Below are 71,213 nucleotides of genomic sequence, written 5' to 3'. Positions count from 1 at the left end.
CTTCCTAAGTGTTTCATCTTAAGAACAGTATATAAATGGAATCCTGTGTATATGAACTCTCCAGACTGGCAATTTTCTCAAATGGCCACAAGCTCTGTCCCAGGTGGTACGTGTTTCTTGAGTTGTGCCTTGTAATGATGAGTAGTACTCTAGGCATGGGTGTACTACAGCTTAACAGTTTACCTACTGAAAGAGGTTCCGGTTATTTCCAGTTTGAGGCCTCTACAAATAAAGCTGGTGTGAGCAATGGTGTGCTGATTTTTATGAGGCATATATAGTAATATCTAAAATGTCCCAAAATGAACCAATATAGTTGGCAATATAGTTAAATGTACTTTTAGATTTTTTTTTTTTAAATGGCCGAACTATTTTCCAGAGTGACCACATTTTTTCTGTTATCTTCTGCCAGCACTGGATACTATTCCTACTACTTTACTTTAGAAGGTATGCAACATCTTTTTGAAGCATTTTTTTCCCTTGATATTAAGGATTGAATTTAGGGCCCCATATAGGCTAGGAGTATGCAGCTGAGCTACATCGCAGCCCTCTTACCAGTTCCTCAGGCTGCCTTACCCTCCCTCAGCAGTGGGGTCATTGCTGTCTTGATACCAAGCACCTTTTGTGAGCTTTCTGTCATCTGTCTGTTGAGTAAACTATCTCTTTGCAATGTTCATCCATTTTTTTCAATGGACTTGGTTTTTTGTTGTTGTTGTTGTTTTACTGCTAAGTTTCAGGAGTTCTTTAATTAAACACTCAAGCTTCCATATCTGAAGATGCTCCATGTACAGATACAACCAACCTGGTGCATTACAAAAGAAAAATCAGCAGCAAACATAAAGCAGGCTTTGTCTTTTCACTATTCGTCAAATAACATAGTATGGTAACTATTTTTATAGCATTTATACCATAGTAATATTATAAATAATTAAGATATTTAAAATATTAGATATGGGTAAATATCCAGATATGGACAGCTCATATGTAAACACTATACATTTTATGTATTTATTTTCAGTGCTGGGGGTTGAACCTAGGCTTTGCATAGGCCAGGTAAGTGTGCTACAGTGAGCCAGATGAATAGATCCGGATTTCTTGAGAAGGTCTGGGAATCAATCTCCCACAGGCACCCAGGGATAATGGAATTCTAGATGGGTTCTCGCCAGCTGCTTTGTAAGTGTTTTCTCCAGTGTATATAGCCACCCTTTTAGCCCCAAAGCAGTTTTGATCAGAGCACAGCTATTAATTTCGATGTGGTATAAGTACTCTTCATCCAGTCTTAGGACCCAACAATGATCTGTTCTATCCCAGTTTTACAGCTTTACAAATTTTATCTGTGATCCACTGTGAGTAAACTTTTGTCTAAGATATAAAGCGTAGGTGAAAATGCATATAGTAGACACGTTTTATTCTAGTTTCTATTCTAAAACTAGACTAGAAACAGATAATGACATCAGCCATATAACTAATTTAAAAGTCAAGGTCAAAACCATGCGCATATCCATAAAGGGAAGACCAGACTAGAAAGCAGATGATCAGCATTACCTTAGTAGAAAGGGTTATGACTGTATTCCCTGCTAAACATCATTTATAGTAAAGGGAGTTTTAGAGAAGTACTCTTTCTGTTGAAAGGATACGGGACCACGTTGCAGTTAGGAACTCTGTCATTTAGGAATTCTGCAGCAACTTCAGCTTTGGGTCTTCCAACATCTTTAGGCCTACAGAAAACATTATTTTAAATTATCATCCATAATATAAATTTAGATGGTCGACATAATTAGCTTCCAAACATAAAAATGGACAGTTTATTTATAAAATACTTAGAAAAAATATTTTTAACTATAAATTTTTTTATTATTCTTAAAATCATAGGTATGCATGTGTGTCTGTATGTGGGCATGTAGCTGTGAGTGAAGATGCCTGCGAAGGCTAGAATCGTCAGACTCCCCAGAGCTAGAATTATGGGAAGGTGTAAACCATCTGGTATTGAACCTGAATCCTCTGTAAGAACAATGTATGAAGAGCCAATGCTCAGTCAATCCCTAAGTATTTTTATATCAGTAATAAATTAAATGCATTACTAAACCCTTGCTGATAGTCCAAATAAATATGGCAAGTCTAACTGTATTTCTTACCTGAAAATACGAACCACAAACACTAGAGTCTCCATGCCCCAGCATAATAATAGTATGTGTGGTGGCTACTTTCAACCATGACACCTCCTATTACAAAAATTCCCTAGACCTAGAGCCTTCCAGGTATACAGACTAAATACCAGAACCTCAATCCGCTGTTTAGTTTTTGAGACAGGATCTCACTCTATACCTCGGGCTAGTCTCAAGCTTACTAATAGCCCAGCACACTCTCAAACTCTAACCAATCCTCCTGCGTCAGCCTCCCAAATGCTGAGACTACAGTTGCGGGCCACAATGCCTACTTCACTGTGTTTATATGCTGGTCTTAAGTAAGATAGACACAGAGACTCACTCTGGGAAAGAAAGCTCCTCTAAGTATCACCTTCATCCTGGGAGGCCCAGTTAAGTAGGAATCAGAGGTCCCTAAAGCATGGTGGGATTTGTTATGCTTTGTTGTTTTGATGCATTACTACATAGTCCAGGCTAGTCCAGATCCTTTTGTCTCAGTTCCCTTATTTTTTATTTTTTTAATTTTTTATTTTGTGGGGGGAAGGAGGGAGGAATTGAGACAGGTTTTAGTGTTTTTGTTTTGTTTTGTTTTCCGTAAAGTCTTGTCTGCCCCAAACTCACTTTGTAGACCAGGCTAGCCTGGTCTCACAACTATCCAGCCGCCTCTGCCTCCCAGAGTGCTGGGATTGTAGGCGTGCACCAGCCTGGTTGGCTGTCTCAGCTTCCTGGTTACAGGTGTGCACCACTAACCCCAGCTTCCTTAATCACGGTTTTAAAAGGAAGAATGTATTTCAAAGACATCACCAACATTTTCAAGAAACTAAAGTCTGAAAATATCTCTCTTTGATGATAACCAGATGTTAAGTACAAAAAGACAGAGTGTTCCTTTGAGCATGTGATTACTTTCTACTATTTCTTCAAAGTTCTCATGATAGTAAGTCATCCTTTACATACAAGAGGAAGGACTTCACTACAACTTCCTGTAATGCATACCTTTAGACACTGAACCCTTACTTTTTGTATCCTTCATATCAGGCAGTGCAAATATTCTTTTAAGGTAAAATAACAAATCAATATTTTATTTTACTTAAAATTACAACTTCAAAGGAAACATTTAATCAGGTCAATTTTACTCTTCTCAAGTAAAGAATTATTCTTTCCCTATGTAAAGTTGCTAAGAATTTTACTCTGCCCTTACTTGCAGAGAAAAGTACCATAAATTAGAAACTTTTATTTGAATACCACATTCAAGCACTTTGCACAGTCAGCTTTTCACATGTGGAAGAGGAAACAGTGTAGTGACAAGATTCTTCTAAATGTATTTTTGTGCTTTTATTAGTCTCACACAAAAGACCCACAGCATGGTTTAGTGAGGACTGTTAGATAAATCTACAACATCAGGGGACCTGACTGCTGCAAGCAAGACAGTATCTTAAATAAAATGGCAAGTCACCCTTCCTGGCACATGCCCAAGTTAGTTACCTCTGTATCATTATTTTTGTGATCACATTAGCTACAAATTAAAAGGTGTGGCTTGTTATCAATACCCAACCATCTCCATCTATTTCAGAGCAGTAAACACAGTAAACACTTATCAGAATGGAAAGGCATACAACATGCCTGTAAGTGCTTATACAACAACCATCACCTGAACACTCAGTAAGTCTTCTCATTTCTAAAGTGTAAAAGTAGCTCTTCTTGGCTTTGTAAAATCCACTCTCAGTTATCACTAAATTGAAAAGTACACATATTCAAGTGTTTATCAGAATTTTTAAAATAATCAAACTTACCTAAATAAAAACTGCCTATTTAAATTGGAAACATCTATAGTGTCCATGTCTATAACATGAATCTGTCTAAAACCAGACAATGCCTGTGGAAAGAAAAGCAATCTAATTAGGCAAGTGCTTCCTTTCTTTTAAAACAAAACACAGATTTTCAAAATCTAAGTCCTAAATCCATACATTTTCAGTAATAAGTTCTACATAATTATATTCTCTGGGGAAAAAAAAAAAGCCTGTGGTGTAAGGCATTAAAAAAAAAAATTCAAGTACTTTCTTAAAGAACAAAAAGCACAGCACTCAGGTTTACGCCATCTATAACCAAGAGAAAACTGGCAATCTCTCCTGCTTTGCATCTACTACCTAGAATCTTCCCTTCCTAATGTTCTTCTAGGACACGGCTCAGCCTTTACTCAAGGTGAGCACCTTGCCCTCACCACCAGGGTGCCTATTCTCAGATCCTTCCTTCCTTTAGCCATTTATTACCATCTGACATTCCACATACCTTCCTTCTTTCTCCTTTTTCCCCAGTGAAAATCTGAGTTCCAAAAACAAGCACCACGTTGAGTCTTAACACCTAAAATGGTGCTTGGCATTTTCAAGAGGAAGCTCAACATTTGATTAATCAGTGATACTAATGTCTGTGAAAGGAACTTTTATTCTCTTGAGGCAATTGTCTCAGAGGCTTAGTGCATCCCTCTGCCAACCGAGGCCTAGAACTTACTGCTTAGTAAGTTCACCCTTTCTTGTTCTTTCTGAGCTACAGGCTGGCTGGTTCAATTCAGCTGTTACAGCTCAAACTCTTCTCCTAGCTGACTTACTAAGTTTTGCTTTTCTGTCGGACTCTGAATGGCTTTGCTTGGCCTCAAACTAACTCCAGCACCCTGCTCTAATGTTCTGGCTCCTTCTCATTCTCTGGCTTATTGTCTTCACCTGAATTCTCTCTCTCTGAAACCTATTTCTCTATTATTGTCCCAGCATAACTACCTCTTCTCTCTCTCACTGCCCCTTAAGTTCCTTCTCTTCCTCTCTCTTCTCATGAGAGCTGGGCGCTTGCTATTCTGTCACGTCTTTCTCTGATTTGTCACTGTCTCTGCCACTTAATTAGACATCACTTTCAAACATGGATGCTTCCTTCTACAAACTAACTTTTATCTTGATTGTGTGGGATTAAAGGCATATACCACCACGACTGGATCTAAGCTTTTCTTCACCTGAAACTTGCTCTAAACCATGCCGGCCTTGAACTCAGATCAGCTTGCCTCTGTCTCCTGGATTAAAGTCATATTTGTATTCTAGTCAGATCACACAGACCTAAAAGATCTTTGGATGTGATCTTTTGCTAGCCCAATCACACAGACCTAGGTCTTTAGATGTAATCTCTTGCCAGAACAGCCATGATCTGAATTAAAACTCCTCTACAAATGCCTCTCCTTTATTTAGAATGAGCCTTTAGGTGGCTTAGTCAGTGGAAGAGAAGAGAAAAAACATGTCTTCTGTGCTTACATCTAAAACAAAATATTAAATGATCAAGTGAAGGGTCCACATTTTGTGTATGTGCTTAAAAGGATCAGAATGCAGTACAATGGTTCTCAAGCTGTGGGTCATGACCCTTTCAACAAGTCACCTAAGACCAACTTGCATATCAGATATTTACATTACGGTTCATAACAGTAGCAAAATTACAGTTAAGAAGCAGCAACAAAAATAATTTTAAGGTCGGGGATCACCTCAACATAAGGAACTGTATTAAAGGGCCGAGCATTAGGAAGGTTGAGAACCACTGATGTAGTAAATAAATAATCCTCAGGTCTAATCTTTAATGACAGCACATTTAATAGAATACACTGCAATAGTAAATTATGGCTTCAAAATGAAATTAAGCTTTAAGGGACCTATACCTGCCTAATGCAACAACAAGCAAACAAAACAAACAAGCAAAAATCCATGCCCAAACTCTGCAAACCTTTCCCTTATAATCCTTCAGTTTTCATCCTACTAGAAGTCTCAGAGGGAGCTGTCGTTTAGAAACACCAGAGTCCTCCGTACATACTGCTATTAATTTCAGTAAGACTTGTCTCCCCAAACTTCAGATTCACTGAGGCAGAGCACAGTGAGCTACAACTCTCATAGAACTAACACCGCACCAGAGTCTGTGTCCTTCATCTTAAAGCTTTTGTAGGAGCAGCACTAGTGTTTCCTAGCCAATCAGCGTGGCTGTGCTGATATTCAAAACTGTCTGGTGAAGAGATGAATCAGTAGTTAAGAGCATTTACTGCCCCTGCGAAGTACCTACATTCAGTTCTCAGAACCCACATGGTGGCTCACAAGTCTCTGTAACTCCAGTTTCAGTCTGACACCCTCTTCTTACCTCCCTGCGCAGCAGGCACCCATGTGGTATACATATAAGCAGGTAAAACACTCACACACATAAAATAAAAATAAACCTTGTAAGTAAGTAAATTTAACTCTTGGCAGGTTACTAGTGTCCTCCATCTGGCTACAATCTACTTAATTTTCTAATTTTCCACTTTTTTTACCCAGGGAGAAGCCAGATACACTGAAGCTCTATATTCTCTCCTTCCTCAATCTGTTAAATTGACAGAAACTTAAGCATAACTACTTCATGGTTGTAAGAACTCGAAAAAAAGCCACTATTTATTTCTAAATAGTTTGATTAAAGCACCACTGTGCCAAATCTTAGGCATTTACTATCACATGATCATGAAAAACAACCACCTTAGGTCATGCAAGGCTTCAGTGAAAAACAGCACTTTAAATAAAAAACTGATGACCTGGAGTAGAGTCTAGGAACCTCACTGTACAGGAAAAAAAAAAAAAAAAAAAAAATCTCAATGTGTCCTTTTCGATAATGATACAAAAATTCACCTAACTGGGTTGTTTGGAAAAGCAAGAGAGATAATTATTTGAAATTACACATTAAAAGATAAACAATGCTGTTATTTACTTCAATGAAATAAAATTAGTCTAAGCACAAGGAAGCAAAAAATAGAGGAAAAAATGACTTCATTTTAAGACTTTTAGAGTTGCAAAGTAATAGTATGTATTTTTATTACTGTCTAGAATTTGACCTGCTAAACTTATCCAATAAATGTTCAAGAGGAAAAAATAATAAGCATGAGATGAAGACAGTCCTTATATGACAGAAAAGCAAAAGGACTTACTTAACTCTACAAAAATAGTATTTTATATATATTACCAGATTTTTCAGGAGCTCACATCCTAAGCCACCAGCTCCAATGACTAGAACTTTACATGTATCTAACAAGAACTGGAGCGACTGTAAAAAACAGAAATGTATATTAAAATCTAGATGATCACCACAAGAACCATAAGGCAACAAACCACATAATAGTCTTTAAGGTAGGAACAAAAAAGGCAATTAACCATAACAAACACACCTAGCATGTCTTCAATTATTTCAAATTATGAAAGAGATGTAATTAGAAATTATGAAATCCTTTCCGAAGGAAGGGATGCCCTCTTCTGACCTTGGTGAGCACTTGGTATATGAAGTGCACATACATACATACATAAAGGAAAAACACTCATGCACATAAAATAAAGCCAATTAAAAAGTTTTAAAACTCCTAGTTATTATTATCATTTTTCATTTCATAGGTAATATAGAAGCTTTACTACAGGATTCTCTATCCCTTCTCCCATTCTTTATATTTTTAATTTTTAAAGGTAGAGAAGATAGTTACTTAACTCATTTCTAGAAGGAGAAAAAATTTTAATTATCAAATCCAGAAGAAAAAAGTACATCAGTGTTAGAAGTGATGTACTTGACAAAAACAAGTGCAGTCACACTTTACTTTGAACAATGAGTGAAGCTTGTAACACATGAGAAATCAGAAAATTCCAGATCAGCAGAAATACAACTTGGAAACATTGTTTAACAAAAGTGACAATTTTAAGCTATTGTGCAGAAACACTTTTAAAGAAAATATGTATAACTATACTATCCAAAGAAAGAGTACTATGCACTCTGCTTACCACTAAAGGAAGAAAAGGATTTATTCACACAGGCTACTGAGCCAAATTCAACAACTTTATAAGCGGCATTTCTATTTCAAAAAATCCCTTCATGGACACAAAAGGACATAAAACACTACAACGAATACTTTAGTCCTACTTTGTATTAAAAACAAATTTTATCTAAAATTATATTTGCTTTAAGTCAAACACAGTTCAAAATACCTATCTACCATATTGTAAGCACATTTTTAATACGCAATTATAGTCAATGCAATAAAGATTTCCAACTAAACCTCAATACCTTAGTAAGCATACCTTATAGTCTTATTAAAGTGAATTTACTACAGCAAGGCTACAAATAGGGGAATGTGTCTTGGAAATCATTTTAAACTAGAATTTTAAGCATATCAGAATATGAAGTCAACTTATCCTACTCTTGAAATTTTTAAACTTATATGAAAAATGTAAAAATGCATCACTAGTCATTTACATAAAATCACTTATAAAGCCTCAATACTCACAAGATAACTTAATTTCATAAAACAATTTTATTAGTTATATTATAAGAGCAAATTTTTAAAAAGCATCTTATTTTTGAAATATATAACTATTAGAGTAGTTATTTAAAAATAAATGTTTCTCACTTCAGTGCTTGGTTCGAAATCAGGGTGTGTGAAGGGTCCAGATCGCTCGAGGAACTTCTTTACATGGTTCCAGCGACCTTCCCAGTCTCCAGTGTCCCCACACCCACCATCAACAGCCATTCTGCATAGAACACAGTAAATTCAGCTGCAAAGATCAGTCTGAAAAAGCCACACCTACAACTATTAGGTCTCCCCAAATGTAAAGGTAACCACACCAGACCTGCTCAAAATAAAAGGAAAACTGAGTTGTGGTTTTATTTTTCCAGTTTGAGCTTGTCTTTTATAGGAAAGCACTTTTTACCAACTTGATGAAATAAATCAACCTCTGTGTTCCTAGCTTCCTCAGCACCCAAAGATCAAAGTTGGAACACTAATTGATTCAGTGCGAGAAGACTTTCCTCTGTCTGTATTTACAGTCACTGTGAATGTCCACAATCTGTTTCTTCAGTACATTTAGATAGGGAAATAAACTGGTAGGGTGACGGGGACTTGGAGAACTAAGGTCCTTAAATCTAATACTATCTATTGCTCCTCCGGAGGTGGAAAGGTGCAATTTAGTGAGCATGTTGAATGAAAGCAACTTCCACATATTTCTTTCCTTTGAGGGGTCCTAGTATTATTTTAAAGCCTCTCTTAATACCGAGGTGCATTTGTTCTAAACACACAAGAGAAAATGTCTAGATTACAAGTATGCCACAGATGAGCATTATCGTCAAGAAATCTTTGAGAACATGCAACTAAATGAAGTGGGACCCCTCTTTAAAAAAAAAAAAAAAAAAACCCACAAGCGCTTCACAATCACAGATTCATGTTTGGTGGAAGGAGCTTTCCTGTAACCCTTCAACTTCTACCTTCAAATATATTAGTGCTATCAATTTTTTACAAAAGGGACCAACATATATTGTATAGCAAGAAGAGGTTCTGATGCCTAGCTGGGTTTCATTCCACAAGCAAGCACATTCTAACCTTGAGGAGACTCCTTAAATGTCAGAAACCTCAACTGTAAATTGCAACTACTTCAGATGGTCGTGAGATAAAGAGATAATTCACACAGAGGACTTAGGGGCAGCTCATGGCGTATAGCAAGCATTCAAACGTCATCATTTTCACGCAAAAAAAAAAAAAGTAGATTAATTAGGAGGTGGGAAAGGACTGTGAACTCTTGTATATTAATGTCAACCATGGGGGCGGGGATGAAAAATGGCAAAGTGCTATTGGGAACTGACACAGAAATTATGAATTCACCACACCCACTAAGGAGTATTTTTTCCTTTCCCACGGAGGGAGGGGAGAAGAATCATGTAGGATCGGCCATATGAAAAGAAATATAAATCTGTGGCATCAAAAAACTAAGTATCTGATACAGGTTGTGTGGCAAATGAAGAAGCAAGCGCTCCTTCAATTACAGATTACTTTGCAAAACTGACAAGTTTTGACACAGTTCCTGATTTAGAGAGTTTATTAAAAAAAAAAAAAAAGGCAACTTTATAACGTGTACTATTGTCTCAGTGTTTACCAAGGACCCAAAATAGGTCTCGTGTCTATTTAGATTTAGATTGGATTCACTTGCCACAAGGTCACAACTCTGACAATTTAGGTTGGAGGAAGAGGGGGGCCACCGGGTGGCTTTTGCGGGAGCAGAGCCGGGGAGCAGCCGGCCGGTGGCCCGGGCTGGGGACGGGGTCAGGGGTGAGGCCGCGAGGCCTGCTCCGGGTGCCCCCCTCCCAGCCCCCTGGCCCGCTGCGGCTGGTCCCCTAGGCCTGGGGTTAGGGGGAGGCGGGGGTCTCCGGAGAAGACCCCGGCCTCCCGGCAGCACTAACTTCTCAGCCAGCAGCTCCTCTATTCTCCTTCTTTTCTTCTCCCTAAAAGAAAGAGAGAATAAAAGAAGGGTCAGCATCAAGCTCCACAGAGGACGCCGCAAGCGTACGGGGGGGGAGGGCGAGGGGACGGGGCGGGAGTTGGAGGACTCCGGGGTGGCAGCGGTGACCGCCCACCGCCGCGCTCTCTCACAGCCCAGCCCAACCCGGCGCTCCGGCAAAACCCCGATACTTACGGTTCCTCGCCATCCGCCATATTGTTCCCCGCCTCTTCCCAGAGGCCCTCGCGGCGGGTGGTTCCGCCCGGGAGGGGCGGGACTGCAGGTAAATAGACGGAGGAAGGGCGGAGACAGCGCGAAGGGGTGGAGCTGCAGGTAAGAAGTGAGCGGGCGGGGCGGGGGCGGGGCTTCAGGGGAGGGGCGGAGCTAGCACTTGGGGGACCCGGCTTTGAGAAGGGAAAAACTGAGCAGGCGCGGAGGGGCAGGACCAGAGAGATGAGAGCGGGCGAGAAAGAGGAGCGAGGGGCGGGGCCAGCGTGGTGGGCGGGGTTTCGGAAGAAGGGGTGGGAGGGCGGGGCTGTCAGGGAAAGCGATCGGAACAGGGGGTAGGTAGCCTTGGGTAAATTGGCTGGAGAGGGTCCCTTGCGCTTTGTAAGCATTTCATACTGTAATTAAAATCTTGATTAACTCTACCTACTTAAGTAATGTTATACCATCTATAAAGTTTCTACGACGCATGAACTTAGATATTTATTTATACACTTATCTGTTGGCAAGTAATTGCATAAAATGCTGATATATTCTTATTTAAAACTGAAACAACCACCCCAGTATGCCAGTGCTTTCCTCCGGGAAAATGGTGAGAGGAATTTCCGTTTCCCATACTGCAGGAAGATCCAAAATCCTTGCCTTTATAGCTATGCAGTTTAAAACGTTAAACTGGGCATGGTGGGGCATGCCTTTAATCCCAGCATTCTGGGAGGCAGAGGCAGGCCTATCACTGTGAGTTCAAGACCATCCTGACCCACAAAGCCAGTCCAGGACAGCCAAAGCTATACAGAGAAATCCTGTCTCGAAAAAAAAGAAAAGGTGAAGTGAGAATAACAATACTCACCAATTAAGACTGAAAATTAAGTGAAATCTTGAATGGTTAGAGTACAGTTCTTGATCAGAATAAGCCTAATGCTACAAATGCCAGTTTTGTTTTTTGTTTTTTGTTTTTTTCATTTTACCACAAGAGGTGCTGGGTGCTCATTAAAGTAGGGGCTGTTACTCACTCATGGCATTTAATCTACTCTTTGCTCTATTCTCCATTGAAACTAAAAGGCTTATCTGTTATGATGCCCCAGCTATGTTCATCAACAGCATGCATTGAGCTAAAAATCAGTCAGAGACAGGCAGCGAGTGGGGGAATAGAATTCACCAGCAGCAGCAGGAGACCCCCATCTCTTTCTATGTCACAAGTCTTAAGATCAACTCAGAAATCTGTTTTTCTTGCCCAGACAGTTCCACACATGGGCATCACTGAGCTGTCCTTTGTGATCAAAATGAGTTTATGTGGGCTGGGCCTTTGAGTCCTGTCAGCAAATGTTTTGGCCCCCTCAGGGAATAAAAACTAAAGTAATAGAATTGCCCACCTATTTCCCAGAGGAAGAAACTGAGCCTTAGAAACAGGACAGAAAAAAAAAAAAAAGAAAGAAAGAAAAGAAAAGTCTGGAGGACTAGCTCAGCAGTTAAAAGCACTGCTTCTCTTCCAGGGGTCCCAGGTTCAATTCCCCGCATCCACACAGGGCCTCACAATAGCCCGCAGCTTTGTGGCACCTAGCACACAAGTGGCACAGATGTACATGCAAACAAAACACCCAAAAGAAGCTTACAAAGGTGTCTGTCCTGCATCTGTGTTTCTTAAAAGTCATACCATGACTCACCATTTTGACAGCTGACACCAGACATCCATTAGATCAGCCTGACTGATTAGAAATAGTCACCTCCGTTTTCTAATGACAGTAACGATGGCAAGTGAGCAGAGTCCTGAGTAGATCCATTTTATTGACAAAGGAACACATCATAAACTATTAGACGTCTGCTATAGTCGGTAGCCAGACAGACAGAGGAATGCTCAGGGTGGTGCTAATTAAAGCTGAAGTCCCTATGGAAGAGCCACAAGAGACTTTTTTAAAAAACAAACAAAAAACCAAACAAACAAAAAAAAAACAGAGTTTATTTATGTGTGTTTATGTCATGTATGTGTGCCCACAGAAGCCAGAAAGAAAGCACCAGATCCCCTGAAGCTGGAAGTTACAGGTAGTTGTGAACCCCCTGATGTGGGTACAGGAAATGGACCTCTGGTCTTCCGGAAGAGCAACAGGCTCTCTTAACCACGGAACCATCTCTTCAGCATTTGCTGTAAGAGACTAATGCGGTGAATCTCCTTCCTCATATTCCCCCCACCTAAAAATAATGACAAGGAGCTGCTAATAGTAGCTTTTAAATAGAGACTGGAGTAAAATTGATTCCGTGGGTGGTCATTCTCATTTAAAATGCTTGGATGACAAGGTCTAAAAATATATAGGAAAAAAAAACAAGTAATCAAACAAAAAGCTATCATAGTCCAAACAGAGACAGAAGCGTATTCAACATTCTCAGAGAGAGAACGGGACTCACGCTGTGAACAGAAAAACAAAACAAAACAGGGAAAAAAAAAAAAACAAAAAAACAACAACTCAGACCTCTTTGGATTCTATTTCTTTTTTTATCTTCAGTAATGAGGGATGAACCGAGGGCTTTGTGCATGCTAGAAAAACCTCCATTGAGCTCCATCCATACCCATTTTCTTTTTATTTTGAAACGGAATCTCACCAATTTATCCAAACAAGCCTTGAACCTGCAATCTTCCTGTCTCCATCTGTCAAGGAGCTGGGGATAGAGGCTTGCACTTTGCTCAGCTATCTTTGGAGGTTTAAGAAACTAAATAAAAAATGTAGCCAGCTAATGTTTATTGTCTATGGATTGCCTGTGATGGAGGAATAATGTTACTCATTCATTTTTCACAGCCTTTGCTCCTACAGTGCTGAGCAATTGGACGAAGAAAGCTCTTGGTTGTGGTTCCCAATGCTCACAGATTTCCCTCACAGATGCTGGGATCTCTGTTCCCTCACCACCCCTGGACCAAGATCATTTACTCAGTTGGCCCAGGATGCTGCCTCTTAAAAATCTTACTCTCCAGGAATTCCACCATTCTCTCTGATTTCCTGTAACAGAACAGAGGCCTGGCACATCTTTATTTAGCCCTCTTCTCGATATCTAAGGGTTGAGCATTTCCTGCATTGCAGGCCCTATGAAGGCAGAGCAGTGCAGGCACTTCCGTTTTCTGACTCCCCGGAGTGCCTTCACAGAGGTTGGAAAAGACTTAAAATGTCTGTTGGCATGGTGGTACTAAGTAAGTAGCCTGAATATTTTTCTCCCATCTTATCTATTCAGACACAGACACAATAATCAATGGCAACATGGTGGAGAAAAGTCAGGAGATGTTTATTATAAAAAGTATAGAAAACAGTTAAAACACTATAAACATCCACCAGTAAAGCATACTAGCTCTTTGTTCTGTGTTTTGTTGCCAATAGTGGGGTCTGAACGCAGGACCAACAATGTTCCATGTTAGGCAAGTGTTGATCACTGAACTATATATTTTCTAGCACCTTTCTTGCTTTTTATGTCAAGCTAGAGTCTTACCAATTTCCTCAGGCTGGCCTTGAATTCACTTGGTAACCCCTCTGTCCCCCAAAAGTCCTGAACTTGAAATCCTCCTGCCTCATCCTCTGGAATAGCTGGCTTCCAGCTCTGCCTCGGCTGTTATTATTATTAAGAATAACAGCAAAAATCTGTGAGCATTTACATGTACTAAGCACTTCCCAAACATCCCTCATTGAGCCTCACCTCTGTGGCCACTTTTCTACTAACCCCCGTTTACATGCAAGAAACGTAAGGCTAGAGGAAGTGAGGGAATTCCTCTATGGGACTGGAGAGATGACTCAGTGGTTAAGAGCACTTGCTGTGTTTTCAGAGGACCCAGGTTCAAGTCTCAGTTCCCACCTAGCAGCATAGAACCACTGGTAACTACAGTTCTAAGAGATCTGACACTCTCTTTGCACATCAGCAGGCACAAGGCATGCACACCATGCACATTCACAGTGCAGGCAAAATAGTAATTTTAATAAAAAAGTAAATTTGTAAAAGGAAAGAAATTTCTCCAAAGTCACTGATCAGATTCAAGTACCAATATATACTGGATTGCCTGGTCCAGCCTTGATATGAGGGTTTGTGCCTGCTTTTATTATATACCATGTGTGGTATATATACTATTTTATACTGTAGTTACCAATTTATATAGTACATATTACCAATAGTATATATTTTATACTATCCTAAACACCAGTGGCAGCAGGAAGTTCATAAAGCCACCATAACTTCCTCAACTGCCTCTCTAATCAACAAAGGCAATTAAATTTGACTTAGCACTTTGAGTTTGGTTTAAAATTACCACTTACAAATTTAGAAATAGTATTATCTTAGACACTGTCTGTCACCTTAGCAGCCTGCCTTCCACCACAGGAGTCAGAGGGGTTGACCCCACAAGAGCATGGCTCACAAAAATCAACTAAGCAAGAACTCCCAGGGCTCACAGAAACTGACGCAGCAAGCATGGGGCCTCCATGGGCTGCACGAGGTGTATATGTCATGGTTGTGCAGCTTGGTGTTCTGGTAGGACTCCTAACAGTGGGAGTTGGGGGGAGGGCATCTCCGAGTCTTTGGCCTGCTCTTGGGACCCTTTTCCTCCTACTGGGTTGCCTGGCCCGGGCTTGATGTGAGGGTTTATGCCTAGTTTTATTGTATCTTGTTAGGCCACGTTTGGTTGATATCCCTAGAAGGCCTGCTCTTTTCTGAAGGAAAATGGAGGAGGAGGGGATGTGGGGAGGAGAGGAGGGGGTGAGGCCTGGGAGGAGGGCAGGGAGGGGAAACTGCAGTTGGTATGTAATACATGAGAGAATAATGTAATTTTTTTAAAAGTCTGCCTCTCACACTACAAACGAGCCAATATATAGCCGTTACCTATCTATCCATCTACTGTCATTCACAGATTAAACCAACCACATGTGTAAAATAGTATTTTCTGTGTTTTATTTTTTGCATCTATTTGCATCTCAATCAAATGGTATTGGGTATTATAACTGGGAAGTGCCCTTATGTACAGGGTGCCTGTGTAAATAAAGTGTATAGTGTTTTAAAGGAGAGCTGAAGCACCCAGGAAGGGTCCTGATGGAGATGAGGAGCATTGTACCTTATTCTCGTGTGTTTGATACAAAAGGTTTAGTGGAGTGATCATGCCGTGCCTTCAGTCCCAGCATTTGGGTAGGATGAAAATGTCTCCTTCTCTGTTAAGGTCTGTGCTTAAGCTGAGAGATGACTTGGTTAAGGTCCTGTGGGGCTCCTGTGCGTCCCTTGAATTCAGTTTCCAGAACCCAAGCCACCTAAAACGTCAGCTCCAGGTTATCCGATGACCTTTTCTGGACTTTAAGGGACTCCCATTCACACCTGTCTATACTCACATCTTTTTTTAATCCTACGCTTTCTTAAGTAAATGTTACTGGTTTCATGTTGGGATAAAACTAAGAAACCTTCCTGGTGGGGAACCCGTCGTCTGCCCGGAAACACAGGCCATCTGTGGTTTGCTTCCACGCTGTCAGGAGCACACTCAGCAGGAAGGGAAGCCACCCAGTTCGGGTCCGATCATCTGTCTGTTAGGATGGCACAGCAGTTCAGTGATTTCGGCGCAAGACAGCTGAAATGGTGAGCAAAGAAAAAGGTGAAATGACAATCGGCCGTTCATTTCAGTCTAGCCGTCTCTTCCGTTTTCCCAGTCTGGCTTCACACAAAGTGACTCATGAAAATGGCCTGCGACTGTGGGGAGCCTAGCAAGGCTGGGTTTCCAGTAACGCTGAGTCCACCTTCCATTCCATTCCACTTAGACGGACATCGGAACAGCTGCCTTTTTCTCCCTCCAAGGCAGAGAGCAGCACACACGCAAAAGAGATGGTTTGCATCTAAACTGTCAGGGAGAGAATCGACGCCGCCTTTAGGTAGGGGACTTCCGCTGGGTACTTTCTGTCCGCATTCTGTTCTACTTCTGGTCCCCTGCTCAGCGGAAGGCCCTTGTTTTCTGTCACTAACCACTTCCAGCCAATCACCGACAGACAAACACGCCCGCCCGCAGCCAATTTCCTGGGCCCTGCGGGGCTCTAACCGTAGAGCCAATCCGAAGGAGCCGCTGTCATCTTTCACCCAGCTGGTTGGCGCCGCCGCCGCCGCCAGATTCCGAGAGCGAGGCTCGTTAAGCCAGGAACATGGACGTGAACCTCGCCCCGCTCCGTGCCTGGGATGATTTCTTCCCGGGCTCCGATCGCTTCGCCCGGCCGGACTTCAGGGACATTTCCAAATGGAACAACCGTGTAGTGAGCAATCTGCTCTATTACCAGACCAACTACCTGGTGGTAGCTGCCATGATGATTTCGGTCGTGGGGTAAGTGGGGTCTCGCGTCCCGAGCACCTGTCCGGGGCCAGGACGTAGGGACCCCGGGGACAAAATCACGAGATGCAAGACTAGGTCCACGCAGGGCGCCTGCCCTGCAGCCTCGTGAGGCGGCCAACCCGGTGGAAACGCGCTCAGGGCGAGGCCGCAGCTCTCTGGGGTCCCCTTTCTTTCTCTCCCTGCTCCGGAGGCTGAGACTTGACAAGGGACCCTGGGAGGAGGAAGATGAGGGGAGTGCTGAGAACTTGGGGGAATAGAAACTACCCCCTACCCCCGCCCCCCGTGCTGGGGTCAGCCGCCCGTCAGAGGTAGCACCGAGGGTGTTTTAAAAAACAAAAACGTGGTGTTGTAACCCTTGTCATGGGGCTGCCTACGGAAGCCTGGAGTGACAGGGTGTGGACCCAGGGCGGTGTTCAAGGGGTCCCTCAGCCTGAGGTCTGCGGAGCTGAGTCTCCCGGTGGCGCATCTTGCATCCCCTGACCGCCCTCTTCCCCGCCCGCCCCAAGTTGCCAGACGCGGTCACTTCAGCTTTTCTCCTGAGACTTGGGGGTCTTATCTGGATCCGAAGGCCTTTTCAGAGTTTGCTGAAAAGTGGTTAAGAAGTGCCCTGCGTTAATTAAGGTTACGCGTGGGCATTTGGGCACATGTGGGCACACAGTTCTGCATCTGTCTCCCCAGAAGCCGCGTTCCCCTGTACTTTACCCTTTAAAAATGCTTCTCCCACCTTTGACAAAGTAAGTGGTTTTGTTCACCATCTTGTTCGCTATCTCTCACGCGGATTTTTTTTTTCTTTTTTTTAAAGGCTTTACCCTCTTGCCCTAAATTAAGAAGTCCTTGTGGAAGGCTTCTCTTTCAGAAGAAACCCGAAGAGAAAGCAGCTAGGAAGGCATAGGAGGTCATGGGAAGGGGTGAGCGATAAGGTGGTGTCTCAGGTTGGCCTGAGGTTAGCCGGCGTATTTATTTAGCTACCTCTGGGCACCAGACCCAAGCTCCTGGCACACCAAGATGAATCAGACTTGAATCCTGGCCCAGGGACACATGGCATTTGCTGAGCCTCAAAAGGAGCAAACTCACAGCACAGAGGAGACTGGCAGGGTTCCCCATTTCCGGGCGTGGTTCGGAGTGGGCGCCAGTTCCCAAATGCAGGCTCCGTGTGGGATCCTTGCTGTGTGTGGCTCAAGGGACTGCCAGCTCCGGGGACAGCCTAGAGTGCAGGAACACAGGCCCTGGTGGACTCTAACTAAACTGGCAGCTGGGGAGCCCTTAGTCAGGGTAAGAAGGTTTGGGGCAGTTGTCCGTAATTGTCCGTAAACCTGCCCAAAGCTGTGCTTCTTCCTAGAAAAAAACAAAACAAAACAAAACAAAACAAAACAAAACTGCACGAAGAAGAATCTTTAAAATAAAGCAGAGGGCGGTGGCACACGCCTGTGATCTCAGCACTCTGGGAGGCAGAGGCAGGCGGGTCTCTGTGAGTTCAAGGCCAGCCTGGTCTACAAAGTGAATCCAGGAAAGCCAAGGCTACACAGAGAAACCCTGTCTTAAAGATGGATGGACGGATGGATGGATGGATGGACGGATGGATGGACAAAATAGCTGGGCAGTGGTGGTGTTAACCTTTTATTTCAGCCCTTGGAAGGCAGAGGCAGGAGAATCTCTGTGAGTTTGAGGCCAGCCTGATATGCAGAGCAAGTTCTAGGACAGCCAGGGCTGCACAGAAAAACCCTGTCTTCCCACCACCACCCAGAAAAAAATCTAATAATGGGTTTATATCTGTTGTTTTACTTTCATTTTCTTTTCTTCCTCTTTTGGTTTTGTAGTTATGGGGGCTGTATCTTATCTTAAATAGGAAGGTTTCACATAGACCAACCAAATATACAAGTAAAAATTGAAATCCCCCTCCCCTCATGTCCAAAGCAATTGTGCCCAGATTCCAGCACAAGCCTTGGCCACCTTGTGGCCTTCACAGAATACATTTTTCATAGTGAGCTCTTTAACTAAACATAGCTCTCTCATTATGGCCTTAGGCCACTAAACCAGGCAATCTGGAGTCTTAACCCTTCTCATCCCCATTTCACATAAAAGTATCAAAAGTTATTGGTGTCTTCGAAGGATGAAGAGAAAAGTACCTATTATTGTCATTGTTGTTACAGATTTCTAAAAAGCCATGCAAGGCATGGTGACTCATGCTTATAAGCCCAGCACTCAAGAGACTGAGGCAGGAGGATTGCATGAGTTCCGGACTAGCCAGGGTTACAGTGTGAGACTCAAACAGCTGTTTCAAAAACATACGTGTGTGTGAAATATGAATTTATTTTTATACCCCAGGATAAATTTGGGCATGTAACTTTTTTTCTCTGTATCTCTAAACACTTTCTAGCTTTCCCTACAAATTCTTCTTTTCTTTCTTTATAAATAATAATAATAAATCATTTATTTGGGGCTTTCTATGCTAAGTTCTGTGTGCTAAGTATAGTCTTGCATTGTGTCATACAGCTCCATAACTAGACTATTATTATTTTCACTATTAAACCTGATGCTCAGAGAAGTTGAATGACATTCTTACAACCACAGACCTGGGCTCGCCCCCTTAACTACTGTGGCATCTTCCAGGGAATCAGGAGGTTTAGAATGATAGCGCCTGAAAGGTGGAAGAAATCCAATACTTTTGGGATGAGGGAGCATGGCTGATTCTGGAACATTCCTCATTCTAAAAGAACTGTTCTCTTTTTGATGCTGCAGCAGACGGGTGAGTCTGGGCACTGCTAGGAGATAGTTATCTGGATCTTCCGCTAATGGTGATAGTTTCTCATGATGAAATGTGCAAATAAGTCATGTTACCCATGGTAAAGAATGTTCAGTGATTCCATCTCTGTGGCCATGAGGTCCCTGAGGGACATTCAGTGGCTCTTGATGTCCTCTAGTGTTTCAGATTGGTTTGGCTGAAGGTAGGCAGTGCTGATTTTTCCAGATCTCCGTCTGCATGAGAGAGGGTAGACTCCAGGAGATGTGATGTAGCTCTAGAAGCACTAGGAAGCACTAGGCCGAAATGGAAATTGAGAGTGGTTAAGGATAGAGACAGACATCCATATTGGGTCCTGACCAAGAAGGGCTTGGGGGTCAGAAGTTAGATTGCCAATCAAGGCATGGCAGTGCGTCTTTGTTATCCCAGCAATAGGGAAGATGGGGCAGGAGGCGAGTCTGGGTTACATAGTGAGTTTCATGCTGTAACAAGACTTCATCTCAAAAAGAAGAGGAAGTTTGGTCTTCATCCTAAAACCATGGTTTTACTGAGCACATGGCTTCCATGTAGTAGGTACAACGTATGTCTCAGATTCAGTGAGCTCATAGTTCCTGCTGTTCCTCTCCTCCTCCTTTCTCCTCTCCCTTCATGTCTTCTTCTTCCTTCCTCCACTTCCTCTTTTTCCTCTCTCTTTTCCCTGCCCTCCAACTCTCAAGCTCTTTACTTCTCTCTTCTCCCACCATCTTTGTTTTCTGTTCTTGTTTTGTTGCTTTTGACATGGTCTCACTGTGTTCCTTTTGGCTGGCTTGGAACTCAAGTTCCTCAAGCTCCAGTCTCCTAAGTGCTACCATTATAGCTGTACATCGCTCTGCCTTGTAGCCCTTCTTAGAGACAGTTTTTATTTCCATCCATCTCTCTGAGTAGTATAATTGCTATGAGCCAGATTAAGTGTGTTAGAATCCCAACTGCCAGTCACTAACTGTATGACCACATTGCCTCATCTTTACCATCTGTACAGTGACACTAATAACAGCACCCACCTCACAGACCTGCTTGAAGACTAACCAGCATCCCATAGGTGATGCCTTTAGAACAGTGCCGGCCTCCTCAGTGCATTAAATATTACTTCTTTCTTACCGCTGTTAGTGTCACCAGCTTCAGAGCTCAGAAACACAGCATCTTTAGTGACTTCGGCTACCAAAGTCCAGCCTGGATCTGTTTTCCCAGTTCTGCAAGACTCAGCTTCGGTATCACTACATGGGATAAACACTATTCCAATATCTCTTATTGCCAGTGTTAACTGGACCCCACATCTGTATTTGTGGCTTTCCTGTTACCCAAAGGTCTTTTATGCATACATATGCACAAGAAAAGAAAGATGTCTAAGATCGGAGACCAGAAACTACCTTCCCATGCATGACAGGAGACAGCAATGCATTAATCTAGTATGTTTACATCACGCCCATCAACAGAAGTTGTCTTAGTCAGTGTTCTATTGCTGTGAAGAGACACCAGGACCAAGGTAACTCTTAGAAGAGAAGCACTGGACTGGGGCTTGCTTGTGGTTTCAGAGGTTCGTCCCATTATCATCATGGTGGCACACATGGCGCTGGAGCAGTAGCTAAGAGCTACATCCTGATCCACAGGCCAATGGGGTGAGGGGGTCGGGGACAGAGAGACAGAGACTGGGCCTGGCATGGGCTTTTGACACCTAAAAGCCCACTTCTTCGACACTTCCTCCAACAAAGTCACACCTCCTAATCCTTCTAATCTTGTCAAAGATTTCCACTCCCTGGTAACTGAACATTCAGATATATAAGCCCATGGGGGCCCCTCTCACTCACACCACAGAAGTCTATTGCCATTTTTTTTTTTCAAAGTAAAAAACACAGGCAACATTTAGTTATACTTGAAACCTTAGTACTAAGCCTGTGGTGCACAAGAGCTGTGGGGGAAGATTTCTCTGTGCTTGATGGAATGCCTACAGATATGAACTGGAAAACAAAACAAAACAAAAATACTCCTACTAAAGACTGAGCCAAAGAACAAAAGCCTTGCACCTGAGAGTTCATCAGAAATGAAGACTCTCTGGTCTATTTCAGACCTCTTGGCTCTATATTTTAATAAGGGTCTCAGAGGATTCATTCTCACGTTAAACTGTGGTCTATTCTGACTCAAAAGAAAGACCAACAGAACTTAAAATAATATACCATACGCCAATGCCACTTTTAGAGATTCTAATTGTTTTGTTTTTTTTGTTTGTTTGTTTTGGTGTCTAATCTGTTTTTGCCAGATTCAGGAATCTTTTAATTTTTGCCTCTCTGACTCTAAGTGACTGTGATATGTATACCCCAAATGTGATGGACGCAGTAATTTTGCTGAGCACCCACACTTTTAGAAACATGAAGGCTCGAGGTCGTGCAGCTAATTGGAACCCAAACTGCTCATAGTAGCTGGGTTGATTGCCAGCAGGTGAAATGACTTCTCAATCAAACCATATGGTAAATTTGCTAAAGTTCCTGCTTAACCAGATTTAGCTGGATATTTTAAAATTAGATCATTTTACTGCTATGCTAACGTACCTTGTTCCTTCCTGTTTTCTGATGTGGCCTCAGAGTCACTAACCACACGAAGTATTTTCAACTAGTAAATGCTTCTCCTTGCCTACAAGACACATGCACACCTTTCTTCCTTCCCCTTGACACAGAGCCGTGTCACTGCCGGGTGAATGCGCCCAGGTTTTCCTGGCAGGAGTCATTCTGTGTCCTGATGCTTTGGCCTGTGGAAGTGTCAAAGGAGGCAGGGATCAACAGCTGTTACTCTATGCTTCTGCCTTGTCAAGATGATAAAAAGTTTCTAGAAGGCTAATAATTATAGACTTGAAACTAAAAAAAAGGAGTATTAGGGTAATTCTTTTCAAAAGAAATACAGCCCCGTACATGCCCAAGGCACATGGCTGTCAGTACCTGGTATTAAGAATACTCACACTGTTTGTGCTTTCAGATGCTACAAGGGAAAAGAACTGGTTGCCAGTTGGTGAGGGAAGAGCTAGCTAAGAAAGTCCTGGGTGCCCTGCACGGAGATATATTTAAACATTTGTGGGAAGAAAAAGGACATCTGTGTCCTCCCCTGCTGGCCTCTAAATAGCCCTTGAGGTGCATGTTTTAAGTTCTTGCTCCCCTGGGGCTGCTGTCCTTTCCCTTGCCTTTGATCAGGTAAACCAGATGGTCTTATTTTTTTTTTTTAATATAGTGAGAGGTAGACCATGAGACAAAAGATTCTTGACTTTTTTTTTTTTTTCATAGACTATCTGTTGCTATTCATAGACTGTCAGTGAACCCTCCACAAGCCCATCCCCGTTTTACCCAGTGCCCGTACGCTGGCCCTGTTTGTGTTTGTAAGCTTATGCTGGCAGGTTTATTTGCTTACGGATTTGTGATTTTCTTTAAAACAATTTTCATACTCCTAGTGCCATTAATGGTAAGAATGATATGAAGTGGAAACTACTGGCGATCACTTTCATAGTCATTTGCAAAGAGAATAAATCGCAGTCTGCTTATGCTTTAGGATTAGTCAGTCAGCAGATTCTTAGTTGTGTCACTTCAGTCGTTCAGCAGAGTGGGAAGGCTTTATCAGCCTTTCCGATACTGCTGGGAGGAAGTGGAGACTATCACCGTAGGGCTCCTTTATCAAGTTAAAAGTCCAGGGAGGTAGGACACAGTGCTAAAAAGGCCAGCATTAATTTTTATACCAGGCCACCAAGCCCACAAAAATACACAACTACAGCCCACGCCTTTAATCCCAGCGCTCGGGAGTCAGAGGCAGGCAGACTTCTGAGTTCAAGGCCATCTTGGACTAGAAAGCGAGTCAAGGACAGCTAAGGCTACACAGAGAAAACCTGTCTGGAAAACCCCAAAAAAGAAAACAAAAGAAATACAACTACACAGGTACTCATCTTGCCCAACTGACTTACCTGGGCTGTCCCGAACAATTCCACTTAGACAATTCTCCAGTGCTGGGACTGGGGCAGACACTGTAATGTGGATAGGGGAAAGGGTTATGCTGTTTTGATGATATTCACTCACGACTCACATCACTTCTCGGTTGAACATAGCCGTTGACCTGAGGAAACAGTAGGGAATGCCCCCAGATTTCATCTCCATCTGCCCTACCGTACTTCTTTAAATATACTTCATCCAGGGAAGATGGTGGATGTCTTCTCCTGGTAGGTCTTGAGTTTTTTCTGACTACAGACCTTTAAGAGGTCTGTCAACATTCACGTGTTTAATCTAAAGATCCTTCATCCGAGCTGAGGGTGTGGCTCGGGGAGACGGTGCTTTTCGTGCACAAGGCCCTGGGTTCTACCCCTGCAAGCAAAATCACCTCTCATGACATATCCTTGGCATCATGTAGTCACTCGTTCTTCCTGGCTTCTCTCTGTCACCATCACCTGTTAGAAGAATTAATTTCCCACCCTGCCTCAGCCAACTAGTTGGTGTTTCTGTTTCCTTGGTACTAGGAAAAGATTTACCATGTCCCTAAGTGAAGTGAAATAAATGTGCGCAGTCTGGATTCCTGGCCCCCTCGCTTAGAAGCTGAGCTATGAGTCAATTTAGGGCTACAGAATTCTGAACAATGCTGGGATCATATAACTTTACATTACACTGTATTATGTTATTTTCCTTCTGGACAGGTGAATTTTATCATGTATCATTCATCTTTAGAAGGCTTTACCCTTGATGTGGCCTTTGTTCAGGTAATGCTTTCGCAGCTTCTGATGAGAGATAAAACCTGCAGTTTGGCTCCTGTTCAGCAGCCATTTACTGTAAATAGATAGGATTTCAGGTGCTTGCCGTGAATAGGCACATATCTGGCTCTTCCCTTCCATAGGCGTTCACTGGCAGACGGAAAGGCCATTTAACGTAGAAAACGTCGTCGTTTTGGTGGCCAAAACTTCTGCTAACTGGTTTCATAGCCCACCAATGGCATATATAGGTTGGAAGTTAGTGTGAGGGAAATAAGACACTCTTACGGAAAGGGAACTTAATGTCACCGAAAGGGAGGCAGAGGTGGGAGGATCCCAGGGGCTCACTGGCTGGCCAGTCTGTCTCAAAAAATAAACTAGAGAGCAATGGAGGGAGACACTTGATATCAACCTTTGACCTCCATGTCCACATACGTGTGCACACAAGTATCCATACTTATATAGTAAACACATTAGTAAATGAGCAAGCAGCTTAGTAAATGCCAAACAACACAAGAGGCCAGCAAAGTATGTCTTGCTAGGAACACACGGTGAATTCCATGGGCCTTACTAATTCAACCGGCTAAAGAGATCCCAAGGTTATGTTACTCTGACCTGATGTGAGGCATGAGACAGGCTCCTATCCCACCTAAACTTTCCTTTGTCCTATCTGAATTTTTTGAAGTCTCCTTTACCCTGCTGATGTTTAGGTCCAAGAGATGATGGTCACACATACTGAAGACTAATTTGTGTCTAAAGCCATCTAGTTATAATTTATGGTCAGATACGGTTCTTGTAAGCTCGCAGGATTACTCAGTGCTAATGGCGCTTGAAGACAAACCTAATAGCCTAAGTTTGATGTCTGGGTGGGAGGGGAGAGCTGACTCCTGAAAGTTGTCCTCTGACCTTCACATCAGCACCACACTGAGTGCACACACTAAATAAATAAATAAGTAAATGTAATTTTGAAAAAATTAAGAAGAAAGAAAAATAAAGATAGCTCTTGCCAGGACAGAAGTCATGGTTGGGGAACCAGAACAACCACTGAACACTTAGGACGATCATGGAACTCGGAAAGGACCCTCAAAGGATAGCTCAGCAGCCTGTTAATCTCCCTCCTCTGTCCCTGCTGTACTTCAGCCTGTGCTGGTCACACAGCTTGCAGAGGGGTCTTCTGGAAAGCCCACTGCCTTTCCCCACCTCCAGGTCATCTCATCATGGAAGAGCGTGGGTTTTTCCTCCCCAGTGGTGCTTTTCTCACTTGTCCCTCGAACAAGCTCTGTGAAGAGACAAAGGCTGGAACTATTTCCCTGCCCCATTTAGTATACAATGGGAATAATAGGGGCTTGTCTATGTTAAGTCGCATGCTTCCTTGAGGGCCACAGAAATATGCTCAACTTGGTGAAACGGTAAGAAAACGCGCAAAGTCTTTTTTTTTTTTTCTTTTAGTGATACATTTATCAAATGTACCGCGCTAAGTGCTGGGGCCAAAAATGTGACATCTTCTTTCCTTACGGAGCTTTCTGTCTAGAAGGAGCTAAGGATGTGTTTGGTACTCACCCACATAGCTGTAAGGCTGTCACTGTGGCAAGCACTGCGGAAAAGAGGCATATGGTGCTCTGTGCTCTTCAGAGAGGCTGAGAAAAGGCTGCTGAACTGAACCTTAAAGAGGCTGGAGCCGATCAGGCCGAGAAAGCAGTTCCTGCCCGGGCTGGTGGGTGGTTTGCCCAGGAGGCAGGGTGAGTTCTAACAACCTCCTGAAGCCTGAGCATAACCAAGACACGGTTGGCAGGGAGGGCTGCTGTACGGCAGGTACCGAAGGTGCCCCTGGGGCAGGGAGTAGAGAGCATGGTTCTCACCCTGTAGCCAAGCTCCCCGCCCCGGTACCCACTTCAGGAACAACTGTGTGTAGTAGTCTGGGCAGGCCCTGCGAAAGATGTAAAGAGTGCTGTTTTTATAAGGGCCACGAGAAGCAAGAAAGCGGGTGGGCGTGTCCACAACTGCTCTGGAAAGCCTCACCTTGCCAGAGAAGTGCCCTGTGAGTCAACAGACCCTCTGCTCCTCTTCCCTGTGAGTCGGGCCCCTCTGGAACCACACTTCACCAACAGCTTCCGGGTTAGAGGTCAGCTGTTTCTGCCTAGGAAACACTTCTCGGCCTTGGGGGTTCTGCTCGCTCGGTGCGACAGAATTTACCAACTATTCCTCGCGCTGCTCCGAATCTTCCGCGTGAGTGAATTGCACCGGCAGCCCAGCAGTTGGTGGCTTCCGACGAGTTTACTGACTGGATTGATTCCTTAGCTGGATGCTTTGTGAATTGAAGGGTTTTTCGAGATCCTCCTAGCTCCAGATTGATGTGGTTGGGCGAGGTTTTTTTCTTTTCCTCCCTCAGCAGTTTATACCGAATCTGTAGATCTGGCCAGCAGAATCAGGAGGACAAATCTGGGCCACACCTTCCTTCCGACTTCTCTCTCTCCCTTCCCCCTCCACGGACACACACTGGGCGCGTGCTCTACCACTGGGCTGCCCCACAGCCTTGGCCACCTTCTCTCAGAGAGCGATATCCTGTGGAGGGATTCCCTTGGGGGGGGGGGGAAACAGCAGCTTGGAATGGAGGGGTTAGGCCCCTGCCTGCATTAAGGTGCTTAATAAATTACATGGAATAGTTATCTTGAAAACTCCACCCCCACCATCTCCCTAACCTCAAATCTCCCCCATGGCTATGCTTTTTCACTTTTGTGGATCTCAGTTTTGCCCCATACTGCCTAGTGGGATTGTATTCATTCACGTTGTTTGTTTGTTTGTTTTGGTTTTTCGAGACGGGGTTTCTCTGTGTAGTCTTGGCTGTCCTGGACTTGCTTTAGAGTCCAGGCTGGCCTTGAACTTACAGCCATCCCGTGCCTGCCTCTGCCTCCCTGAGTGCTGGGATCAAAGGCATGCACCACCATTCATTCACTCTTTAAGATGGCTTCAGATATTCACTGTGGCATTCTGAATGTTTTTACAACCAAGAACAACCCCAGTACAGTAAAAGGTCTATTAATTAGTAGAATGGGGTAATTTATATGAATACATTTAATCTCAAAATTGAAATCATATTTAATAATTTTAACTTGCATAATTAAGTTGTGTTCTACAAAGAACAGAATCTCAAATGTTCTGTTTATTCTTCATTCTTCCATTGTGTTCTAGTAAGTACGTTCTCTCTCTCTCTCTTTTTCCTCCCTGTTTCTTATTATTCATGGATAACCAGTAAATATGCCTGCACCTGGTAGAGCAAGTGAAAGATGAGTGTCTTGTTTACGGAAACCACTGTTCAGAGTCCATGGATTTTATCTGGACTGGTGTGACTAACAGCTCAACCGTTTGCATCTCAGATGATAGCTGCTTCTCAGATCCTTGCTCTTACTGGAAAATGCAGTCAGTCTTGTGTTTGATGTATGTATGTTTCATGTGTGACTGTGTGTTATTTTGTTACAAGTATAAATGGCTATCAAGGCTTCTTCATGGTGCTCATTTTACTGATTTTCCAGAATGGAACTGCATGTACTCTGAATATGGAAGAAAATAATTTCTCCTCTCAGTAACGCTGTTCTTTTTTTCCCCCCTCAGCTTGACTGCTTTCTAATTATAGTTTGTGGCTGGCCATGTTGCAAGCTAAAACCAGTCCTATAGGAGCCCTTGCTTCTTTTCCCTTGAGCATGAGCTACAGGAACAGGTGAACAGCAACTGTGGAATTGCTTGAGTCAGCCCTGGATTTTCCATTGTTCTTCATCCCAGGCTTTATTTAGACATTTGGTTCCTATCTCTGCCTTACTTGTCCAAAGTTAAAAAACAAAACAAAACTTTTCATGATTTTTATTATATGACTTATGAGTTATTATTTTAATTCATATTCTAGAAAGACTTTGGTACTTTGCTGCAGGCTAACCAGCTCCTTCTTGGTAATTTAGGTTGTAAGTCTTTTTTTTTTTTTTTTTTTTTTTTTTTCCGCTTTGGCCTTCCATTTGAGTCTGTCTCTCTCTTTGCACCATTCAGCTTGTTTTTAAGACAAAGTCTCTCACTGAGACCCGGGGCTTGCCAAATAGATTAGGCCAGCTGGTCATTGAGTCCCAGGGATCCGACGAATCAACTATGAAAGTTCCCAGGCCTCTAACGAAAAGATAAGATTTGTTCAAGAGGATATACTTTCTGCATTGCCTGATTCTGCCTTTCTCAGATTAAATCTTGGAGCATGATGCCATGTGCTCTTAATCTCACCTCTTGGGAGGCTCAGGAGCTTAAGGTGAGCTCTAGCTAAACAGTAAGCTGCAGCTAACCTGTGCTGTATGAGACCCTGTCTGCACCAGCAAACAAAAATCAAAGCTGAGGTTGTACCAGGAGATATGGTACGACCCAGATGAAAATATAAAGTAAAATAATAACAAAGTAGAGAGAGGCTGGGTCACTCTGGGTGACTTGGAACCAGGAGGGAGGGAGGGCAAGCAGGCAGAACAGTCTGTGAGCTGGGTGTTGAGAGCTTGGAAGAGGTCAGATGGTTCAAACTGGCACATGGAGTACAGACAGCAGGAAGCCAAGGCAGAGGTAAAGAAGGAAAAGCCTCAAGGTGTTATATGACCTCAAATTCCAGCAATGCAATTAGAGAGATAATGAGAGCACTAAGCCTAGGCTTTGCACTGTGGAGCAGTTGATTTTATATTTTGTATTGTTCTATGTAGTTATTTTATTTTTCATCAGAAAATAATGTGCAAGTTACAAACCAGACCTGGTAGTACAGACCTGTAATCTCAGCTGCTAGGGAAGCCAAGGAGGAAGATAGAGTTGATGCTGAGACCAAACCAACCAATACCAACCAAACAAGATAAAACAAAACCGCCAGTGTGAGGATGTAGCTTAATGGCACAGCCGTTGCCTACCATGTACAAGACCCTGGGAGCAATACCCAGTAGCACACACACATCTATAGGAAGATCCGGGGTTATAGTTCAGTTGGCAAAATGCTTGCGTAACTTTCATGAAGCCCTGGCTGTGATGCCAAGCACCATACAAACTGGGCGTGGTGGCCCACATCTGTGTTCCTGGACTTGGGAGCTAGGGGCAGGAGGATCAAGACTTTAGGTCGTTCTCATCTACACATAAAGTCTGAGACTATGGTGAGGTATATAAGATCCTGTCTTAATGAGAGAGAGAAAAGGAAAAAGGGAGGGAAAAAAAGGAAATGTAAATTGAGGAGACATTTCTGCTTTAGGGTTATGTCACATACGTGAGATGGTAAGTCTATTTAACAGAGGGAATTGCTATCGTTGCTTTCATCCATTCAATAGATGTTAATATCGTGTTGTGCTACTAAATTGTAAGCCAGGTCTAGTAGTGCATGCCTGAATACTTCAGCTTTTTAATGATAGTTGTATATACCCCAACCTAGTAAAACATTGGCCACATAGGTTATTCCTAACAGCTCTTCATATGAATACCACCAATATGTACTTATCCCAGTCTTGGCAATTTTGTCTATTACCTTTGTATTCTCAGGCTTGAAGGGTCTCAGCGTTTTCAAGGGTTTTGAGAGAAATAGGCAACCGTTACTGTCGTACCAAGGATGGCGCCGGTGGAGGTGGATTCTCGGAAGACAAAAGAAGGAAGAAGCAGTTCGTTAGACACACTGTGGCACATCCGAAGAGGGCAAGGCAATAGAGAGCGAGCCCATCTGTAACAGCCATTCTGAGGGGCTGCTTTTACGCTGGGAAGGGACTTTCCACGCACGAAGTTGGGCGGTGATTCAATGTCACAGTGTCCCGGAGTAATTGCCGTTGAAGCTTATTGTGGTTAGCAACAGCCTGGCCTTGAGGCAGTAATGGTTTTGTCCCGAGTCAGAAGTGGCTCAGCACGAATAAATTGGCATCCATATTTTATAGCTGGGGCTTGTTGTGTTTTACCTTTTCTGAAAAGATGACAGTCCTGCTTGGAGGCAACAGAGGTTAGAGTAGCCCTGTTCTGTGGTGAGATAGGCCCAGAACAGCATTCACCAGTACTGTAGGCTACAGTATGTTTAAGCTCTATTACACTACTCTTACCATTGTTTAATTTTCTACCCCATCCCCTTTCGTTTTAAAGACAGAATCTCACTATGAAGTCCCGGCTTGGAAATCACATTGTAGACCAGGCTGTCCTGGTTAGGGTTAGGGCTAGGGTTAGGGTTAGGGTTAGAGATCCACTTGCCTCTGCCTCCTGAAAGCTGAGGTTAAAGGTGTGCACCACCACATCCAGAAATTCTTTCCTTTTTTTTTCTCTTTGTCGATAGCTTTAGCTTTTTCAAAGCAGTTTCACATTAATTCCAGCCCCCCAACAAGAGGAAACTTTCAGTAGCTACTCAAAATAGTTGGTGTTTCAGTGGGCAGAATCAGAGGTAAAATGTAAAGGGATATTCAGTTGGAAACAGTCGTGCACATCTGTAATTATATAGTTCTTGGGGGGCTGAGGTGGATCATTGGTTTGAGGCCAACCTGGGTGTCTTAGTTACTTTTCTGTAGCTATGATAAAGGTAAAAGCAACTTATAAAAGAAAATTTTTTTTCTTACAGTTTCAGAGGGAGAGGGTTAGGGGAAGAGTTGGGCTTCATAGAAAGCGTCTTTTCAGCCTCAGTAAGAAAGCTGCTCCAAAATGGAAGGTGGGTCCAAGGTGATTGGATTCTCTTATTCCAGGAGACACAAGTTACCCTGTGTTTTTTACAATATTTTTCGTTTGTTGTTTGCTTCTTTGTTTTGTGTTTACACTGTACAGTCCAAACAGAAATATGACAGTGGACAGGGTCTTGCTCATGGAGGCCATTGTATGATCTTTACCCTACATTTATTCATCATGGATAGATGAGTTCATTCATCCCTCATTCCTACTAAGCCTGATGTATTTAGTGCTAAAAAATTAAGAACAAAACATTGGTGTGCAGTAGTGTCCAGTGTTCTGCCTGTGTGTGTGCCTACATGCCAGAAGAGGGCACCAGATCTCATTATAGGTCGTTGTGAGCCACCATGTGGTTGCTGGGAATTGAACTTAGGACCTCTGGAAGAACAGCCATTGCTCTTCACCTCAGAGCCATCTCCCCAGCCCCAATTCCACCACTTTCTTTGATGCTGTAGTTGCTGCTGTTTATCGTCTTTTCTTCCCTTCTCTTCTTTTTCACCTTCTGTTTTTGTTTTGTTTTTGTTTGTTGGAGACAGAGTCTTACTATGTGGCTGATGCTTGCCTTGAACTCATGATCCTCCTGCCTCAGCCTCCCAAGTACTAGGATTGTATGGACCACGATAGCTGGCTCTAAGTGTCACAGTTTTCTAACCACTAAGGCTGTTTCTTTATTCAGAATCGGTCAGCCCTCTCTACATCACAGGTTCTGGCGTTGATGGAAGTACTTAGTAAGTACTTAATGGTTTTCACTCCTCTTCCCTTCTCTCCCCATGCTGTACCTGCTACTGAGCCACTCTTTCTTGGTTTCCCATCCCAGGTTCCTGAGCCCCTTCAACATGATCCTTGGAGGAATCATTGTGGTGCTGGTGTTCACGGGGTTCGTATGGGCAGCACACAATAAGGACATCCTCCGCCGGATGAAGAAGCAGTACCCCACGGCTTTCGTGATGGTGGTCATGCTAGCCAGCTACTTCCTCATATCCATGTTCGGGGGTGTCATGGTCTTTGTGTTCGGCATCACTTTCCCTTTGTTGTGTAAGTAAAACTGTTTTCTTTTTCTCACTTCATTCAAATAAGTGGAGGCTAGCCAGGTTCGGTGCACCTGCCTGTAATCCCAGCACCTAGGGAGGCAGAGGCAGTCGGATCTCTGAAAGTTTGAGACCAGTCTGGTCTACAAAGCAAGTCCAGGACAGCAAAGGCTACACAGAGAAACCTTGTCTCAAAAAACTAGGTAGATAGATAGATAGATAGATAGATAGATAGATAGATAGATAGATGGCTAGATAGATAGATAGACAGACAGACAGACAGATAGATAGATTGATAAATGTAGGCACAGTTGGCCAGTGGGCATTGTATAACCTCTTGGTTTATCTGGTACAAGTGTCAAAGTCTTCTAAAACAGCACATGAAAGCCTAGTAGTTGCTTATTTCCATCGGTCTAGGTAGGCACCTGCAATGTCAGGTTGCTCTTCTTACACAGGGACCAATAAACAAAACAAACGCAAATCCCAGTCACGGGGCAAGAACTGGTGCAGCTCAGTCTGCACGGTATCTGCATGACGCCTCACAGCCATCCATAACTCCTGTTGCGGGGGATCTCATCCATTCTTTGATCTCTGCAGGCACCAGGCACGCATGTGGTATGCCTGCGTACACACATACAGTGAAAACACTCACACACATAATAAGTAAACATATCTGAAAAAAAAAATAACTGGACCACAGTACAAGTACTATCATTCTGGTGAACTAGATATTTTTCTAAATAGCCTATTTTCTAAGACCTCAAACAATATGAAATGAAACAAAGATTCAATTCAGGTCTCAGAAGGTGGAAATCTAGCTGAAATGCTGGTGATGACAAGAGAATGTCCCTTTCCATTTGAAAATGTTTCACCTATGCGTGTGTTCTAGTAAATAAGATCATTTGCTTACTTGAGATCTTGTTCGACTGAACCCAGAATATTTACAAGTGAATCCTGAACCCAGAATATTTACAAATGAATCCTAAACTTTGTTACATACACTATTTCCACCACTGAATTTAAACCTTGGGAAATTTTCCCAACTAGAAGTTAGTGCTAGAGTGATTCCATTTAAACTGCTTGGTAACTGTGGTTCCCTTTCTGCTTAAGAGTCTGAGATGGGCCAGGGCCAGAGTCAGGAGCTCAGTTTCTCCTGCCAGGTTTACAGGAAACCAGAGTGTCATCTGTCATCCTAAGTGAGCTGCGTTCACTCATCTTTAAGACAAGGAAATTAAGATCAGTTATTCTCAAACTCTGTTACATGAGGATCATCTGTCCAGATATTTTTTTAAACTTTAATTTTTATTAATTACATTTTATTCACTTTGTATCCCCCTGTAGCTCCCTCTCTCCTCCCCTCTCAATCCCACCCTCCCTTCCCCTTCGCCACGCATGCCCCTCCCCAAGTCCACTGATAGGGGAGGTCTTCCTCTCCTTTCTTCTGATCCTAGCCTATCGGGTCTCATCAGGAGTGGCTGCACTGTCTTCCTCTGTGGCCTGGTAAGGTTGCAGACATTTTTTTTAAAAACATGTATTTCTAAGCCATATCTGTTGGAGAGCCTGTTTCTCGGTGTCAACAGTGGTATCCGAAGAGCCTGATGCTTAGAAAGTGGCTTGTATCTCTAAAGGTTGGAGTCAGTTAGGAACATCTAGTCTTCCTCTGAATTGTGCATAGGGTAGTGTGGGAATCTGCCTAAGATAGGTTCTTTTATTTATGTTTAGATTATGTACTGCATTTGTGTATGTATATGTGTACATGTGTTTCCCCATGTGTGTAAGGGTGAGCAGGCCCAGGGTTGACATCAGGTGTCTTCCTTCATTGCTCTCTATTTACTGAGGCAGGGTCTCTTGATGAGCCAATTGGCTGCTCTATCTAGCTGGCCTGATAGGATCCCCTATTTCTTCCTTCTAAGTGCTGGGGTTGAAGGCTGGCTGCCATGCCTACCTGGCTTTTATATTGGTCCTGGAGACCCAAACTCCAGTTCTCACACATTGTGTACTGAGGCATTTTCCTGGCCCTATTTTTTTAATTTTTAAAAATTGCATTTATCCATCCATCCATCCATCCATCCATCTATCCATCTATCTTTCCCAGGAAACTATGGAGGTAAGAGGACAACTCCTTCCAGCATGTGGTTTCTGGAGATCAAACTGAGGTCACCAGGCTTGGAGGCAGGCACTTTTACCCACTGAGCCCTCTCCCCATCTCCCCAGCCCTCTTTAACCAGCTCTTATGAAAAATGACTGTTAGAGATCACACAGAGTGTCTTGAAATACAGATTTTCTAGCCCATTCCCTTAAGGTTCTGGGACAAGAGGTCCATGAAGAGAGACCATGGAATCTGTTTCATAATGAATAAAGTCAGGTCATTTCTGCTGACGCTTTAGAAAATATGCCTCTTTAAAATGAGTGGGTTTTACCTGGATTCTGGCATTCAGGGAATGTAGTACAGATAAACCCAGAATGCACAAACTGTCCTTCCTGGGAAGCCTTGGGTAAGTGGATTCATGTTCAGGTTGGAATCACGTTAGTGGACAATTATGTTGTTTAAACATAATTTTTAAGTCATGTTTTTTAAGTAACATTTGCAAGGTGGGGATTTCAGTAGGGAAGAAAGAATTCGGAAGATCAGGAGTCTTTCAAGGGAGTACCATGTTCTCTTCTACACGATATGTATTTGGTTTAACAAGCAGTTTTATATAAACTCTGTGTACCCATCTGAAGGCCTGGATCAGCAAGGCAAGCAGAATTGATAGCTAAAAGAGATGGTTTACTATATGTGTGAAGAATGAGAAGGAGTACTATGTTGATGTGAAAAGGGGAATTCTTGGGCTGGGGAGACGGCTCAGAATTTAAGAGTACAGACGACCCAAATTTGGTTCTCCATATCTATATTTGTTTCTCCATATCCAGCCCCAAGAGACCTGATGCCTTTGGCTTCTGCAGGCACCTACACTCATGTCCATAAACCCACAGACACAGACATATATACATGTAATTAAAAAACAATAGAAATTTTAGTTTTTTACATAACTAAAAACAAAAACAAGTAAAGTGAATTCTTGCTTTGATGTTGTCATTTCTTTCAGTGATGTTCATCCACGCGTCCCTGAGACTTCGAAACCTCAAGAACAAGCTGGAAAATAAAATGGAGGGAATAGGTTTGAAGAAAACTCCAATGGGCATTATCCTGGATGCCTTGGAACAGCAGGAAGAAAGCATCAACAAATTTGCTGACTACATCAGCAAAGCTAGGGAGTAAATGCAGCTTGCCTGGTAACAGGGCGCAGCAGGAACCCAGTTGCACTTTTCCCTTGTTCAGACCCATTTTCTGTCTGTGGTTTTGAAACAGAAGGTGCATGTCTTAGCACCCAACTATCTAAGGCATCATGCATGCACAGGCCCACCTTTTAAGATCTTCGCCATGACCCAAGGAAGGCCTCAGACACTGCAAAAGATACAGACCCACTCTCCCATTACGTCTGAAGTTTCCAGTGTGTTTTTGAAAAAGAATGTGGACTGGGCAGCAACAGCTCTATTCTATGGTAGGGAAGACGTCACCTTAGAGCCTGGAGGCAATACCAAGGAAATGAAAAGTCAGTTAAAGCAGAGGATGTCATGTGTCAGCCTGTTTCCAATCCTGTCGGACATCCCCTCCAACATCCCTAAGACTATGATGTGTCAGGTGTGGTAGTTTAGTGGTATTATCCTTGTTGTTTTAAATCCAGAGACGATCGCCATCACTTTGGCACCTGTTTGATGTGCAGTGGAAACTGGATCAGCCAGCTGTTTATATTTTGTTTACGAATATGAAGGTAGCTGTTTAGGACAATGTTTTGTTAAATTTTTGTAAACTTTTTAAGACGGTAGTAATATGCTTTCACCAGCAGGTGTTTCTTGCAAACTAAACGTCATCCTCCTGGGGTAAGGGTGGGGAGGGGTGGCTACAACTCTGTAACTTCTGTTATTCTTGACTTGTTAAAAAAAAATAATAAAACCAAACTTGAGTTCTGTTTATATGACACATTTTTATTACTGCAATAAAATGGTGTCCAAGGTAATGTTTACATTGTTTAGGTTTTTTACAGATTCATTTTTATTATTTGTGTGTGTATGTATGAGAGAGAAAGAGACAGAGGCTGAAGAGAGCATTGGACCCTGGACCTGGCATTACAGTTGGTTGTGAGCTGCCTTGTGTGGGTTCTGGGAACTGAACTGAGGCCCTCTGAGAGAGCAGAAAGTGCTTGTAACCTCTGAGGCGCCTCTCCAGACCCAGTCCTTTGGTTTTTAAACAGATGAGAGCATTTAGAAAGAAAGAAATGGGTGTGTATTTTATCAAATTCTTATGAGCTCAGAGAGGACAACTGTTGATCTTCTGAATGTGCAAAGCTTCGCTTGAGGACCAAGCCAAAAGAGTTTAAACAGCTCCTATAACTCAGGAAGTTGCAGACAACTGTGCCAGCATTTTAGCATTAGGGTTAGGATGGTGTGAACATATGTATTTCATTACAGTCACCCCCTTATTGCTCATATATTTAGAAATAGATTATGAGAGATGGGTATTTGCCAATTTAATGATTTCATAGGTGAAACAGAACACAGTTAGGTTTTCCTAACACTGAAAAGATAACTGGTGTAGCCTTTCCAAAGAGTTCCTCTTCGTGTTCTAAATATAATCCATGCCCACTGTGGCAGCTTTGATGTCTTCTGTTTACTCTCAGCCAATCTGAAGCTTTACCCTTACCCAGAGCTTCGGACAGGGTTTAGAATCTGTACCATTACCCAAACAGAAAGAATAAAATCTATCAAAAGCATTTCAGTGAGACTTTATTCAATACATTTATCCAATACATATCAAGAAACTCGGTAATAGTTTAAGAGAAAAAAAAAACCTAAAAAACTTAATACTTCTATCTTATATTTGGAAAGCTGTTTAATAAAACACCTTAATAGGTATTTATTTGAAGCCAGAAAAACAACTGAAGTCTGACAGAACCTTTTAAACCTGCCATGAGTTTTATACACATTTAAACCCCTTCTATTTTCTTTCTTTACAGTGTTTTTTTGTGTGTAACAGCCCTGACTCTTCTGGCACTCACTTTGAGGGCCAGGCTGGCTTTGAACTCACAGAGATCCACCGGCCTCTCCCTCCAGAGTGCTGGAGCTAAAGGTGTGTGTCAGCACACCTGGCTCATAAATCCCTTCCATTTTCAAGAGATATTCTGACACAAGTGCCATGAATTTGTAGGAAGTGATAGCTTTAATTTCTTTAAAGATATTCACTGCAATGTCTAACAGCCGGTGATCAGGTCTGAGAAGATGACATCTTGGTTTCTTTTCCTGATGCTGAGATAAAATACTCTGAGAACTAAAAGAGAATAGGGCAGAAAAGACCAATTATTAGATACTGACTTACTGGTTTATTTAGTGGTTTACCTAAAGTACTGCTTGTACTGGCTACTTGATTTTGGACCAAGCATGATTTTGGACCTGGAGAAAAAGCTGAAACAATGGGTGTGTGCCCTCACCAAGCTGCTGACTGGCACTTCTGTAAAATCTTACTTGCTTGCTTGCCTGTCCTTCCTTGCAGTTTCAGAGCAGTGTTTCTCAACCTCCCTAGTGCCACGACTCTTTTTTAATAAAGTTCTTCACGTGGTGGTGACCCCCCCCCCCTTCTGCTACCGTTGCGAATCGTAATGTGAATATCTGCCATGAAAGCTGACCCCTGTGAAGAAGTCTCTGCTTTAGAGCATAACATGAGACTACACACTGCACCCAGGACTGAGACCTTTCAGGAGCTGTTGTGGCTTTGTTCCACCTGTGTTTACATAATACAGAATTAGCTCATTCAGTTTTAATCAATCAGAGGGGTTTTGAAGAGACTCAGATTAAGTGTGTTTGTGTGTGTGAAACCTAAAACCTTGCCAATAATTGCATTGTCACCCGCACCTTTTCACCTGTAAAACAGTATGTTGTATGTAGCTGTCCCTGAGTCTGCAGTCACTCCAGGGAACTTTGTTCTCCGAGACTGCAACATGATTTACTCCCTTAAACATGCTATGGAGGGAATGGCAACAAAGGAGATGGGAGAAGAAAAAAAGGGAGTTGGTGCATAATCAACACTTTACACTTCCATCGTATTTATTGATTTTTTTTTCCAGAAGAAAGCAATAGCAAAGAGGGTGTGGGGGGGGGGGGGGGGGGGAGTTTTCTTCTGCTTCTAGAAGCATCCCTCTACAATTTTCACCCAAGGCAACCAAACCCTTAGAACAGGAACATGTTGCCTATGAACAAAGATACTCTGTATCCTTCCCTTCCTCTTTTGCCTGTGTCTTGTCACGGCCCAATCCATGCCCAGCCTGGATGGAACCACGTTCCCACTTCCGTCACTCAAAGTGTCAGTGAACCAGCCTGCAGCGCAGATCTTGCTCTTCTAGATGATTCTGTTGCCTCCTATGCCAGCTCCTTTGGCAGCTGCACCTGTGGTTTAAGCATTTGAAGAAGAGAAAATGAGTCCTGGAAATTTAGGAGCGGTGAAGCAAAAAGCGTAAAACTTACACGTCTTGGTGGATGCAGAAGGCGCTAGAAACGTTGGCTGCAGAACTCCCCAAATCATGATATAGGCAAATGAACCAAAGCCTCTGTTATTGGGTGTTGGGCAGCTCGTTTGAAGGTCCGTGAGCTTGTAGGGAAACGGGTCACAGAAACAATGAGAGCCTGAAGCCTGGCACTGGCAGTTACTAGCTGCTCGGTGGGTACTAAATGTTACTTTCCTCAGCTATAAAATGACAGTAAGACTTCCCAGCCCATACTGTAGAAGATCAAGTTACATAATAGCAGTGAGAGATAATGGGGACAGTTACTTTCAAATATTTTTATTTCACTGTGTCTTGCACAAGCCTTAGCAAGGAGAAGGGCTCAGAGTAGACAGTGACTTCCCTGAGGCCACATCCCTAGAACTGCTGGAAAGATGGCTCAGCTGTTAAAGACATCTCTTGCCGAGGACCAGAATTCATTTCTCAGACCCCACATTAGGTAGCTCACAACTGTCTGTAACTCTAGCTGCAAAGGATCTGAAACCCTCTTTTGGCCTCTCCAGTAACCCACAGTCACATGCACCTACCCACACACAAGCATTGACATATTAAAAATTACATGTGTTCTGCGGGCTGAGGAGATAGCTTTGTTCTTGTGTGGCAAATGAGTTAGAGCTCCACAAGCCACATTAAAAAACAAACAAACAAACAACAACAACAACAACAAAAAAAAAAACAAAAAAAAAAAAAAAAAAACGGTGATGGCACCCGTTCCTTGTCTCTGCACTGGAGAGGAAGACAGGGTGACCTCAGAGCTCACTGGCCAGCCACCTAGCCTACTTATCCAGCTTATCAGGTAAGTGATTGGCCCTGTTTTCACAAAACAAGGTGACTAGCACCCAAGTAATGATGCTTGAGGTTGACCTCTGACATAAAAATGTACTTAAAGGCGCACATGTCCTTGAAGCACATTTCTAATATAATGTTCAGCAAATTTTTAAAAAAGATTTATTAATTTATTATGTATACAGTATTCTGCCTGCATGCCAGAAGAGGGTCCCAGATCTCGTTATAGGTGGTTGTGAGCCACTATGTGGTTGCTGGGAATTGAACTCCGGACCTCTGGAAGAGCAGCCAACAGAACCACTCTTAACCTCTGCGCCATAGCCCCTGCCCAAGTTCACTAAAATTTAGAAATAGAATATATTTTTCAAAAAAAAAAAGTAAAAATAAATAAATAAATAAAAATAAACTATATTTAGGTAAACTTCACAAGGGCCAAACAAACAAACTACAAAAGAGTCACCTCAGCCAACTCTAAAATCCACATTCAGCTTCAGCTGCATAGCAACAGCTTAAAGTCTAGTCAGCTCTGAAAGGGTTTTAAGCGGTGCTCTCACTTAGGAGGTGACTTGTCCATCATATGTGCATTTTTCAGAAGATGCTGACGGTGTTAAGATGTGGAGAGTTTGCTAACAGCTGAGCGCATTTTCCCCCCCCCCCCCCCCCCACCCACTTGCACCTGTCAGCGGGATGAGCCTCTGCAATCTGCTGGGGCTCCTCTCTTGGTCAGTTCTTTGTCCTTGCTCTCTGGAGAGGAATGCTTCCCAGTGCCCTGCCCTCCAGAGGGGACATGTGATCTCCCTTCAGGCCGAGGGAGTCCCCATGTGCCTCTGACCCTCTCCGCCTCTGGTAAAGGACTTTGAGAAGAAGGGGGTGGCTGTGCCTGGGTCGGCTTTACCCAGGAAAACACCGATAATTAAGAGCAATGGGCAACAGAAACATGGGTGGAGTGGTTTAAATAATATGTAAACCTGAAACAAAATAGCTAAAACAAGTGTGATGTTTGTATGTTTATATATACAGGTGGAGGCTCTAAAATGATATTTAAGAGAAGCAAAATGTGGGGCTACAGAGATGGATCCGCAGTTAAGAGCACCTATTGGCTGAGCAGAAAACCCAGGTTTGGTTCCCAGCAACCACATGGTAGCTGTCGGCCATCATAACTCCAGTTCCAGGGGATCTGATGCCCTCTTAGGACCTCTACAGGCAACGCATGGTGTGCATATGAGCATGCAGGCAAACATGCACACACACAGAATAAAAGGAAATAAGAAGTCAAAGCAAAATGTTGCATCGGCTCACCCTAGGAACCAGACCCATAATACCAGGTTCCAAATAGGACCAAACTGGTAGCTCAGACCATGGGACAAAGGTCTGAGTCACTGAACAATCGTTAACTGTTTGGAATGATAGATCAGAAATCTTGCATCATGATTATTTTCTAAAATTTAACCCTTTAACTCGTCCACGGCAGCAAACATCTTGTGAGAAACCTGGGCATTTAAAGTTTCGAAAAAAGAAGACGTGTTAAGTAGACATCGGGGACACCATTTCTCAGCAGAGCAAGCAGAAACCAAGACGGCTAGATGTGATGTTACCAAAAGTCAACCTTGATCTGGGTACAGTAGCACACACCTGCAAGCTCAGGACTTGAGAGATGGAGAGAGAAGGAACAGGAACAGGAGTTCTGCCTTGGCTACATAAGATGCTGTCCCCAAACGACAACAAATACGACAAGTTTTAAAGGTTAAAATATCAAAATAACAAACAGGAGAAAATCGATTCCTGCTATTATTGGGCTTTCTTTTCTGCTTGTCAGTTTAGTTATTTTTTAAGTGTACTTGGGACATGCGAGCACATGCATGTAGAGTGTGCGTGTGCACACACACACACAAATACTAGAGAATGTAAGATTTATTTTAGTGGTGGTGGTTATTTACAACATTATCTTGAATTTGGCTGTGAACCAACACTTCAGTGTGTATCCAGAATAGAAAGAGACATGCATTAAGGAACCTGAGAGATGAACAGTGTGTCCAGAAGGGCCCTGACCCTAATGTAGATTGTGATAGGTGTTAGAAAAGAAGATACCAATAAAGGTACTATATAGAACAGGTACTATTGCTGGCTTGATTTATGTCTAGGAAGCGGTATTCGAGATATGACTTGGAAACTGTATTGACTCCAAAGGGTAGAAGAAAAGATCATTTGAGGCTATAGTGCCCCAAAGATGCTGTGATATCCTGGTCATCAAAATATGATCCCTCAAAGAAGCAGCATCAACCCTCACTGGGGAGTTGGTCAGAAGGGAGAAATCCCCATCTGTGACTTTCTGAACCAGAGACCTGCGGAAGAGCCCGGGAATGCAAAGGAAATGCTGGCAACCACTACATAGATTTTAGAAAAACTGTGTATAAAAACCCATTCCCTACGAATATTAGAGGAAGGCTTTGGCTTTTGCCCACTCTTCTGATTCCATCTATGTTGCCGTCTTTGCTACCTTGTGGGTTTTTTTCCCCACCCTTCATACCCCCAGTTTCAGCCCCTAACACTACATAAAAGAGAAAGAAGGTTAGAGGGGAGAAAGACAGAGAGGTCAGTGAATCTAATTTCTTTCTTTTAGCATGACTGCCAACTAACCACAACCAAGCTTCCAAAAACCACCAACCCCAACTCTCGGGGGCCCTAGCATTTATATACTCTCTGAAAAGTTCCCAGAATTCCAAACGCAGACGCCATACAATCACAGAAATTATCGGCAGCTGGCAAAAAATATGCTTCTGCTAGAGCACGAGGCAAATCATCATCAGCTGCTGCAGACAGACTAAAAGCGGCCTGGTCTGGGAACAGACAGAAGAAAGACACTTAGAGAACCCTAGATTATCCAAAGGGGACGAGAAGTTGGTGGGGGCAGAGGGCTGGCCTTGATTATATCTTACTGACACAAGAAGAGAAAGAAATTTGTAAAAGAACAGAAACCAGAGAACCTGGAGAAAAAGAAAGACGACTTTATAAATAAAGCCAAGTGCGGGCGAGGATGGCTCTTGGATCAATCTTCTTAAACTCTGCAGCTCCTGGTGTGCCACAGAGGCGCTGGTGTGAGCCAGGGCTACCAAACTCAAGGCTTTGTAGAGGGGAGGCTTGGCGATGCTGATCCATTACTGACTGGGCTGGGAGTGGTCTAGGCTTGTGGGTGAGCCCTGTGTGAAGTGGAATGAGTGTTCCAGTCACCTTGATGGTACAAGAACTTGGCTTTGCTCCACATGCATTTAGCCACAGCGAAAAGAAGCAGCTGCTGAGAATGGGAATCTTATCTCAGCGAAAGGTACAAAGGTTTCTCTGGAATGGCAGTTGGTAAACGAATCACAACAATTTTTAAATAGGTTAAAGAAAACCGTGCCTTTGTGCTGGCATCAGAGTGACTGACAGTAATTAACTTGAAGAGAGGTGAGCTGGTTTTTAATCTAAGCAATACATTTTCTTGGACAAGACATTAAAACAAAAGCAAACTAAAAACTTCTTCAGGAAACAAATGTGAATGAAACAAGGTGACTGGCGGGTAGCCAGTCTGAGAAAAACTGGAGAGGCCATTACCCAGCCCCACAAGAGAGGCCCACAGTGCAGAACTGGCTGGAGAGCATTTGCCTAGTGTGTGCAAAGCTCGGGAGTTCAATACACACACACACCACTTGTGCCATGCACATGCAAAGTTTGCATGTCTCGGTCTAATATTTCAGTGGTGCCAAATATTTGTGTGTTTTCTTTTGTTTGTTCTTTTAGTGTGGGCTCTAGGGATTGAACCCAAATGGTCCCAGTTATGCAGCAATCTTACCTGTGACTGAGCCATCTTCCCAACCGAGCCGTGGAGGAGTGCTGCTCACTGGCTTGCTCTCCAAGGCTCGTTCAGTCTGCTTTTTGATACAACCCAGGACCACCTGCTCAGGGGTGGCACCACCCACAGTGGGCTCAGACCTCCCACGTCAGTCTAATCATTGATCAAGAAAATGACCCGCAGGCTTGCCCTCAGGTCAGTATGGTGGGAGCATTTTCTCAACTGAGGTTCTTCCCTTTTTTCAAATGACTCTAGCTTGTGTCAAGTTGACAAAACCAACCAGGACAGGGACCTACAAGGTATTAAAATTTGTGTATTAATTTCCACCTCACGGTTGCACCCATGCTCCAAATCCACAATTCCTTTCATCTTTCTCCTCTATAAAATGAACCTGGCTAGGTCTCATCTGACTGACCAAAGACATGCACTTTGCGCGGGCGGTCGTGACATTGCTACTTGCTGGGGTTTACGGCATTTCTCTGAGCCTAAGATGCAGCTTTGTGATACTTCAGTTCCTCTGGTATGAGGAAGCACCTTGCGGCTGAAGGTGTTTACAGCCGCCGGCCCCAGGCAGGGCACATGCTGCCATCACCTCCAATGAGCCATGTGCCTTGGGCTCACTCCCGCACAGCTGCACTGAAATTTAAATAATGACAGCAAATGGGGAGAAGGTGACGGGCAGAGGGAAGAAGACTTTGTGCTGGTTTTGAGCATCTGTCAATCTAATATTGTGTCAAAAGACAGGCTAAAAACCAAAGGAAAGAGAAAAGAGAAAAAAAAAAACTTTGGAAAGATTGCTCTATGATCTGGTCTTAAAGCAGACATTTATCCTGTGGGAAACAGAACACAGAGCAATGGGAGTGATCGGAGTCATGTGTTTTCACATTATCCTCATAGAGTACTTTATAGGATTAAATAGAAGAAGTCACGGGGACTAGCTGAGATACATGCAAAAGGAGCCGCTGCGGCCCCATCCCAGGCAACTGAAGGCAAAGGGAGCTGTCAGCAAACAGACGGGGCAAAGCCATTTCAAGGCAGAGGTCAATAAGCAAGGCTACCATTCTAAAAGGGTTTCCCTTCTTAGCTGGCTGTGCAAGCATGAGGACCTAAGTTGAGATTCCCAGGACCTACATAAAATGGCGGTTGTGAAGGTGCATTGCCTGTAGCCCCAGTGCTGGGGGGAGGGAGGGCATAAATAGGCAGATCCTGGGGGTGAGGGTGGGGTTATTGGCCCGATAGTCTAGCGAAAATAGTAAGGTCCACATTCAATGAGATGAATCTCAAAAAAAACCTGAGGTTGGGAGGAGGCTGGAGAGTTGACTCAGTGGTTAAGAACACTTGCTGCTCTTTCAGAGGACCCAGGTTGATTTCCCAGCACCCACAGCAGGTGGGTCACAACTGTCTAGAGCTCCAGTTTCAGCAGATCAGGAGCCCTCTCCTGTTCTCTGAGGGTATCGGGCTTTGAGTGGTGCACAGACATACATGCAGGCAAAACACTCAAACACATAAGATAAAAGATAAGCAACAAGGGTGGAGAACAATTGAGAAAGAACCTGATATTCATCTCCGGCCTCCACATGGGCATGCATAGGCAAGATCTCCTGCATATGTACGTACACACATGCACACACACACACACACACACACACACACACACACAGGAAGACCAAACACATTTCAAATGGATAGCATTACAAAACCAATGAGCACCTTCCTATTTCATGGGATATTGTTTGTTTGTGTTTTTGAGACAGGGTTTCTTTGTGTAGCCTTGGCTGTTACTGGACTCGCTTTGCAGACCAGGCTGGCCTCGAACTCACAGCGATCCGCCTGCCTCTCCCTCCCTGAGGGCTGGGATCAAATGTGTGGGACACGGTGCCCGGCTTCATAGGATATTTACTCTTACAGCTATCAGCATGAATTTATTTTCATGTTTTTTTACTCTTGGTTTTAAACCTAACACTGCCACACCCGCAGTTACATAAAACGAAGAGAATCTTGGTCCTGAAAAGCTGTTGAGCTTGTACTCAATTTAGACACTGGAATCTGCCGTCCCTTCTTACATAACCGACAGGAGCAGTTACTGCGATAAGAGTCAGTGAATGGATGGAATGGGATGGTCTCGATGGAGCGCTCGCTCCTATCCTGGGGTAGGAGGTTTGCTCAGATGGTCACGTGAACTCCTCTCCCTTTAACGTGAATTTTTAAAATTCTTGTTCCTTTTAGCATATTATTTTCTGACTGTATAGCACCAAGACAGCTCGACTAATGTCCACTCGTGACTTCAAAGGGACAGCTTTCACAGACAGCGCCCTTACCTACGCCAGCAGAGGTCTGGCTGTCCCAGGAAGAGCAGGTGCAGACAGGCTTCTGCCCTGCCCAAAGGCAAGCAGAGGACCTCTGCCTGACCTCTTGTGACTTCTGGCATTCTCCCCTGACACCTGTCCTAGGACCAATCCAGCTCACTCCAAATCACAGATAAAAAAACATCTTGGGTGCAGAAAATAGGACTATGACACTACATTTCCAGGAGATGGGAATTCAAGACATTCTTATACACATATGTAAATAATAGCAGTCACCTTAAGATTAGAAAGCTCAGTAAAGCTGAAAAAAGAAAAAAAAAAAAACCCACAGACTGGCATGGGTATTTGTTTTCCATATCCTGAATAAAAAAAGAGAGAACCTCTATAATGAATTAAATTGACTGTGTTGTGTTATATGTGTGTGTGTATTGACAGTCAAGCATCAACCAATATGGCCCTATATAGACATCAATTCTTCGACTAGCACTGTAATAAATGACAAAAAAAAATTCATATCTACAACCTAAGCTCAGGGAATAAAGCCAGCTCCCCAGTCAGCTTTAGCCCAGGCTTTTATAGAGACTCCGTGAATATTAAAACTGAAATAATTTTCCGTGAGACATTTTAAACTCCACTGGCTCTTGAGGATGGTAACCTGAGGTTTGCCTTTTGTCTGGCTGCCTAACAAGCAAACAGAAATGTATTGCAGGTGGTCTAGCTTCGTCTGCTGATAAAGAAACGAGTCTGTGAAGCCTTTATTCTAGATACTCACAAACGTGGCTTAATTGGTTTTTGTTTTCTCTCATTTGATACTTCAAGGAGGCCCCTGGGGTCTCTAATTCTCAGCTCTATGTGCCCAGAATGGTCTAATTTTGCACATGCACATCAAGGATTCAAAATAGCTCGCTAAATCAAAATTTGACACCTTAGGACTCAGTTTTAACCTCAGTGCTACCACTTCCTGGTGGCATCCGCTAGACATGCTATTAACTTCCCAAAGCACCAGTCTCCCCTTCACAAAATGGGGAGAATAATTTCGACAGCCTTCAAGAGTTCGCGTGATCATGCGAGTCAGTTAGCTTACCCAAGCGCTTAATAGAACATAGCTGCAAGTATTATTGTCACAGGGCGTACCTCCGTCTTTACGAGTAAATAGTAATTTAATTCTACTGTTGTTGCTTCTCTGCCTATCGATAGCCAAGATCCCGGTGTCAGACTAAAGGGGACAGAGGTGGAAATACAGCTCATTTGCCAGGGCACTTGCCCAGCATGCACAAAGCCCTGACTGAGTTCGATCCCCAGCACCACATAAACCAGACAGGATGGGGTACACCAACCCTGAGCTACCTAGCAGCGTGAAATAGATGAGAGCCTGTCCCCAGAATAAAATATAGTATAAACAAGAGGGAGAGAGGGACTGGAACTGAAAAATGTTCATCATTTCCCCCTCTTCTGACTTACAGGTTTTAGGTAGGCCACATTGCTGTGTCGGATGTCATTCAGGAGCTGGTCTCTGGGAGTGATTTCCACCAGCGGGGGTGGCCTGTTTCTCGGCACTGGCTTGAGGGTTTTGATTACATCTTTGAGGTTGGTTTTCTCCTGCGCCTCTCTGGCTTCCGGCATTCGAGATTTGCGCTGAATTCTCTTCAGCTTCACCACCCGGAAGGAGTCTGGGTCGGTCTTGCACTGTGGAGGCTGGGGCGGGTGTTTGATCATTTCCTTCCTTCCACCAAAGGGGACTTCCTGAGAAGGGAGGGGCCGCCCAGGTGAAGGCTGGAAGAACTCCTGCATCCTGGGGTCAGGCATGGGTCCTCCCAACCTCTCCCACATCCCAGGCGGCAGCCCCAACCCATTCTCCAACATAGCTATGAGCTTTCTCTGCTCTTTAAGTTGCTGCTGCTGCTGCTCCTCTTTTCTTTTCTGCCTCCGTTTATCCTGGTTCCTGGTAAGCAGATTAGTTACCACCATTCTGGGACCCGGAAGCTCGAAATGGTAGCCCATCTTCAACAGAGTGTTGTTGGCCTTCAGGAGCCTTGATATTTCCATCTCGGCGTGGTGGCCCAGCATATGCCTCTGGTTGTGAAACCTAAGTTCAGTGAGCGTTTCGTTGAACTGGAGGCACCTCATGATGGCCACGATGCCCTTCCCTGTGATGAAGTTCGACTCAATATTGAGCGTTGTGATGCTCCGGTTTTCTCGCAACATGTTGGCCAAGGCGAATGCTATGCTCTCGTCTGCACCGACATTGGCCAAACTGAAGCTTTTGATGTGCTTGTTTTTCTTCATCGCATTGACAAAGTCCAGTAACATTTCTTTAGGGATATTTTCGATGTTGTTCAGGTTGAGTTCCTTCATGTCGGGATCGTTCTGTCTCACTCGTCTCAAGCTTCCATCCAGGTCTGTCTGGTTCCCTGAAGGCCTTGCACTGACCTTCAGAAAACTGGTATCTAGAGCTAACTTCTTAGGGTCTAATTTGGCTATTTTCTTTTCACTTTTTTCGTTGGTCTCTGCTGCATCTTTTTGCTCTTCCAGCACTTTATTAGTTGGCTGCTGGCACTTGCCTATACTGTTGTGGATTTGTTCCTTTGCTTCATTGTTTTCTCGTTTGCCTTGTCCATCGTCTTGGTCCTCTTCATCCTCCTCATCTTCATCCTCCTCATCTTCATCCTCTTCATCGTCATCCTCTTCATCTTCTTCACCTTCATCATTATCTTCTGTTTCTTGTGCATTGTTGCTCCCATGTGATTCCCTTTTATTTGTGACTATTTCACTATTGAGCTTTTCCTTTAAAAACTGGGGCATGTTTTTAATCCCTTTGTCTCTTACTTCAAGCTGTTTTTGAGTGTTTTCCTAAAAGATAGATTTACAAATAGTTAGAATAGATAGCAGTGAAAAAATACAAAATACAACAATGTCTACTGGAGTTTAGAATATTTTTAGGGGCTGAAGAGATGGCTCAGAAGTTAAGAGTGTCTGCTGCTCTTCCACGGGACCTGAGTTTGTTTCTCTGCACCCAGGAGTGGCTGCTTGTAGCTGCTTCTGGCCTCCTCAGGCACCATACTCAAATACACTAAGACTAACTTGACACTGCACAGGCACACACACAATTAAAAATTTAAAAAAATCTCTAAAATATATTTTTAGGGCTGGGGAAATGGTTCAGTGGGTAAAGTACTTGCTGCAGAAGCGTCAGGATCGGAGGACCGGAGTTCAAATCTCCAGCACCCACGTAAAGTAAGGCGAAAGATGGGAGATGGAGAAAGAAGAATCTCTGAAGGCTCATGGGCCAGCTGGCCTGGCATATGCAGTGGTGATTAAGAGACTCTGCCTCAAACAAGGTGAATGCTGAGGACCGACAGGTTGACTTCTCTCTCTCTTTCTTTTTCTTTCCCTTTCTTTCTTTCTTTCTTTCTTTCTTTCTTTCTTTCTTTCCTTTCTTTCTTTCTCTCTCTCTCTCTCTCTCTCTCACTCACTCACTTATACACACAAACTTGCACACATAGACACACAAAAGATTTTATAAAATTGTAAGCGAAGCCAGGAGGCATGATGGCACCACTTTTAACTTCATCACTCTAGATGCAGAGGCAGGCAGATCTCTGGGTTTTGGGCCAGTCTGGTCTAAATAATGAGTCCCTACCTACCCAGGCCTACATAGAGAAACCCTGTCTCAAAAACAAAACAAAACCTTAAGTGAAAAAAAAAAATGTAAGGAAAAACACTCAGGCTAGTAAATCTTAAGTATAATATTATTCCATGTATGTATATGTATACATACAGATTTACATATGTATAGGAAAAAAAAAAACTTCTGGAAGTGTTACCAAATTCCTGTTGTGTTTTTTGTTTTCTGAATCAGGAAGGTCACCCCTGGAACAAATGAAGAAGGATCAGCTGGACACGACACCCGGTACTTGCGATGGGTAGCTTGTGTTTTAAGTTTGCTTTGTCTTTCTGATATAGAAGACCCTACAATACGCAAATCCAACCAAGTGAGGATGGACTTTTGCGGACACACTCCCAGCTGTACTTATCTCCTTCCAGAACCACTCATCCTTTGGGTGCTTTGGGAACTGGTTCCTGGAACACCAAAACTCAATTCATATATGTGTGTGTGTGTGTATACATATGTGTGTGTGTATATATATATATATATATATATATATATATATTCACACATATATATATAGACATATATGTATACACACAGAAATATATATCCCAGACACCCATCTTCCCATACAAGAGGAATTTTACATTGTCTCTAGACCATCTAATATTTACTACAAGTGATGTAAACATGAATACTGTTTTGTTTTAAAAACTGAAAAGAAAAAAAAAAATCTGTATATATCCGGTTCACATGGCAACACAAAACAGAACGAAACAACTTTTTAGTGTTTTCAGTTCACAGTTCATTGAATCCAAGGATGTAGCCCCTGAGGATACACAAGGCCAAGTACAGTAAAGTAAATCCTGGTTAATTGTGTTTTCAGATTCTGTGGGGTTTTGTTTTGTTTGTTTGTTTTCTTTTTAAAATTTATTATGTATACAGTGTTGGATTTTTTGTGTTTTGTTTTATTTTGTTTGAGACAGGGTTTCTCTGTGTAGCCTTGAGTGCCCTGGACTCCCTTGGTAGACCAGGCTGGCCTCTGGCCTCAAACTCACAGGGATCCATCTGTCTCTGCCTCCCTGAGTGCTAGGATTACAGGTGTACACCACACCTGGCCAGACTCTGTATTTTTTTTAAAAATGGTGTTAAAACATATTGGAAACTTTATACAGATTTTAAAATCCTTGTACTCAACAGAACAATGTTAAAAAATAGCTTCCTGTTGGGCAATGGTGCCACAACTTTAATTCCAGCACTCAGGAGGGAAAGGCAGGTGGATCTCTTATGAATTCAAGGATAGCCTGGTCTACAGAGTGAATTCCAAGACAGCCAGGGCTACAGAGAGAAACCCTATGTTGGAAAAAGAAAAGAAAAGAAAAAGGGAAGAAGAAGAGGAAGAGGAGGAGGAAGGTTTCTTTATACTCTCTGTGTAACTACCCTTCCTAAAGTATCCACTGCTCTCATAGACATGCTGCATTTTCTGAGACTATGATGGTTCAAGGAAACGGGAGTAGCCTGATGATCTCAATTGTGTTTTTAAAACCTTGGTTTGGATTCTGGCTGTGAGAGAACCACCATCATTACTCACTAGTGACTGAAGCAAAGCGCCAGCCTTAAAATGGAACAGGGTTAGGGTGAGATTTACAACTCTTAGCTGTGTCTGGGACGTGAAAAGGCAGTCTTTCAGATCAGCGTTAGCTTGGTTCTCGTGCACCGATTACTACACTTTACATACATTCGAGTGCCTCGCAGGTGTAATTCCGAAAGCCAGAGGGGAAGCCTGGCACACAGCATTCTGAGCAGGAACTTAACGCGGATGACACAGTGAAGGTTGGATTTGACAACTGACCAAGTAATCACAACCTGCTCCATCTCATTCCTCGTGTGTGCCAGCAGGGGGAGCCAACCATCAAGCTGTTTAATGTACGCGGAGGGGAAGAAACAAAAACCCTCGTTCCGGCTTGATCAGGCTAGCGTTTGCCACGTCATTTGCAGATCTCTAACAACGGCAGGTCAGTGTGTTTGAAGACAATCTCATGTAGACACCAGTTTTAGGATCAAGCCGGAGATTTATTTCCTGGAGTTCAGTTCCTGTTTATTGCTCAATACTTCCTTTCGTTGCTCCGGTGAGACAGCAGTGTGATGAGATACACCTGGATCTAGCAGGTGGCCCGAAGAAACCTGACTTGCGAGAGCTGTCTTCTTTTTTCTAAGTTATTTTAAACTGCAGCATTAAAAATGTGTGCTTTAGGGCCACCAAAATGGCTCAGCAAGTAAAGATACCTGCTACCAAATCTGACCACACACCCACACACCCACACACACGCACGCACGCACACACATGCACAATTAATAATAACATGTAATTGACATTTTATTTGTCCTTTATACGTAGTAGGTTTGTAAAGCTCACATCAGCTCTTAATTTTCAGGTTAAAAGGTCTCAAGAAAAGACTATCTTGAAGACAGCTTCTTAACCATCAATTTCCAGATATCATCACCGACCCCCAACATACGGTGTACCCACATTTTCAGTCTTGGGTTTGGTTTAGTGTGTATGGCCAGATTTCCTCAGAACTGGGGAATCTTTGACATTATATATAAAATATTGAATGTACAGAAATAGGCTGGAAATGGGGGGAGGCTGTCAAGTTTTGATGAGCTTCTCAAAGGGAGAAGCTAAAAAGAAAAAAGGGAGAAGAGCTGCTTCTGGATTATGACTTAATCATTACCCATCATGGCTACAGACCACAGAGACCCTGGCAGCAGGGTTGTAAGAGACACACTGACAAGGAGTCATCGGCTTTCCCCCTTGCAACTATATCGTTCTTCAGCAAGTTACAGTCAGGAATAGGACTTAATATCATGACTTAATTTAGATGTGGCAAGATCCAAAACAGAACCACACACTATAGTCTTGAGAAATGACAATGGCCAAACAGACCCTGCCAGTCCAGTCCCGGTGGCCATTTCTGTCCCACACAGACCCCTAGTTACCTCAGACTGCACAAAGCTGACGGGAACTCGCTCATCTTCCAGCATGCGTCTAGACGCCTTTTGTAAATACATGTAATCGACGAGAGATTTATGGTCAAAGTTTCCTGTGGGGGCCTTATCGGTTTGATCTTTTTGGATCATGCCCACAGGAAGGTGGGGGTCGGGGGCCATGACCTCCATCTCCGACTGCAGTTCCTTCAGTTCTTCAGGGGACAAGTTGGCCAAGATTTCATCTTCATCAAGCTCCTCACTGAGGGTGTCTTCTTGATCAGAATTTCTGCTGTGCTCTGACATCGTTCACTTTTTTCCTATCTGCTTCTAGATCACCAGAGAAGAAGAAACGATCCGAGATGATTAAAAAGACCGAAAGAATCAGTACGCAAACCCCTCAATGTCTTCCAGTTAACCAGAATCTCAGGTCAAGCCACCCTTGAGAGATCCTCTCCCTCAATGGTGTTTGTTGAGCTGCTGGGAGTGACTGGGGTTCAGCTCATGTGGGATCTATATTAAGCAAGGTTTTCTGGGCAGGTTGTGGAACTACTACATGACTCCCTTTTCGGCAACTTGAGTCAGCTGTGCAAATCCGTCTGACATTTCAGTGCAGCTGCGGCGGCGGACAGCGAGTAGCCGGTCTAGGGAATCTCTGCAGGAATAAGTTGCATTCTTTTCTAATGCCCTCCTGTGGCTGTGTCCAGCCCCATGCAGCCTGCACCCATGTGCTCTAGATTTCAAGGCAGGGGGCGGGGGGGGGGGGGGGCTCTGCTGCTCATTTAAACAACTCACAAAACATGAGAGTGAAAATCCAGCCGGCAAATGCAGTTTCTCCTGGAATTAGGAAAAAAAAAAAAAAAAGTCCCTTAGAGGTGGAAGGTGAGCTCCCCAGCCTCGCTCTTGTCTCCAGCAGGCTCTGGAAGCCATCCACAGAAGAGAACAGCTCAGGTCTTGCTATGGTATTCAGCCCTGTGTAAGTGAAACTGTGCAAGCTGCTCTTTATCTGCATCGAGATCCTGTGACCTGACAGATGGGGATAACAAGCCCCTGAATTTCCATGTAAGGGAGGAGCTGAGCATTTATCTCCTTAGTAAGTGATCATCAAAGCTAGCTAAATTAAGATGGATCTGGATAGAATTTTTATTTTTTTCAATCGAACCATGGAAGTACTGGGATAAAGAAGTTGTGAAAAGATTTTTATTTATTTATTTATTTATTTTTGTAACCTGGAGGGAAGGACAATAATTTTTTCAAGTGCTTTTAGAGAGGGGCATGAGCAACAGAAAGAAGGACTGAGCTGAGGAAAAGACTACAGTACTATACAGCTTTTTCTGTTTGTTTGTTTTGGTTTTTTCTTTCTTTTTTCTTTTTTTTTTTTTTTTTTTTTTTTTTTGCTTTTTGTTTTTAAAGTCAGGGCTACTCTGTATAGCCCTGGCTGTCCTGAGACTCATTTTGTAGACCAGGCTGGCCTTGAACTCAGAGGTCTGCCTGCCTCTGCCTTCTGGAGTGCTGGGATTAAAGGCAATGTGCCACTACAGGCTAATTACTTTCAAACTTTGGATTTCACAACTCTGCACTCGGAAATACAGATATCTTTGTACAAACCTGAAGGGTGACACACAGAGCTAGAGAGAAAACAAATGTTTCACCTTATTTCTTTGTTGAGAGCAACTGTAAGGAACGCTCTTGCTTATTTCAGTCGTTTCTTTAGAAATAGGAACTCCATGCTACTGTGTCACCTTTGTAGCACTTTGGACACGGAACCCAGGGATTTGGTCCTAGAAGTCAGCCCTGCTCTTGGTGGCATCCCTAGCCCTGTGTTCTTTGGCTTATTGTTTGTTTCTGATATAGAGTTTTGTTATGTAGCTTCGGAACCTTGAACTTGCAGCTATGCTCTTGCCTCTGACACCCAAGTGTCATGATTACAGACATATTCCACCACACCCAGTCAGCAACCTGTGTTTTCTTGTTGATAAAATCAGATTACTTTTGAGGCAATCAGATATTCTGAAACCACATAATTTTAAAGATCTCCCTGTAAGGACCTTTTTAGTTCATAAAGCACCTAGTTCATGTAACCGATCCTTAATTTTTGCATATTAAGCTGTTTTCATTTCTCACGAGTACAAACAGTTCTTCAATGAACATCTTACCAGTCACATATTTTTATATACCCAAGTTTGTTTGCTCAGGCTAAATTGGTTAAGTTCTTAGAAATCAAATTGCGGGATCAAAGAACGTGAAAAACTAAATGTGTTTCATGTGAATGCCTAAGTGATCCTCTTAGTATTGTTGCAATATATCCCCAGCGTGGGTAAAATTATATACGTATATATATGTTACCATTCTTCTTACATATATATATATATATATATACATATACATATACATATATACATATACATACATATATACATATATGTATATGTGTACACACAAACACACACACACATTCCTTTATGTTCCAGAGTTCTGCATTCAGACTCAACAAATCAACAGATAGAAATATATTTAGAAAAAAAAAATTGCATCTGAAAAGATTGAATCTGTATGTGTTTTTTTGTTTTTGTTTTTGTTTTTTTTGCCTACTTCATTATCCCCCCAAACAGCACAGTCATATTTCAGGGACAGCCATAGAAACACGTAAGGAAAAACCAGAACAAGGAACAAAATATAGAACATTTAAAAAAAAATGCTTCCATATGTAAAAGGAATTTTTATCTGCCTGTTTCAGTTGTTGTTTCGGAGGCTTATCACCTCTGTCTGCTAACCTACGTTTAGTCCTGGTAGCTTGTAGCCTCAGTACACCGTAACCTAGATGTTTTCAGCCTTTGAGACTTACTGCTGAATAAGCTCACCCTTTCTTGTTCTTACTAAGCTCTGGGCTGGCTGGTTCAACTCAGCAGTTCTGGCTCAAACTCCTCCCCCAGCTGACTTAGTCAATTTGGTTTCTTTCTCAGCCCCTGAAATGCTCTGCTTGGCCCCCAACGAACTCCAGCAATCTGCTCTAATCTACTGGCTCCTTCGGTCTTCACCTGAGTTCTCTTTCTGCAACCTGTGTTTCTATTATTGTCCCAGTAAAACTTCTTACTCTCTCTCTGCATTGCCCCTTATGGAGCTTCCCTTTCCTCTCCAAGTGTGAGTTCGGCATATCCTATTCTGTCAAGTCTTTCACTGATTTGTCACTGTTTCTGCCACTCAATTAAGCATCACTTTCAAACATGGGTGTTTCCTTCTTCAAACTAGCTTTACCTTCATTGTTTGAGATTAAAGGCATGTACCACCCTGCCTGGGTCAATGCTTTCCTTCACCTGTACCAGCTCTGTACCAGGCTGCCCTTGAACTCAGATCTGCTAGCCTCTGTCTCCTGGATTAAAGGCATGTTTGCATTCCAGCTGGATCACACAGACCTAGACGATCTTTGGATGTGTTCTCTTGTGAGAACAGCCACGTTCTAAATTAAAATTCCTCTACATCCACAAGAGAAACCATTACATCAATGGCCTTGAACAAAAAGAGGCTTTAAAAATCTTGGCCATTGTATAGAAAGCAGCCAAAAAAAGCCTTTGAGATGGAGTTGCCTATAAGGAACACAGAAGCCTAGCACTGAAATGTAAATATGAAATCCTCCGAAGAAAGATGACCTGAAATCTTTCAGATTATCATTTGGTCCTCACGAACGCTGCTTGCTTCCACATGCCCAGAGGATGCCTGTGATGATCAAGCTGATTGAGGTTGCTACAAGGAGCACAGCACAGCACCTGCCAGGAGCAGGAAGTGGGTAAACCTCTCCCCCTGCTTCCCAGAGCGCCTTACCCTCCTGCTGACAGGAAGGGGTTTTTTGGGTCTAATTAGTCTGACACTGAGATGAGTTAGCTGTCTTTGCTCTTCATGGTGATTTACAGCGGCCATGTCAGCAGCTTCCCACATCAGCATCCAACATGTAGGTACCTGTACGGACATCACCTGCATGACTGAACAGATCACAGATCAACTAACCCTGGATCAGAGTCTAGAGGAAGAAATGAAATTGACTTCCTTCTGGAAGCTACTGAATCAGAATTCTCAAAGTCCGGTCTTGTTATCTGTGCTTTTTATGAACATTCTCTGGTTATTCTGATGCATAAATCTAGACCATCTCAAGATTTTACCTGCCTCAAAAGACATGCTGTTCCCACTGCTCTTTGAAGGCCTGTCCTCATCTCTCAGATTTGAGAGATCTGCCATCAGAAATGATTGACACTTCCCTGCATTTGGTAATCCCAGGGCCAAGGCCAAGTGCTCATCTGATAGGCCAGGCTCACATAGTTGAAGACCCAGTGTTTGCTGGGGACCTGTTTTTGCGCACACTATGTTAGGTAGCCAGGAAGGTGGGAGTCAAGGCAGAGCATAATGTTCTAGTGAGGGAGACACTGTCAATCATTTCTGGTGGCATGACAAGGCCAAGGAAGATGGGCCTTTGCTGTGTGGAGAATGATTGCACCTAGGATGGGGACGACTGAGAGATGAATGCAGACCCGTGAAAGACAGCGAAGCAGCACACGCAAAGTTGGGCAGGACAAATCTTAGGTGACCTAATCGTCATGTGACTGGCCACTGTTGGGCATGGAGGACTTGGAGCAGGGAGGAAGGCAGGGCCAGGCAGGGCATTGTCTACGGCCAGGGCTGAGTTGTTTATTCTAAGTGTCATTGGGAACGAGCAGAGGGTTTCCTGTGGATCATACCATGGTTTATGTTTTCAGAAGGCCACTTTGGCTACTGCTTAGAAAGCAGATTGGACAAATGAGAGGACAGGCAAGAACAAAACCAGGAGATGAGCAGAGACACTTGCCTTCACATGGCCTTAGGAAGGAATGTATGTCAGCGTTTAGGAGGTGTTGGGGTCTTGGGCCTCTTCCTGTGTCAGCTGTAAATAAAGCTTTAAAAGTTTCGTCTTAGAGTGCTGATCTTCAGTGACTGCAGCATTTTGCTATATGCCCTGTACTCCCACCTCCATCCCCAATTCCCCCAAACCCTACCTCCCCTCCCACAAAAGAGGGGCCAAAGAGGGAGAGATTAAGGGAGGGATAGGGGAGAAGAGGGAAACTAGAACAGGAAGTGAGGGAGGGAAAATGATGCCAAAGAAAACCAATTGCTATCTAGTCTACATCTGAGATGGTCTAACAAATGGGGGAAAGTGTTAAATACATGGCAACTTATCACTGTAAGTGTTAATATACATAACATTTGTGTGGGAAGCACAGATTTGTGTGTGAACGGTGCCCAGTATAACACACACACACATACACACACACACACACACACACACACACACACTTGAAAATGGATTTAGTAACCCTGGGAAGCAGCACAAGAAATGGACACTTGGTTGTGTGAGAACAGATATAAGGATGGCCTTCTGAAGGACATACTTCTGTATTTTGTATTGTGATGACTCACTCTTCTGTGGTGTGAGGTTATAGAATTCCTGGCTTTTGATCAGGCTGAAGTATGCCTGCACTCACATGGCACATGCATGGGATTCACCTTGTAGCTTGCCACTCTCCTGCTCAAGTTACCACAGTGATTCCTGTAGTCCCGGGGCCCCTCAGGAGCAGGACTCTGCTACTTTCCTCCTGTGTGATTCCCATCGGTTCCTGCAGCACAGCATCTGTTTCAACCACAGCCATCCTGAGAAGCCTGAGATCTGGGGAGCTCTTGCTGTGCCAAAGTTTAGAGCTCCCCCTCCTCTCTCCCCAGCCCTTCTGGGTTGGGTAACCTTTATTTATTTGTTTGTTTTTTTTGTTTGTAATCTTCCACTGAGGTCATCTTCTCTCCAAAGCCCTCCCTCATCTCAAAAACCAGGCTTGCATTTCTCTCAAGTCCTTGTCTAGAACTGGGCACCTGCCCCACAGAAATGTCACTGCCAGTCACTGGCCAGTCCTTCCCCACCAAGCATTTTTAATCTGCAACCCCACCTCCTACATGCCCACAGAACAGCCTGAATAGAGCCCAGCACAAAAGGTAGGATTACTTAAAATATGATGAATCTTCTTATGAGTTTCCCCCTCTAACTCAATTATGTAGTTCTCAAGTATAAACTGTAGGTGACAGCATAGAATCTCAATGTCAAAAAGTTGGACACACACACCATTCTTACTTTGTAGGACACTTGCAAAAAGCCTAAATGACATAAATCCGCAGTAACTTAACGAACATTAGCTATCAGCTGGGCCCAATATCTAACAAATACTATTCAAAACTGAAATTAGAATGGCCTTTTCATGTTATTCTCTCTAAAACACACATATATAATACATGGACAAAGATGCATGAATCTTAGTGCAAATGGCCAGAGAAGGCAACACATCTTTCTCGAGTCCATTTCCTTTTTTAACTTTTTTTTATACTACACTGATCCTAGTTGTCAAGATGATAGATAAGCCATCTCTTGCTTCAAGCTACATCCCCTGATTAAAAATGGACACAACTTCTAGAGTGGCTTCCAAGTGGTACTAAATAAATCAGCTCTGGCCTGTTTGTGGCACGCTATTCTCTTATGCAATTCTGTTTGGATCTCTAAGGCTCTGCCTACTGGCTACAAATTGCCTGAAGATTTCATGAGTGTAATACAAATGCCTGGCTCTGCTCAAATTTCCCTGACCCATGGTGCAATCCCTCAGAATGGGCTCCAAAATATACAAGGCAAATGCTTTTCTAATGCCCAGTACCCAGCCTGCCTTGCCTTCACCAGACCCAGTTCAGTTACAAGGGGAATCGTCATCATTTTACCTTGTTTTATAAACCAGCTCATTTTATTATTGTTATTATTATTATTAAATTGGAGCTGGAGGTATGCTTCAACACTTAAGAATACTTGTTGCTTTTGGCGAGGACCTGGGCTTGGTTCCCAGCACCTACATGGTAGCTTACGACCATGTATAACTCCAGTTCCAGGGAATTCAGTGAACTATTCTGACCTTCTTAGGCCCATTGCATGTAAACAGTGCAGGCAAAGCACTCATACACATAAAATAAAAATAAATATAATTTTTTTAAAAACTGTTCCTGGTTTTATGTGGAGAGCTCTCAGGGAAAAACATGTTTTCACCCTGGCCTTTACCTAGAAACAGGGATAGGCAGGATGTTTTCCCACGTCCACTTCCTTTTGTTTGTGTGAGGATCATACAGACAAGTGGTTGAGGTAAACAAGTTTGACTTCTCCATGAACCCCTTCATTGTATGGGGGTGCTTTGCTCTGACTATAAAAAGGAGTTGTGGAATAAACCAGGTGCGACAGTTTCTACTGGCAGCCCTCTCGAAACTGTGAGACTGCTATGGCAGCCCTATTAAGGAACAATATCCATTGGTTACCATGGTGGTCATTGTTGCAGCGATGGTTGCTACAGCTACTGCGTCTGTCAATACCATTGTTACTATTATTGTAGAGGTCCTGCTGCTGCAACTGCTGTTGATCATGCTGCTATTCTGTTAAACTTTACTGAGTACTTACCACTCCTAAGCATGTGATGAGCACTTTTTACATGTGTCAAATTTCCCTAGACAACCTTGAAATGATTTGAAAGAACCTCAACATTTGTCGAACTGACAAGAATATCAGGGACGAAACACAAACAGAAATCCTCATTATTTTAGTCTGGATTACCCTCTAACCTGTAATTCTTCTGCATCAGCCCTTGGAATGTTGGGATAATAGGTATGTGCCAGAAGTCATAGCCCCTAGTCTTCTGTTGCTTCCTATCATTTGTCCAGTACAAATGTATTTACTATCCAGGACTAAAATCACATAGTAACAAAAGTGATTACTCTGTTGCTGTGTGTGGGAATGTGCATGTGTGGGCCCGTGTGTGCTGAGGTCAGAAGTCAACCTCTGGTGTCATTCCTCAGTTGACGTCTATTTTGTTTTTTTGTTTTGTTTTGAGCCAAGGTTTCATATTGGCCTAAAGCCTGCCAAGTAGGCTAGGCTGTCTGTCTAGTGAGCCTCAGGGATCTGCCTGACTCCACCCTCCCCAGCAAGTGCTGAGATTATACATACCTGCACATCACCACGCCTGGTTTTGTTTGTTTGTTTTTGTTAAATTTTCTCAGGGGTTCCAGTGTTGAAGAAAATAAAAGGCTATTAACATCTATTATTAATAGCCTATGACTGTTGCATCGGTTATTATTAACCTGCTACCATATCAATAAAGGACACAGGCACCTGTTGTATTTTTAATATGCCTTAAACCTGAGGCTGGGCAGATATAACCACCCTAAGCTACCTTCTCACCTCCGAGCTCCACAGCTCATGCCATTTGCTTTATTTATTCAGATCTGGGCCGCTTCCCATCCATAATTCCCTGGATACTTGCTCATGCTTTTCATCTGGGCTGCTTCTTTCCAACACTGCCAATCCTCAGAGTAAATTCCTCCTAGCCACATGGCGCTCTTCAAGATAATTCATGGTGGTCCCACTGCCTTCTCCTCTCTGTCCTGTCTCTCTCCTCCTCCCCGGATCCTTCTGTCCTCCAAGCCTGAGAACCTTGGCCACACCCACCTCACTTCTGCCCTGCCTGGGTTTGTAGGCATTATCTCCAATCAGGGATCATTTGAAGGCAAGATTAGAAGCATCATTTTGGGTATGTGAGTGTCTGCTTATAAACGACAGCAAGTAGACCTTGGAGAGCAAAATAATTAACAATCAAATACAAAGCACCAGACCATGCCATTACAGTTCTAGGGATTGCATTCAGGGACCATGCCTATGTAACAAGCACATGTATTAACTGAACCATCTCCCCAGCTCCACTTTGTTATTTCATACAAATCATTAGACACCTGTTGGGGATGTAAAGATATTGGCTATGAACATATATGTAATATATATGTAATTGAGCTGGTTGGTGGTGGCACAGGCCTTTAATCGCAGCACTTGGGAGGCAGAGGCAGAGGCAGGAGGATCTATGTGCGTTTGAGGCCAGCCAGGTCTATAGAGCAAGTTCTAGGACAGCCACAGCTATGCAGAAAAACCCTGTCTCAAAGGGGGGGGGGGGGGGAAAAAATACAGAAGTTAGGAAGTTAGGAAACTGGCTTGATGGAAAAAAAGGACCTTTTATGAAACATGAAAACAATTCACAGTATGAAGATCACAACAGGGTGAAGTAGAATTATTAGATAATGATTTATTGATGCATTTAGTGATTTACTCAAAGCACTGCTTGCCGTGCCTATTTGCCAAGCCTGACTTCACTTGCTAGCTGGAACAAAGTGACCTGGAGAAACTGTTGAAACAATGGGTCATTGCCCTTCACAACCTGCTGACTGCCATGCACCCTTCTGCGAAATCTCCAGTGCTTCCCCACCTCACCTCCTGGTTTTAAAGCATAAAATGAGACTACAAACCAAAGCGGCAAGGAAGCCTTTCAGGAGCCATCCTAGCTTTCATCCACCAGTGACATTTCCTCTCTTCCACGCTCGCGGATGTCAGAGTGATTATCCCAGAAAGACTCCAGCAGAAAAGACTGGGGACATATCTAGGTCCATAGCATGTTTGTCTAGCATGCCAAAGCCATAGGGCTCAACCCCCAACATCGCTGAAACCAGATATGGTGGTACAGGCCTGTAATCTCAGCAACTGGGAGAGGGAAACAAGAGGATTCCCAAGTTCAAGATCGTCCTTGTGTACATCTGGAGTCTGAGACCAGCCTGGGTGCCATGAGACTGCTTTGATTTGTTTCATCAAGTCTATCAACAGAAACAAGGATAAAGAAAATCTACTCTAGGCATACAAAGAAAGACTTTTCAGTAATGCATACAAACATCGAATGCTCACAGCAACACCTCCACATTCCAAGAACATCGAGCTGAATGGAAAAAGCCAGATAGGAAGAACACATTTACTAAGTTTGCTTTTTATGAAGGTCAAGTGCAAGGTCATCTGGGGAGATTGAACTGAAAGTAGCTGCTTACAGAGCAGAGGGTGGGACTGGAGAGTGGGTGTCAGCAATGTTCAGCTATATCTTGACTCGGGTGTTGGTTATACAAGTAAATGCAATTTTGCCAAAACCGATCTTTGAGTATACTTGAGATACAGATATTTTGCTCAGGGCAAATTTATTTATCAGTGAAAATTCAATATATCAACATGTCCATTGAAATTGTAAATAAAATATAAGGCTTAAAAAAAAAAAAGCAGGCTAAGTGCTACACAAGGTTTGAGCACTTCAGTTAATTGAAATGCAAGAAGAATTCAGATCGCGCAGGCCATTACTCGAGAAGCAATACAGACATTGGAGAAAAGGCCAGCGCAACCAGAAACCTTAGAGGAGTAACCAGGAACCCTATGCAGCATCTCAAGAATGTTATCAAACTTACTAAGGCACGACAGACCCCCCTCCCCCACTTTAGTCCTTTTCCAAAGTTGTGTTTGGAAAATATAGTCACTAGAAACAAGCCTGTTTGTTCTCTGTCTTTAAAATAACTTCTTTTTAAGTACAGCTATGTATATTTATTATAGAGAAAAATAGGAAATACAATATGTAGACAGGGAAAAACCTGAAATAACAAGTTACCAGATGATCTTGCTCAGTGTGTGCTGGGTCGGATTCCTCTGGGCTCCCTTTTAGAGGCTGTTTGGGTTTTGTTTGTTTGTTTGTTTCCAGTCCTTCCCACCACACAGTTCATTCTCACTGTGAAACAGCTGTGACTTTGTTGGGGGAGATCCACCTCATGATGATGTAATTAATCGTGCTTGCCCCTAGCCCCACAGGTGGTCGCTGGAAGTCTGAGGCTTTTCTCTCTCTTCCCTTCTCCTTCCTTTTTTTTTTTTTTTTTCTTTTCTCTTCTCTTTTTGTTTTCTGAGGCAGTCTCAGGATGTGGCTTTGGCTGGCCTGGGAGTGCCTAACTATACTGGTATCACATTTGTAGAAATCCTCCTACCTCAGCTTCTGGAGCGCTTGATTTCAGGCTGATATGACCAAGTTTGTCAGGGTCTCTTTTTCAAAATCAGATCAATTGTTACCAAAGGGAAAAGGTGCCTCTCATAATTGACCTTTTTTTTTTTTTTTTTTTTTTTTTTTTTATGAGTGGGCATGAACTGTATGGTTCTGAGGGAAAGCACTTGTGCAGGAATGGACTTTTACAAATTTACAAGGACTGTTCCACAGACTCATTTATGAAGTATAAAGTTTGTCACAGGGCAACACATTTAAGTATATCCCAGGTATGTGAACGCAGATGAGTTTTTTTTTTCCTTCTGCCTGTTCAGAGTCACTTACTTAGCTGGTAGTTCTATCTTTTGTCGAATAATTTTAGCAATGTCTTTTTGAGAATTGTCTTTTTACCTTGGGTGGATTCTGCCACATTTTCTCAAAGTGCAAAACACACAAGCTCAGAGATACTGGTTGTCTCATCAACTCGTTATCTCTAGGGCAGATGAAGAAAAGCTTGAAACAGTTGAATAAGTGATGAAAGATGAAAGGAGAAAGAGTGAATGAATGGTACTGCCTTTCCATTTATGGAAAGCTAGCTGACTTCTGGAATAATTGGTAATTTTCTGTAATAACCGTTCACATTTGCTCTTTCCCAGGTGTGAGCGGGAGCTGGAGGAAAGTCATGAATGAAGGTGAGGGTGATAAGAGGCAGAGTTGGGTGGTGGTTAGAAAGCAGATGGTGTAAAACCTTGTAGGGCATTTATTCTAAATGCAACTGGAAGCCATTTTAAAGGGCTTAGACGAACTTAAAGTGACCTGGGCTTTTCAAACGCCCTTGGGCTAAGGTTGTAATTCAGTTGGTAGAATGCCTACCTGGCATGCAGGAAGCGCTGAGTTTAATCACAGCACCCAATACTTGCCTGTAATCCTAGCACTCAGGAAATGGAAGCAGGATGACTCAAAATTCAAGGTCGTCTCTGGATACACAGTGAGTTCAAGGCCAACATGGCCTACACCAGACACTGTCCGTCACACACAAAAAAGCTGGGAAGCATCTTCAAAAAGTACAGTTGCTCAAATTTCAGTGAATGGGCTTCTATTTTATCTGGTGCTAGTTCTGTTTTGTGATTATGCTATCTTCTCCCATACTGGCACTTTGGTCAGCTGCTGGGGATTTTGGTGTGCACTCATTTTCACATGCAAGAGTAACTAAGACTCTGTGGCGGCTCCCGGTTGCTTCTTTCTTATAGCCTAACTACATACAGTGATTGTAAGGGCTGGGGAGGCTACTTGAGAGAATATGCAAGTGGTTGTTTTGAGTGGTAGTGCTTTGTATTATTTTTTTTTTAACTCTCTCCCACTTTCACTGAGTGCAAAGGAGAGGTGAAATTCAAATAGGTAAATGGGAACTGTTAGTAAAAGGTATGTGGTTGATATATTCTTTATGTTAAAAGGTTTACCAATATTTCAAGAACCAGGAAGCTTTAGACAAAGACCAGATCTGTTGATTCTACAATATCAAGATTCAGTCCACAAAAAACATAATCAAATATGTGGGTGTGATGACAGATGAGGTGCTTAAGCAGCTGGGAAGACGTGTAAGAGAGATTTGGTGAAATCATTGGATGACTACGCAGAGTCATTAAAAACACCGAGAAAGCTGCAACCTGTGTGTCTGCTCCTGCACCGAAACGTGGAACTGGTCTTCTCGTCAGTTTCTACAGAGCGGTGTGTACACAGAGCGCACTCACCTCCTACTCGGTCAGGACACGGATGTCATCACCTTGCAATTGTATTCAGCCACTGCCGTGTCAGTTTACACAGCAAGGCCACTGGAGGTTGTGTGACATCTTTGAAACAACCTGAACCAAAAATAACAATCAAAGTCCAAAATAGCCAACCGTACTGTAGCTGGTCCTTGCCCTGAAAAAGACACCATCCAGTCACCTTGTATTCTCTTACCAGTCGAGATAAAACTGTGGATGGGGGTGAGGGTGGGGATGGAGTGAGAAAATGCTACAGGCATGCAGAAGTGAAGCGAGTCCGTTTTCCTCTTGGTTCTGAAGGCATAGCCAATAAACAGGATCAACTCAGCTTTCAGGCAGGCAAGTTTCGACTGTCTTCAGGATTTCCTGTTTGAACACCTCCTCCTCAGAGTTAGGACATTTACCCCACCCAGAAAGGCAAAACAACCACAGAACTCCTAGGGAGCTTCGGACTGGAAATGTATACGTACTTATGCCGTCACCACTGCTATTTTAAGTCACCGTCTGATCCAGGGACAGATGTGATGCCTCAGGTACTTCACATACTCCTGGGCTCTATTTTTAAATGAACGAAAGTATCAGATGCTAAGTGCTTCCAAAGAAATTTTACCTTGTTGGTTTTCTTTCTAATATTGTATTTATTAAATCATTTGGTGACTGACTTAACCATTGATTACTGCACTGGGTTGCCAGCATTCCTGGTCTTTGCTTAGCCAAATAGTGCCATGTAATATAAAATAGCATCATCAGAGGAAAAAAAAATACTTATAGGTACCTATAGGTATGATGGAGGTTTCTAAAATTGAAATAAAAATTATCTCTGTCTAAATGTAGTCCAGTGAAATGCAATCAGAGGGCTACAGAGAGTCCAGCTAGAGATCAGAAGGGTATCTGTGAGGGGCTCTGGGCATAGCTGATGCTTCGAAGGTGGTAGGCAAACTATTTCATTATTGTTGTTACTAAACAGTTCTTGAGGTTTTCCCATATATTGTGGCACGTATAATTTCCATAATCATCATTTTCTGGCGTCTTTCAAACCAGGTGTTCCTAAGATGAAGAGAAATGACATCCCAAAGCTTCATGGAGAAAGTAAAAATAAGAAAAATCACAAGCATACTTCTATTTGATGTAGATTTCACCCTTGAATTTATCCTGATAGATTTTTTTTTTCCCCATCTTTCTTGGCATCAGAATAAATTTCAAAGCTTACATTTCTTTACAGAGCTTGGATACGGGCTTTTAATCTGTTCACTTATTAGTGATTTAAATTAAAATACAATTTTTAATAGTGCAAAATTAATTCTTGCACATTAAGCAAGATAAATAAATAGCAAAACTACTCAGTTGCTACCAAGGTATCTGAACAGCCTGCCAAGGCCATGCCAGGGCATGACCCAGCAGCAAATGACAACTACTAGCAGGGCTTATGTTACAGGTCAGGGATTACAAATACCACTCTCCTTTGTCATGTGGATGGGCAGACATCTCTAATCAATCCCGGATCTCTAGCTTGAGGCACATACTCCACAAAGCCCCATACCAACCAGCCATTATTAATCAAGTTGCTTTCTGAGGTAAAAACCTGTATGCAGCCACAGCTGAAATAATTTACTTTAAGGAGGGGGGCTGGTGGTTACTGCTTGGGCAGTGGTATTCCTACCTTTCCCCTCACAAGGTTCTGATCCACAGAGGGGCATATGGTGGGATCAAGAACAACAACAAAGACAATGCAAGATGCAAGATCATGCTGCAGACACCTATCTGAAGAGAGAGGAAAGAGAGACTGGAGATGGAGGAAGGACACACAGGAGATGTAGCTGATGACGAGGGCAAATCAGGCTCCAAGCACAGCTTACTGTCTGTACCTCACCTCCTAACAGGTACTAGCACAGCTCTTCAATGTTTCTCAATCACCATCATCACGAAAGGTCTTTGAGGAAGCTCATTTACTAGGAATTGTGTGTTCGGAGTTGGGGAGATGGCTCAGCAGGTTAGGACAGTCGGTGCTGGATGACCTGGGTTTGGTTCCCCGGACCCATATGGTGGATGGAGAGAACTGATTCCAGCAGGTTGCTTTCTGATCCTCACATTTGTGTCAGGTCGCACGCTTGTGTTTGTGCACACACATCCTGATTAATAAATATAGCTTTTTAAAAAGATAAAAAAAAAAAAAAAGATTGTGTGAGAGAGCAACAAATCGGAACCCCACCCCCTACCCTGGGCTGAGGTGAGGTATGAGGTGAGGTATGAGGTGAAGGCTGCTGCACAGGAGGCTCATGCCTCTCTCCAGACCTGAGATGCCGGAAAGAGGTTGTCAGTGCAGCCCAGAGACAAAGAGACAAAGAAACCGTTGTTTCAGGACAGGTTAGTGTGGTTGGCTTGTGGCAAAGCTGTGTGGCTCAGCTGGGCAGGAAGGAGTGAGCTGTGGATTATCTTCCCCAAATTCTTGTTTTCTTTCCCCATTTCCTTGTAGTGTCTCCCTGGACAGAGCCTCTCTAGAGTACACAGGGTACTGGTCCTTTGATGTGATCTGGAAAAGGCAGCCTCCTCTGGGGACAGGAGATGAGGACTTAATACCTGGAAATACAAGATAGAGCTGAAGAGATGTGGCAAGCAGAAAAATAAAAGGAAAGAAAAGAAAAGAAGGGGGAGTAAAAAGAGGAGGAAGAAAAGGAGGAGAAGGAGGAGGAGGAGAAGGAGAAGAGGAAGTGGATACTATGAGATCTCCATTTAGGTTTCTGCCCAAGGACGAGCTAAAGCTGCTCCGTAGGACGCCATTGGTGTGAAGCCTCCTACTGGCTACCAAAGTCATTAAAGTCAGAGCTTTTACTCTGCCGCCTGCCCCACACAGACCAATTAAGCCAACAAGTAAGAGTGGAAAGCAGAGAAAGAGCAAGTATTCAATGTGGTTGCAATGAGAAGACAAAGAAGATCCAGTGACCCCTTGAGTCTGTGCTCAGCATCCCCGGAGTGATATTTAGGTTTAAAGTGAAGGCAAGAGGTGTGCACAACTAAGCAGCCTTGGTCAGGGTGAAGTCTTGGTGCAGTCATTGGCCGTCCTCCAGTTCCTCCCAGACGGTGGTCTGAGAACCTCAGAGCTGTGTGAAAGCTCTTGCTGAGAGATGATTCCCCGCTGGCTGCCCTTTTCCTTCTCCTCTCTGTGAGATTCCAGTTTCTTGGGGTCCTTTGTTTTAATGGTCTGAGAGCTGAAGGAAGGGTGCATGTTTCTCTCTGGAATGAATGTCTTCATTCCTTCCAGGACAGTAACTCTAGGTCTTCACTCAGGCAGGAGAGATACCACCCTCACATGCCAGCAAGAAGAAGGGAAGGCTGAGAGAAATGCCTAAGTTCCATGTGGTCCGTTGTTACTTAATCAGGAAAACATCCATACTCCCAGAACAGCTTTGTTCACATCATTCAGACTGTGTCATAAGCCCTGCTTTAGAGGCAAAGAGGGCCTGTGAATGAAGGGGCATTAACTGACCCCAGCTCAGTTAATAAGCGTGATTTCCAGATAAACTACAGAAAAATGAGATATACTTTTATTTTTAAAAAAGTAGTTAGCATTTATTTCAAATAAAAGGTAACTGGCATCCTACGTTTTTATTTCTAATTCCCGGTTTTATTTCTAACTTCTAATTTCTAACCTGGGTGTGTTGCAATTCAACTTTGAGACTTTTTAGTGTAGAATGAAGGAGATACAAGTACTAAATACAGGACAAGCTGCAGCTCCAACGGTGAATGGTCTGCTTCTTGCCATGTTATAGATTCAGAGGCACAGAGAGAGAGAGGTTGAACCACTTCACACAGCTAATAAGAGTAAACATGGGGTTGGATCTTAGAAGGCTAAACTCTCACCAGTTCCTTAGTGGCCCACGTGACCCAAGAGGCTTTAGACACTTAGGAGCCCAGGTTGAGAGCTCTTTAACATGGTGCCCGCCCCATGAATGAAAAGGCCAAAGGAAGGCAAGACCGTCACCATGAAGGTCACATCATCTCTATCTTGACTAATAGTGCTTCACATTAGAATAGTGGCTCTCTACAGGAAAGGAGGTGTGGAAGATTTTGCCCCCTTCAGAAGACACTGGCAACGAGGAGGTAGATTTCTCATTATTAAAAAAAATAAAAAATGAAAAAATGGAGGGATGTTGTTGGTATCCAGAGGTTGAGGCCAGAAATGGGGCTAAATATTATGCAGTGTAGGAGGTCACCGCTCCTATCAGAGAAAAAGCTTCTGGAGGAAATGCTGAGGAGCAAGAAATTCCCCAGATACAAAGAGAGAATAGAACAGACAGACAGACAGACTCACTCTCTCTCTAGTGCATACAAGCACAAGTGTGTGGTGGTGTGTGTAGGAGGGACCCCCCCACCTTACCCCAAGTCTTAGAGTAGAACCCATCATGTAATATTCTTTCTTAGATTTATACACTGAACTTTCTATTCAGCCAGGAGAAGTGAAGAGTGTCACAGTGAAGAGTAAGAGAGGCCTGGGGCCTCACCAGGGACTTTAGAATCTGTACTTACCAAAGCTGTTCTTATTGCAGAACCATTGTGGAACTGTGGATTGAAGATGAAAAGGACTATGCACCAAGAACTTAGTAACATTTACTTTAGTAACTTAGTACCATTTACACAAAGAGAAGTAATGCACTTAAAGCCATGTTTACTGCCTAAAGCTATGTAGAAACTCTGAGTTATTTTGTATCAGCCTCATTATCCCCACCCCACACCCATTATATTGGGCATCAAGTTTGTAAGATGGGGATGCATACAAATCTGACATTATTAATTCAAGAGCAGCCTATGTCAGAGAATGCTGACTGGCTCATGTCTGAAACTGATATACACATATAATCCTTTTCACAGATCATGCAAAATAAAAATCAACAAATGCATTACTAATGAATGACTAAAGGCAGAGATCTTGCTAGAAGCCCTGGTTCTAGTTGTTAAAAATATATCATCGGTCAGAATCTGGGGCCTCCAAGTATGAAGCTATTTTCTTTCTCCTCCAGAGTCTGATTACTTTGCTGGTCTCCTCCACGGTAATCTGTGATAGTGCCCCAACAGAGACACTAGGCTAAAGATGTGCATATCCCTTGAGGTTCCTGGTACCCGTCCAGCCCAAACCTCATTCCGCTGTTGAGACTGTGCCAGACAGACTGTAAATGTCAAGCCAGCAGCTTCTGGGGAGTCCACAGACCCTCGTGACTACCCTGACAATCTTTATGCATCTAAATCTACAAATTACCATGTGGTTATCAAGTTGCTTGTATGAACTGGAACCAGAAATTTAAGTTTATTAGCAACATGAAATCCACGAAGCTCTTCCAAACGGGACTTTAGCCAAATGGTATTAGTTACCAAAGGGGGTTCATTAGTGATTGGGCTCATTTCTAAAGTGGCCCAGTGGCATTGTTCCCAAAGAAAAGAACGAGTAAGCCTAGATCACTGTTCTGCCGGGTACTGTGTATTTACATATTCACTGGCTACTTTTCACCGCAACAAGTGTTCTTTCTCATTCGCAGCTGAAAGGTGACCTCCAGTGTGAAACCTGATAAGTATCTGCTTGTTTATCTGCAAAACAGGAGTCACGATGGTACCTACCTCTCCACATGCCGTGAGGATGAAACGGAGTAGGCAAAAGGAGCCTAACTTCGGGCTTACCTACTGGTGTTCCTACCATCATTGTGTTTACTAGTAAAACGACTCCCAGGTCCCTATACTTCCCAGGATAGCACATGACCTGCCAAGCACAGGGACGGCCATGTTTTTCGGTTATTTGCATGCAATCTTAGGGACAGCTCCAATGGATTTTGGCATAGACATGGACCTTTTTACCACTTCCCAACTTCCACGTATTGTCTCATTTCAAGAACTCTCTTCCTTCAGCCCTACCCTCCAAATCTAAGAAAACTAAATAATCAATTTGTATGTTGTCCCCTCCCTCCTTTTAAGACATTCTTTCCTTGGCATTTGGAAGACAATTATAATTATTTTAATGTGCTACACTTGATAGCAGACAATAAAAAACCCATTAGAGGAAGGACAGCTTGAAACTCTTGGCCTGGGGAGTAAACCCTGAAATTGGCATGTAGCCTACAATGCTAATGCCATAAACCACTCTCTGCTGAGTGCTCTTGAACAGATACCACCAGATTCCCTGATGCTGGGTGAAAAGGAAGAGAATGACAAAAGCAACATCTTATCTATTTCTTCAGTACAAAAGATTGAACCTCAGCTTTCACATTTGCCAGAA

The 71,213-nt window shown here is 43.2% G+C and overlaps 3 protein-coding genes across 5 annotated transcripts in view; 1 reads left to right on the top strand and 2 right to left on the bottom strand.

The window, feature by feature from the left end:
- Positions 1 to 10,665, bottom strand: part of Uba3 (ubiquitin like modifier activating enzyme 3) — a 21,359-nt gene extending 10,694 nt beyond the window's left edge. The window contains exons 1-6 of one of the 2 annotated variants that reach the window (XM_055628551.1): positions 10,622 to 10,665; positions 10,389 to 10,430; positions 8,569 to 8,689; positions 7,143 to 7,223; positions 3,932 to 4,014; positions 1,635 to 1,715 (exon numbers count right to left, since the gene is read on the bottom strand). In XM_055628551.1, the coding sequence (XP_055484526.1) occupies positions 1,635 to 1,715; positions 3,932 to 4,014; positions 7,143 to 7,223; positions 8,569 to 8,689; positions 10,389 to 10,430; positions 10,622 to 10,641 (428 nt within the window). In that variant the 5' untranslated portion in view covers positions 10,642 to 10,665. The remainder of the gene's footprint in view (positions 1 to 1,634; positions 1,716 to 3,931; positions 4,015 to 7,142; positions 7,224 to 8,568; positions 8,690 to 10,388; positions 10,431 to 10,621) is intronic. The other variant, XM_055628552.1, reaches the window with a different exon arrangement.
- A 5,967-nt stretch (positions 10,666 to 16,632) lies between these two features.
- Arl6ip5 (ADP ribosylation factor like GTPase 6 interacting protein 5) lies at positions 16,633 to 36,221 on the top strand. Its single transcript, XM_055628412.1, has 3 exons — positions 16,633 to 16,961; positions 31,950 to 32,167; positions 35,250 to 36,221. The coding sequence occupies exons 1-3, from the start codon at positions 16,786 to 16,788 to the stop codon at positions 35,420 to 35,422; spliced, it is 567 nt and encodes a 188-aa protein (XP_055484387.1). The 5' UTR covers positions 16,633 to 16,785; the 3' UTR covers positions 35,423 to 36,221.
- A 2,148-nt stretch (positions 36,222 to 38,369) lies between these two features.
- Lmod3 (leiomodin 3) lies at positions 38,370 to 52,581 on the bottom strand. Of its 2 annotated transcripts, XM_055628652.1 has the most exons (3): positions 52,288 to 52,581; positions 47,139 to 48,527; positions 38,370 to 38,640 (listed from the first exon to the last, which is right to left on the bottom strand). In XM_055628652.1, the coding sequence occupies exons 1-3, from the start codon at positions 52,579 to 52,581 to the stop codon at positions 38,614 to 38,616; spliced, it is 1,710 nt and encodes a 569-aa protein (XP_055484627.1). In that variant the 3' UTR covers positions 38,370 to 38,613. The 2 variants fall into 2 exon arrangements, 1 of the variants encoding a protein (XP_055484627.1); XR_008722668.1 differs by lacking the exons at positions 47,139 to 48,527; positions 52,288 to 52,581 and adding an exon at positions 40,219 to 40,353.
- Positions 52,582 to 71,213: the final 18,632 nt, after the last annotated feature.

The sequence above is a fragment of the Psammomys obesus genome, unplaced genomic scaffold, assembly GCF_907164565.1.
Source record: "Psammomys obesus unplaced genomic scaffold, mPsaObe1.curated_primary_1811, whole genome shotgun sequence".
NCBI lineage: Eukaryota > Metazoa > Chordata > Mammalia > Rodentia > Muridae > Psammomys > Psammomys obesus.
This window is presented reverse-complemented; position numbering and strand designations above follow the sequence as displayed.

Excerpts from the sequence above, each read along its gene's own strand:
- Arl6ip5 (XM_055628412.1), top strand. The coding sequence starts at position 16,786 with ATGGACGTGAACCTCGCCCCGCTCCGTGCCTGGGATGATTTCTTCCCG. Across the intron at positions 16,962-31,949 it reads ATGATGATTTCGGTCGTGGG|GTTCCTGAGCCCCTTCAACA; the intron begins GTAAGTGGGGTC and ends TTCCCATCCCAG. Across the intron at positions 32,168-35,249 it reads CATCACTTTCCCTTTGTTGT|TGATGTTCATCCACGCGTCC; the intron begins GTAAGTAAAACT and ends CATTTCTTTCAG.
- Lmod3 (XM_055628652.1), bottom strand. The coding sequence starts at position 52,581 with ATGTCAGAGCACAGCAGAAATTCTGATCAAGAAGACACCCTCAGTGAG. Across the intron at positions 48,528-52,287 it reads TCAGCTTTGTGCAGTCTGAG|GAAAACACTCAAAAACAGCT; the intron begins GTAACTAGGGGT and ends TCTATCTTTTAG. Across the intron at positions 38,641-47,138 it reads ATGTGGCCTACCTAAAACCT|GTGCAGCTGCCAAAGGAGCT; the intron begins GTAAGTCAGAAG and ends CTTAAACCACAG.